At 39.3% G+C, this 70,589-nt stretch overlaps 7 protein-coding genes and 2 long non-coding RNA genes across 11 annotated transcripts; 8 read left to right on the plus strand and 1 right to left on the minus strand.

The window, feature by feature from the left end:
* Positions 1-10,140: 10,140 nt before the first annotated feature.
* Positions 10,141-16,114, plus strand: LOC130749218 (uncharacterized). Its single transcript, XM_057602540.1, has 7 exons — positions 10,141-10,297; positions 10,370-10,431; positions 12,453-12,586; positions 13,176-13,318; positions 14,574-14,645; positions 15,458-15,565; positions 15,653-16,114. The coding sequence occupies exons 1-7, from the start codon at positions 10,240-10,242 to the stop codon at positions 15,829-15,831; spliced, it is 756 nt and encodes a 251-aa protein (XP_057458523.1). The 5' UTR covers positions 10,141-10,239; the 3' UTR covers positions 15,832-16,114.
* A 2,927-nt stretch (positions 16,115-19,041) lies between these two features.
* LOC130743944 (uncharacterized) lies at positions 19,042-20,289 on the plus strand. The gene has a single exon (XM_057596154.1). It carries the CDS (start codon positions 19,042-19,044, stop codon positions 20,287-20,289), a length of 1,248 nt encoding a protein of 415 aa, XP_057452137.1.
* A 3,868-nt stretch (positions 20,290-24,157) lies between these two features.
* On the plus strand, positions 24,158-24,685 carry LOC130743945 (uncharacterized). Its single transcript, XM_057596155.1, has one exon. It carries the CDS (start codon positions 24,158-24,160, stop codon positions 24,683-24,685), a length of 528 nt encoding a protein of 175 aa, XP_057452138.1.
* A 444-nt stretch (positions 24,686-25,129) lies between these two features.
* Positions 25,130-31,198, plus strand: LOC130749222 (probable envelope ADP,ATP carrier protein, chloroplastic). The gene is made up of 10 exons (XM_057602543.1): positions 25,130-25,595; positions 25,674-25,730; positions 28,261-28,323; positions 28,431-28,487; positions 28,568-28,651; positions 28,846-28,914; positions 28,994-29,106; positions 29,201-29,370; positions 30,423-30,501; positions 30,788-31,198. Exons 1-10 carry the CDS (start codon positions 25,245-25,247, stop codon positions 30,894-30,896), a joined length of 1,152 nt encoding a protein of 383 aa, XP_057458526.1. The 5' UTR covers positions 25,130-25,244; the 3' UTR covers positions 30,897-31,198.
* LOC130749223 (uncharacterized) lies at positions 26,441-27,632 on the minus strand. Of its 2 annotated transcripts, XM_057602545.1 has the most exons (3): positions 27,166-27,632; positions 26,808-26,870; positions 26,441-26,715 (listed from the first exon to the last, which is right to left on the minus strand). In XM_057602545.1, exons 2-3 carry the CDS (start codon positions 26,849-26,851, stop codon positions 26,505-26,507), a joined length of 255 nt encoding a protein of 84 aa, XP_057458528.1. In that variant the 5' UTR covers positions 26,852-26,870; positions 27,166-27,632; the 3' UTR covers positions 26,441-26,504. The 2 variants fall into 2 exon arrangements, with proteins under 2 accessions (XP_057458528.1, XP_057458527.1); XM_057602544.1 differs by lacking the exon at positions 27,166-27,632 and having other exon boundaries at positions 26,808-26,907.
* Positions 31,199-34,875: 3,677 nt separating the features above from the next.
* LOC130748542 (uncharacterized) lies at positions 34,876-35,349 on the plus strand. Its single transcript, XR_009022729.1, has 3 exons — positions 34,876-34,991; positions 35,087-35,173; positions 35,340-35,349. It is a non-coding gene; the product is annotated as an uncharacterized LOC130748542 (long non-coding RNA).
* Positions 35,350-35,544: 195 nt separating this feature from the next.
* On the plus strand, positions 35,545-36,185 carry LOC130748541 (uncharacterized). The gene is made up of 3 exons (XR_009022728.1): positions 35,545-35,645; positions 35,754-35,793; positions 35,888-36,185. It is a non-coding gene; the product is annotated as an uncharacterized LOC130748541 (long non-coding RNA).
* A 262-nt stretch (positions 36,186-36,447) lies between these two features.
* Positions 36,448-39,551, plus strand: LOC130743946 (probable envelope ADP,ATP carrier protein, chloroplastic). Its single transcript, XM_057596156.1, has 9 exons — positions 36,448-36,459; positions 36,621-36,683; positions 36,791-36,847; positions 36,929-37,012; positions 37,202-37,270; positions 37,345-37,457; positions 37,552-37,721; positions 38,784-38,862; positions 39,158-39,551. The coding sequence occupies exons 1-9, from the start codon at positions 36,448-36,450 to the stop codon at positions 39,264-39,266; spliced, it is 756 nt and encodes a 251-aa protein (XP_057452139.1). The 3' UTR covers positions 39,267-39,551.
* Positions 39,552-42,146: 2,595 nt separating this feature from the next.
* LOC130749314 (E3 ubiquitin-protein ligase AIRP2-like) lies at positions 42,147-45,613 on the plus strand. 2 transcript variants are annotated; one of them, XM_057602651.1, is made up of 5 exons: positions 42,147-42,464; positions 43,752-43,902; positions 44,058-44,124; positions 44,396-44,630; positions 45,114-45,613. In XM_057602651.1, exons 1-5 carry the CDS (start codon positions 42,319-42,321, stop codon positions 45,346-45,348), a joined length of 834 nt encoding a protein of 277 aa, XP_057458634.1. In that variant the 5' UTR covers positions 42,147-42,318; the 3' UTR covers positions 45,349-45,613. The 2 variants fall into 2 exon arrangements, with proteins under 2 accessions (XP_057458634.1, XP_057458635.1); XM_057602652.1 differs by lacking the exon at positions 42,147-42,464 and adding an exon at positions 42,554-43,059 and having other exon boundaries at positions 43,141-43,902.
* Positions 45,614-70,589: the final 24,976 nt, after the last annotated feature.

Here is a 70,589-nt window from a genome sequence, read left to right on the forward strand (position 1 = left end):
TTACTTCCTTTTGATAGAAGTTTCTTATTGATTCAAATTTTCTGCTGCCTTTTTGTCTTTATTTCTTTTCAATATTAACGATTCTAACCATGGGTGTCAATGCGGGCTCGACCCGCAGGCTCAACCCACAATCTCGCAAAAGAAGGGCGAGTTAGACCATGAAAAATGAATCTGCAATGTATCGACCCCCCTGCAAAAAATGGTGGTCCAATCCGCATTTTCTTTCTTTTTAATTCCCAAATCGTTGGCTACCACTGTTAAAAAACTATCTCCAAAAGTCTAAATTTTGCGATTTGCCAATTTACCATAGTCAAGAGAGGGAGAGAGAGAGAGTGAAGATGTAACGCCCCAATTCCATGGTAGGGGTTACATTAATAACCAAACAGTTCCCATACATATATATAAACAAAAAGTTCACAAACTTATTTATAAACTCAAAATACCTTCCAAATTATAATATTTATAAAAGACCAGAATTGTTGTCCATGATAGAAACACCTAAAAATTTGAAACGAGCAATTGGCAGATTGTCTTAGGCACCTAACATGTGCCAAACTAAATTATTGACAGAAGAAAATAAAAGGAAAAAAAAACGCTTCATGGACATCAACGCCCTTGGCTCTAGAGAGATGCTAGAACTTCCAAGAAAAAGTTACGCATGAATGTCTCCAACTTTTCCTTAACCATCCTTTCGATCATCTCCGGAATGGTCTCCTCCTCCGAATCCTCCTCCTCGGAAGTGTCCACCATCTGCTCGACGGGGGCTTCCTCCTGCGGCTCATCCGGTGGAGGAAGCGAGAACTCCACCTCTCCAATGTGATAGTTTGACGTGCGGCGTCCATCAGCGAAAATAGTTGTAACTGCAAACGAACCACTATAGGTAACCTTGCTTGCGCGTGTCGTGGTCTATCTCCCATGCGTCAGGCGAGTCTTCGTGGAAAAGCTCATACTTCACTCGGTGCAACATCCTTATCTAGTGGCGATAAGCGCCCAAATAGCAAATACCAAGTAAGAGGGGTTAGTGCCAAAAAGAAAAAAATTAAGCAATAAATTCAAGACAGAACAGATAAGTCGAATATAGGGTTAGTCAAATATCAATTAGTGGTCTTATTCCTAGAAACTACATGCAGCTACCAACATACGGTTACGAAACGCCGCAAGAGGCGGGACAATCAATGGGACGATTGCCATTTCATTGCCACTTCAAGTCAGGACGTCAACACATCCCTCAAATCAATCCTATTATGCAATCTGCCCTCTTTCCAATTAGCAAAACCAAATACAGTACCTCTTCCAACACAAGATGAGATCCAATCAATTATGTCAGGGAACAACTTAAACAGTTACCAGGAGAGTATTATGTATATTCTCATGCAACACTGGTAAAAGAAAAACAGCCGTATATTCCCTTCCAAATCCAACAATTACATGGCAAGTTATTAATCAATGATTAAGTGATTCCATTATAGAAAGAAAATTCAAGAATTGATATGGGTATAAGCATGATAAGGCATCAATCAGCACACAAACCAGTTAAGGCACGACTAGGACAAAAGAATACAATTACAGAAAGGAGATTAAATGATCATATCTGGTACCATATTCATGTTGGGAACGAAATTGACTATACTAACGAAATGGGTGTAGATTTTTCTCAAAACAGCAAAACAAAATGCAAAGCATGTTATCCAATCTTAGAACAGGTCTCGTTTTTCAGTCATGAACAATCAAGGTTACCACATATATACAAATATAGCATGATTTATTCAGATAGCAATACGAATTAATATACATAGACTACATGACTCTCTAGACTGGCACCACCCTCACCTTCGGAGATAGTATTGCATGTACACTTTGAACCAAATTTTCAGAAAGGGGAGAAGATAGCCGATGAATTAATCTCAAGGGGAGAAGTGCTATATATAAGCTACTGAAGGACAACTAAGAGAAACAACCTCTCAACAATTTCTGCAGCAACCCCGATTGTTTTCTCCCTTCTTTCACGTTATTTTAAAATCTTATTCCTAATAGCAATGTATCTAGTCATTTGACTTACTCTCATTCTAATCTGAAACCAACTTTCAAATTTGAAACACTTTATCACTCTTCTCTAAAACCAAACCCCCTATTTTTCCCTTAAAAAAAATATAATAAAATGAATTCTGTTTCCATTCAGTTACTCATCTGACAACATGAAGCACTATGAATATTCCACTCTCAAGCAACCAATTTCCCTTCTAGAGAAAAATTCAAATATTATTTATTAAATAGCAGCAATAATTCTCAAAAGACTCTAATGCCTTTGAATTAAATTCAGGGTCTCACATGAGACTTTTTTTCAAGTTGAGTAGAAATATCGTTATTACCATTATTCACAAACCACAATCACAACATGGTACCAATCGTTATTACCATTATCCACAAACCACAATCACAACAAGGACCACAACATAGTGAAACACGTTTTCTACTCTTACGAAAACACCATCAAGAGAGAGAGAGAGTAAGAGACACGATATCAACATTGTTGCCACCAGAAGAAGTCTCGTTGTCACTGGTCGTTGCCCTCTCTTCTTCACTTTTCCAGTTTTCCTTTCATGTACTTTTTTTTTCTTTCATCTCTTCATTTTTTCTCTTTCTCTTAGTCTTTCTGGTAAGGCAAAGTTGTTTACTTCTCTAATTAGTTTTTTACTTCTCTTAATTTTAGTTATTGGATTTTAGTGGTATATGTTGTAGCCTCTTTACTGACAATAATGGATGACCAAGTTTTTTTTTTTTTGAAAACATAAGTTTTTTTTCTGGGACTGTTGCTAGTTGTTAGGAATTCTTATTGCACCTTGGAGATCCAAGTGGGTGAGTTGGTTAATTCGTGACCCACAGTGGAACCTAGAGGTTTGGGTTTGATTATGTATTGTTCCTTTCCAATAGTGTGGTTCCTTCCCTGTGCTCGTCTACTGATTTACAAAGGGTGATTAATATTTCTATTTCTAGCTGCTATTTTTATCTCTTTTGAATGGGTGTTAGGCGTTGGGGGAGTAACTTTGGCCATCTAGTTTCAATTTCTTTCCTTACATTTATAAACTTAATTTTGTATTCCAGTTGTATACATTTATTACATTTATTACATTTATTAACTTACAGTATACAACTAGCACTTTATCATATCAATATCTAATCTATCACCATACACATCTTGGAGCTACCTACATTGAATTTTCTTAAGTATATGGTACATATAATTTTGTCTGGTAATAAATTTTTTCATTATTGTATGATTTTATCTGACCTTTTAGGAAGCTATAAACAAAAGATAGGCAATTATCGTAGCTTGAAATTTTTTTACCATATGAACTATATTTGTAATGTTTTTTAGTGAATTAGTTCATGGGAATTTAAGAATGATTGGACATCAGTTATGTATTCTCATTCTTGTTATTTGCAATCAGGTTTTTGATTTGAAATGGACCAAATTGAGAGAGGAACTGCTAGCTGTTGGACCAAATTAAGAACAAGCCTAAGAAAGGAACTGCTAGCTGTTGGAATCATTTCACAAAGATTGGGGCTGATAAAAATGGCAAGGAAAAGGCAAGATGTAATGGTTGAAAAATAGAATATGTGTTTGGTGGCCATCAATATGGAACTACAACTTTAAATCGTCACATACCGAAGTGCCATAAACTAAATATTCAAGATGTTGGTCAAATGATTATTGACATAAAGGAAAAATGAAGTCTAGAAAGATAGATCATGTGGTACCACATGAGTTGTGTGCTTCATTAATGCTTGGACATGATTTTCCTTATAACTTTGTTTAGTATGAGGGTCTTAGAACATGGGTTAAGTATTTGAATCCTGATGCAATTCCTATTAATAGTAATACTATTAGGGCGGATGTCATGAAAATATATATGAGGGAGAAGGCAAGACTCAGGGAAGAGATGACTACTTTTCCTTTTAAGGTCTCTTTAAATACTGATTTGTGGACAACTTGCAATACTGAGGGCTACATATGTGTAATTGTACATTTTGTTGATTGTAGCTACAAGTAATTAAAGAGAAAAATTATAAACTTTTGTCACTTCCCCCGCCCACACTGGTTAAGAGTTAACTAAGAAATTAAAGGAATTCTTGCGTGAATGAGGAATGGAGTAGAAATTTTTTTCTATCACTTTGTATAATGCTCCAGCCAATAATAAAATGGAAATTATGTTGAAGAAGAAACTTGTGATGCAAAAGTATTTGTTATGTGATATAGAGTTCTTTCATGTGCGTTGTTCTGCACACATTTTAAACTTAATTGTTCAAGATGGGTTGAAAATGACTATTAGTGCTTTGAAAAAAATTTGGGAAATCACAAAAATGTGTGAAGGGTTCGGAGGCTAGAATGATTAAGTCCAAGGAATGCGTTGCAAAAGAGTATGATGTTGATACATCAAGTTCATGTGGTTTGTGTTTTGATGTTCTTACAAGATGTAGTTCAACTTACTTGACGCTTCGAAGTGCTCTTAAATATCAACGTGTGTTTTATATGTTTTGATGTGAAGATGGTATAATTAGTAAACTTGCTATTTTTCTGAAAAAATGGATAAGAGGAGACAAGATTCATAATTCTTTGTTGACATTTTATGAAGGCTTAATCCTCATATTAGTCCATGTCTTTGTGTCGCCGTCTGAACCAGGTCCCTGACCGGAAACATTTGTGGATTAAATCCCTCTCTTTTAAAAACGTATGGAGTCAGTCCTCGCCGGAGCTCCCCGGAGCTCGGAGCTCCAGCGAGTGATGATGTAGCGTGCTGACTGTGTAAATAAAGGTGACATGGCACTAATTTCTTTTTTTAATTTACACATAATATAATTAACATAATTAAACATATTTCTAATTCTAACCCTAATTTAATTAATTAAATTTAATTCCACCAAACTTATCCTAATTCCCTCCCCCAAATTAACCCAATTCCCAATGCTTCAATTGAAATTAGGGTTCATCTGTTCTTTCTCTTCTTCTCCTCTCCTGATGATCTTCTTCTCCTCTCCTCTCACTTCTCCCACCACGTCCCAATCTTCTGCACATAACATTATTGCCCACTTCTTCCTTCTCTATAAAAAGAAACACTTGGAAATTCTTCACCATCCCATTCCGCCATGGATTCAAGCTCTGGTGATGAAGTATCCGTCGATTTCTCCCCCCGCGCCAAAATCCACAAAGACGGTCGCGTAGAGAGACGCATAGGTTTGCTTGGCTTGTTTCTTCCGCTCTTCCTGGTCCGATCATCAACATCCTCCCTTTCCTCTTCGATATTCTTATGGTTTCAGGGGTGGAGGGAGGAGGAAGCAAGCAAGCCAGATCGAAAAGAAGAAGAGGAAGCTTTGTTTCATACCCATACCAAATCTGTCTTCTGCTTCTTCATCTTCTCCTTCGTTCTAGATGGGATTTGTGGGCTCAATTTCTGGGTGAGGGTGGGTTTCTGTGGTTTGTTGCGGGTGAGGCTGGGGATGGGGGTGGGTTTCTGTGGTGGGTTGCAGGTGAGGGTGGGGTGGGTTGCGAGTGGGGGTGGGGGTGGGTTTCTGTTGCGGGTTGCAGGTGAGGGTGGGATGGTTCAGAAGCTTTGTTTTGGAAGAGATGAGGGAGGGTTGCGGGGGAAACTGGAACTGGAACTGGAACAAGGAACCTGAGGAAGAAGATGAAACTGGAACAGGAAGATCTCCATTGTTGGTTCTGATTTGGGGATTTTGGGATTGATTTTGATTTTGGGTTGATTTTGATTTGGGGTTAATTAGATTTGGTTAATTAAGTTAGGGTTAGGATTAGAAATAGTTAATTTATGTTAATTAAACCTTAATTTTTATTTTTTATTTTTTTATTTTTTTTAGTGCCATGTCACCTTTATTTACACAGTCAGCATGCTACATCATCACTCGCCCGAGCTCGGAGCTCCGGCGAGGACTGGCTCCATACGTTTTTAAAAGAGAGAGATTTAATCCACAAATTTTTCCGGTCAGGGACCTGGTTCAGACGGTGACACAAAGATAGGGACTAATATGAGGATTAAGCCTTTTATGAAATCACAAGAGTGATGTCTGACACAAGTTACCTTACTTCTAACTTGTAATTTTAGCAAGTTTGGGAAATTCAATCTGGCATATTAAAGAGTAAAAGAGATGAAGATGAAGTTATACAAAAAATTTGTAATAGTATGATGGAGAAGTTTGCAAGTATTGATATAAGTTTAGCATCATGTCTGCACTTGGTGCGGTATTGGACCCACAATTGAAGTTAGTAACATTGGGTATTTGTTTTGAAACAGCTAACCCAAAAACTTGAGAGCAAAAGTTGGAGAAAGTGAAGTCCAAATTGTACATTATTTCCTTTGAAAATATTTCATCAAAGTCCATGGCACTACTCAAAGGGCATCTTCATCTTCTACTTCTGATGTTCCTCATGATCCAAGTCTATTTGAGGTAAGTTAATTTTTTTTTGAAAGTATTATATTTTAAAATTAATTACATGTGTTTTATACTTTTGTTGTAAATGTAACTTGCTTGATTTTCATGTGTTTCATTTGTCATGCATTAGGCATTGAGAGCGCGTGTAGGCAGCAGATTACTAATAATTTGGGGAAGAGTCAACTCGATATCTATTTGAATGAGACACCTTTGGAGGATGAGTTTAGGGAACACATGGATGTATTAAAATGGTGGAAGAATAATATATACCGATTTTAAGATCATTTTAGAATGATTGTTGACTTGTTAAACATTCTTATCACCACTGTTGCATCTGTATTTGCTTCGGTTCTCACGTCCTTAACAAGTATAGAAATTGTCTCGTCTGAAAATGTGGAAGCATTGACTTGTACTTGCAATTGGCTGAGTGACTTTAGTGATGATAATTTATTTATTATGAACTTAAATGCTTATTATTTATTTCTTATGTGAACTATGAAAGACTTTAAATATTTTATTATTCAATCTAATGTGATGTAGATGAAGATGACGAAAATGGTGAAAATGATATATGAAGGGAACATGTAGGCAAAAGTGCATCATGTAATGTAATTGATTTGGAAAGCGAAGAAGAAGAAAATGAAGATGAGGATGTAGTTGATGATGTTCATAATAGATGAGTTATGATTTTAGCATTATGATTTTAAGACTATTTTGATGTTGCCTATGATTTGTAGACATTCGTAATTTTAAGACTATTTTAGTGTTGTGGTTCTAAGACTATTTCGATGTTATTAAATGACATTTGTACTCTAAATCTAATTTAGTGTTGTGGTTTTTAGACTATCGAAATTGAACTTATTGTGATTGATGGATCAGATGTGATAGATATTGTGTTGTAGGTGACTAATTTGGTTCTAACTTTTAATGTTTTGAGTGTGATTTTGGTGAGTTGGTGTCGCCTTAGATTCATAATTATTTATTATTGACCTTGGATGAATGTATGAACTAGTAGAGGTAGTTTTATGTTAGGTAATTGTTATTCTCACTCTCTCACATCTAGTTCCACCCCCCCTAAAATGGCGAAGACAAAAATGTCATTACTGAAATAGCAAAACTACTAAAATGCCATTAATGGAAAAAAAACATAACAACTCTTCATCCCCATCCTCACATCCTCTCTCCTCTTCCTCTTCCTCACCAACACCACCCATCTTCATCCAACCTTCATCCTCACATCTCTCTCCTCTTCCTCTTCCTATTCCTATTCCTATTCCTTCCCTTACCAACACCACCCATCTTCATCCAACCTTCATTCTATCTTCGTACTTATCTCCAAACACAATCTCCGTCTTCTCCTATCTCATTTTTACACACTTTATGGTGCGTTTAGCTGCAAGTTTAAAGTGCGTTTAGTTGCAAATTTCTACAATATTGATATCAGATTATTTTTAAAATTATGAAACCACCACACTAAATCAAGATATAATATTTGGAGATTTATGGTGGAATAAAAAAATGAAATTCAAAATAAAAAAATCAGATGAAGAAATTTGGCTAAATTCCACAAATCTTAGGACCGAAGGTGCTAAGAGACCAATTACTTTATTTTTCTCTTCAACTTTGAAGGTCACTCCGTCTTGATCCAAGACTGAAAAAATTCAGTTTTTGGGACTGAAACGCTGAATTGTGCAATTTTTGCACTTTAAAGTGTGTATGCAAGCGAAAAAAATTCAAGGGCATTTTCAGATTTACTCTTACTAATAGATCAATATCAACATTTTATAAACTAAACTTTTTTTTTGAAAAATACTAGGTAAAAATATATTGAGGCAAAATTTACCAATTTGTTTGGTTAAAAACAAATTTTCTTGTTTGTGCGGGGTAGCCATCGCCCTGCTTTTGGCATGCTAAGTGCGGGGCAGAGGGGAAGACATCCCGCTTTAACACCCCTAATTCTTAACCTCAAGAAATCGAGGTGTTACAAGAGTGAACCCAACAATTTCGAAGGATAAACCTTCAATAAGTCACAAAGGCAATACCTTTACTTATTGCTACCCAACACAACGGCCTAAAGCACACGTCTATGATAATCTAGATTGCATAGACAGAGCGAGGAGAGACAATCACTGCAAATCGATGGTACGACGATGAGATAACCCTTAGGAGCACAACACGAAGTTTTTAACTCTTGGTACACCCTAACATGCAGCTACGCAATAAAAAGGGAAAACAACGAGAATAGTGAAGAGCTTACTAAATCAATGGAGAGTTGGAGATTTCAAGAAGAAGTGATTCAAGCACTCTAGACTTGAATTCTCTAAAGGCGGAAGTTGGTCGAGATGATATTTTGCACCTTGCACCAAATCAATTCTCACCAATCTTGAAGTCACACATGTTAACTTGCTCCATCAACTGTCAAACTGTGACGATACACATCTCTTCTCATTCCTGAGGACCTTAGACAAGGCGTCGATGCAAAAGGTAAGACCTCATTGTTGTACAAATCAGGCTCATATCACCCAAGACACATGCCCTGAAGCTCTTAATTTCATTATGAATCACAAGTATACCACATGGGGTTGACCAGACATCTCATTGCCATGAACCTAAGACTATCTCGGATCTTGACCCTCCAAGAATCATAATGTCTCAAACACTTGGAATGAGAGACAACTGTGTTGAGAATAATATGATAGACCCAATGTATTTGGGCCTAATATCGACAATGACTCACGTACATGAGGATAAAGACCCTTAATCATGATGATATCTTATATTACGGATAATATTTGTTATATTTGGACATATCTCTATCATACCATGGATGATTCCTTTTAGGCTTTGGTATACCCTAAGTATAATACGCCCCAAGGGACTCAACCCATGCACACACTCCCTTCTAACCTTAACCCTTATTTCTCATTCAACTTTGCTGACTTGAGCGTCGAAATTCCTTTCCAGCACTCTCCTCTGTTGCTCACCTAGTCGTTGGAATACATAAAGACTTAGTGGATTTGATTGGTAAAAGATTGGGTGGATAGACTCCAATCACTACCATGAGTTAGAGCATACCTCTGAAACTATATGTTGTTTACGTATATATTTAAAAATCATTATATATCAATACAATCCTCACATACACAATGGAAATCAAATTCATATTCAAAGCGATCAGTAAATACCATTTGAGCCAACATAAATTAACTTGTTATAACTTCAGTAAAAGCTTTCGTTAGCGTGTAGATGCGGTTACAATAAATATTTGATAGGAAAACCTTAATGAAGATTGGGGGAATGAAATGGATAATTACGCAACTGTGATTAAGGCCCAGTTTGGAAGAGCTTATTTGAGCTTATCTGACAGCATAAGGTCTTATGCCAGTGTTTGGGAGAGCTTATGCAAACAGCTTATGGCAAGCCATAAGCTATTTTCAGCTTATTTTCATAAGCTTCTCATGACAGCTTATGAAAAACAGCTTATGCTTATATACAGCTTATTTTTAATTTATTTCAATAAATTTTTAAAAATAGCTTATGAATAAGCGCTTATGTCATAAGCGCTTATGACCATAAGCGCTTAATTAAGCTGTTTTTCCAAACGGGGCCTAAGTTAAGCCACTTGGTTTAACACCCCTTATGCTAATTTTTGAATACAGCTTATAAAAAAAAAAAAGCTAAGCCACTAGCTTAACCTTTTTTTGTTGAAAGACACTAGCATAACCTAGCAGCATCAAATTCATGTAGTAATACTTTGATAAGACTGATCGGAAGAAGGAACTAAACTAACAAATGGACATAGCTATCTTCTCTGCATCATCGCTCTTCGGCGAAGATGACGCTCCTACTCGTACTCTTCCTCTCTCTTCTTCTTCTTCTTCTTTTGCTTCCATCCTTGATATGTTTTGTTTCTGAATTGCAGGCGAGGAAAATGCAGAGACTCCGGAAAGCTACGTTGAGAGGAAGCACCAGTTTCCTGGAATGGTAAAGCTTTCATCTTTATTATCTTCAATAGCTTCTTTAGTAAATTCACCATGTGGGTTTGTTTTGGGGATTATCAAATAGAAGAGTTTAGTTTAATCGGTCATTTTTTGAAGTAGGGGTGTACTATTTGAAGGATTTAGCTAAATTTCTATGGACTTTAAAGGAGCTGAGTTTGCAATTGAAATGGGTGTTCGCTTAGTTTGTTTATGATTGGTTGCTTACTCTTAGAGTCTTGTTGCTGGAGCTGCTGTGAGCTTGTAACAACACTGATTTAGAGTTTCCTCTACCGAAATGTAATTTGATGTGTCTATAAGGGTGAAATTTTGACCTCATAAGTGTTCTAGCCTCCCTAAGATGAAAATGATGAAAGGTGGTGAACAATATTGCAGATTTAATATGATGTTGAGATGACCTAACCATGTAAGATCTCTATAATTTTAGAAAGACACTGTTTTTCTTCAGAGAGATCTTAGTGTCATATGTGTTTTCAGGCAACGCACCCATTGTTTCAGAACGATTAGGTGTGCTTGGTTTGGATGACAATGAGGGAAGTAAAGATTAACATTCACTTGCTTGCTGGGGTGAGAGTAAAGGAGTAGAGACAAAATTTCCAATCAAGTTGGTTTACGTAGTGGTTTTGCACTTTGTCCCTTAAGCAAGCGGTCGAAGGTTCGAATCCCAACTCCTGTGATAGAAAAAACTCATTGGCCAGCCCTCTACCGCTTAGTGCGCTGAATGTGGGGCGAGGGATTAGTCTCACGACTATCGCCTGTGGGGATACCTTGGTTAAAACAACAAAAGAAGACAAAATTTACATCATTACATTTTTAATGTCTTAAATTACACACATAATATAAAGAAACTGCAACAGAGTATTCAAATGTAACAATTAGTATGCTTCTATAATATACTCAGTGAAGGATAATACGTAAATAGAATTCTATTAACCCGTGTCAATGCAATCTTGCAAGAGTGATTTTTTTTTCTTTTCAATATAGACTTTTCATTCCCCAATTGGTTTTCTACCATCTCACTTTCTAGCTAATTCACTAAGTATTGCACGTGGCATTGAAACTTTCAGGATACTGAACACAGTTGAATTATGATCCAGTTCTAAGGTTGACTTTAGTTTAACATTTGAAGTGTGTGATTCCAATGTGGGGTTTATATGCACTTTGGTTCTCTGACAGCAATAGCCAGCTTTAGTGTTTCTGATGTTCATATCATTTGGTATCAAAGCCTTCTTTCTTGTTTCTCAGTTGCGGGTGGTGATGTTAGTTAGGATCCAATTTCAAGGTATGGGACGTGAGTCCCACTTTTGAATATGTAATCCCAACGTGAGGTTTATTTGAACTTGGGCTCTCCCACCAGGCCACCACAATAACAAGCTTTTGTGGTGTGGTTCTCCGAAGGTTTATATCAGTTGGTATTAGAGCCTTTCACCATGTCTCTCAATCCCAAATGAGGGGGTGTGAATGGTGATGCTTATGTTGTAACTTGAGAGTTGTCAAAAGGCTAGTGCACCACTAGCCTGCATGGCCGCCAAGGTTAAGAGCCAATTCCAAGCTAAGGGGCTTAAGTCGGGACTTAAGTCCCACATCAGAAGTATGGGATCTGATGTTGAGTTTATATAGCCTTGGGCTCTCCCCATTTCTTATTGGTCACTGTTTCAGCTATGCTAGCTCTCTAAGTGGGGTTTACTATGAATTCAAATAATTTGACATGGTATTAGATTGCAGTTTTTGTAAACTATACTTCATTTGTATCAAATATCAATGTATGCCTGTCTATTTTTGTTGAGCCGCCCAATAGAAGCCTTTTTCTTTGGCTGCTGTTTCTGTTGAGATGGTCATTTCTCCGGCCATGTTATTTCTGTTAGACATGCTAGTTTTATTTTAGTTTCCTTGACCGAACTTCAAACATTTCCTCACTTCCTAAATTAATTCTGCTTGTGCTTTGATATTTTGTTTGTAATAAATTGCATTCTACTGGTCTGATTATGAATATGCAATTATATGCAGGAGCTGATTGTTCGAGAATTTTCCTTTCATCAACTGAATGCTAATTTACTCTGGCCGGGGACATTTGCATTTGCGGAATGGTTAGTTCAGCACAGGTCATGCTTTGAAGGACGTCGTGCCATTGAATTGGGAAGGTAATTTTACATTAATATATTTGTCTAAGGTGTAGTTATTCTCAAAGTGTAGAAGTCATGCTCAGAATTTTCAAATTGAAGGATCTAGACTTGATCCTAGTGTTTGCATTAAGATGTACCCATTCTTGGTTGTATATTTCTCTTTTGTGACTAGCAATCTTAACTGCTTTCTCTAATTGAAATGTATTACCATGTTCTTACTTAGGGATGGGGCATTTTTTCTTGTTTTGTGATTGGATTAATGCCATGATTTGTGTCACCACAAGGTGCAATGCGTGCATGCCACCGAAAAGCTTGTGATGCTAGGATTTGTGTCACCACAAGGTGCATGCCACCGAAAAGCTTGTGATGCTAGGATTTGTATCACTACAAGGTGCATGCCGCTGAAAAGCTTTGTGATTTTAACAAGCCCTCTAAAATAGTGAACTTATTTGCTGTATTTTTGTCTCATAGAGTTCAGCACATCAAAATATTCAGCTTATAAATGGAGTCATTTCATGTTATATGATTTCATACCTTTTGTAGATAGTTCTACGTATTTCAGTCATTTCTTTCTTTTTTGTCTTGCTCATGTTGCATCCAATTTCAGTGGTACAGGAGCTTTGGCCATATTTCTTCGAAGGTCATATAATCTTGATATTACAACTTCGGACTACAATGATCAAGAAATAGAGGAGAACATAGCGCACAACTGCAGGGCAAATGAAATACCTGTTATACCTCATATAAAACGTGAGTCTTCGTTCAATTGGCCTAGTCATCTCTTGCTTTTTTAGTTAGCTATTGAGAAGGATTTCAATGTAGTATTCTATGTTTTCTTTTTCCACTCTTCACCTGCCCATTGTCTTTACCTGGTTTTTTGTCAATGATATTGTCATCGATGACAATGGTCCGGCTGGGATCAAGAATCTTAAGTAAAATTTTCATACCACTTTAAGCCAATGATTGGGTCATCTCAATTTTTTTTTTGGGATTGAGATTGCTCAATCTAATGTAGGTGTTTCCATCACTTAAAGTATGCTTTAGATATATTTGGAGAAACAAGCATTTGGATTGTTGACCTAGTAATACTCTAATGAATGTCAGCTTCAAGCTACCACTGGGTAGGTAGAGCCACTAACTGACCTTGGTAGATATAGACATCTTGTTGGTAAACTTAACTTTCTTACATAACCAAACTCGACAATCCTTTTGCTATAAGTGTGGTAACTGGTAAGTCAATTTCTAAATGCTCCATGATGTAGTCATTGGGATGTTGTGGTCCTCATTATTTGATACATGAAGAGTGCACCAAGTAAAGGGGTTACTTTATGAAAAACAAAGGCAATGCTCAGTTTGTTTGCTGTAATGATGCTTATTGGGTATATTATAAGATATCCTAAAATATCTTTATATATTCTAAGAGGGTGGTTTCATTTTCTAATAGAAGGTGACTTTAGTATTGTATCTTTGTTGGAAGTAAATTAATTTCTTGTTCAAGTAAGAAACAAAACATAGTTAGTGGTTCCTGTTAGAGGCCAAGTGTCTTGCTATAATGCTATGGTAACAGCAACTTGTGAACTTACATGGTTTAAGAAATTGCCGTTGTTGCTCAAATTGGGAGATGTGAAAGGAATGAAATTGATTTTTGACTTCCAAGCTACATTACATATTGCTTCTAACCCAATCTTTCATGAAAGGACCAAACATGTCAATGTCGATTGTCATTTTGTTAGAGAAAAAGGTGCTTTTTGGCATGATTATTACCAGTTTTGTCAACTCTAATTTCTTGATATATTTACTAACTTGTCAGGTTGACTTTATTTAATGCTCTAACTTGAGGGGAATCATTAGAATTAAGCACATCTATAACTAGTAGTATGTACATGTTTAGACTGATTAGTCAGACACATTTTCTGTCCAATTCTATATTATTTAATTTCTTCTTTATATTGCTATTTATTCTCTGATTAGTTTCTCAAAATACTAAAGGTGCTTATGTTTTCAGATACCTGGGGAGACAAGTTTCCAAATTCTACCCCTGACTGGGACCTGATCATTGCGAGTGATATCTTATTGTGTAAGATTATTATCTCATGACTAAGTCTTGGTTACCCATTGTTCTCTGTTATGCTTTTAAATAAATATTACTTCGTGTCACTATTGCAATTTATCTATCAAGGAATAGATTGAAGTCATTACTGGTTGTAATTATTCCAAGCTGGCATTGGTCTACTTCCGGGGTGGACTTTCTGAATTTTATGATTGTTGAAAGGAGTGAACTAGTTCTTCCAGTTGTCTTTTTCTTTTCAGGATTCTAATTTTTCTCATTATGATTTTTTTTTTAGATTAATTTTTATGCACCGACGGTGTAAATAAGTTTTACACCATCATTCAATCACATCCCTTCATTTTGTTAGCTCACAATTAATTTTGAATTTAAGAATATCTAAAATAGAAAATGGAAGGTTGTGATTGAATGATGGTGTAAAACTTTTTACACCGTCGGTGCATAGAAATTAATCTCTTTTTTTTTTCATTAAAAATAAAACTGATGAAATTAAATTATAATACTTGTTCAGTAAATATTAAAATATGTAATTTAATCTATTCTTGTGATAACCTAAAAGAACATTTCTTGTTGAAATATTTAGAAGAAACTACACATTCTGAGTGTATGGTGTCCTGGTCCTGGCCTCATATCCACTTGCTGGTAAATGGGCAAACATTCCAAATCCTGATCATTCTACTCTGGGAATTGTTTCAATTTGAGTTTCTTATCTTTTGTCTTGTGTAGTCCTTTCATCCTTCATCTCTTTCATAGAGAAAAAGTGGATTATTAAGTGCGGAAGCAGTCCTAATATATGTCACTCAAATCTTAAATGTTTGCAGATGTGAAACAGTATGCAAATTTGATACAGACCATTTCCTTTCTTCTCAAATGTTACAAGCCTAGAGATAGGAGCGCAGTTTCTCTAACTGGGAATGACACGAATGATGGTATCTTGCTAGAGACACTCTTAAATTTTAATCGACACGCTTTTAGCAACTTAAAGTTTGCATCTTCACTGAATCTTGTGCTGGCAGGAGATGTGGTGTTGCCGTGGCCAGCCTTTTTAATGAGCTGGAGACGTAGAATTGGAAAGGAAGATGAATCGCTTTTCTTCGATGGTTGTGAAAAAGCTGGTTTAGAAGTGAAGCATCTTGGATCCCGTGTATATTGCATCAAGCCCGTTGGAAATGAGAATTCAGAAACAAAATCTTGATTGAAGATAACGCGTATTCAAGCATGCCTGGGAGGAGTATGACGAGGAAATTCGAAGGTTGGTTCATTAACTTTTAGGTCATAGGTAGCTTCTTTACTTTTATTTTGTAGCTCCTAGACTCCTTCGTCCTTACAGTTACAAGAGTAACGATGCGACAATTTCTTTGACTTGTTTTATTTTCTTCTTGTTAATACATCATCAACGAAATTCATTTCTTGGTTATTATGTGGTTTAGTGATTCAAAGTTGATACATTTGTGCTCTTATTGATACTTGGGTTCCTATTAAGCTTCATTTTCAGTGAAATTCATGTCTTGGCCATTATAACATGATCAAGATTGTAAACGGGTAGTTTATAGCGTATTTAGATTAACTTCTCTTTCTTTCACAATACATTTTTAGACATAGAAACTATTCCCAACAACTTCTCATAGAATTGATTTTGGCTTCATACATGATTAGAGAATGCTTTCCCAGTCTTGCTGTTTATGGACCGATTCAAAGACATAGATTGGTTGCTCACATCACAATATCACATGAATGCAAGTTATAAGGCTTGTGGAGCCCACATGGGTTGGCATTTTGGTACCATTTTTTACTTTTTAGTTGTTTCTGAGTCACTATTAATTTAATTTAACATATCATGAGATACGGTATCTATAGATGAATCATAAACGACTCTTGCTTCATTGATTTGGGGTGACTTTGTTTTTGTCGACGATGACAAAGCTTATATTTTTGTCACTCTGGTGTGTTGTGGTGTTGTTATCTTTACATGTACCAGCCTTTTGAAGTTTGACACGCAAGGTTGAGCATTTTTTGCTTATGTTTTATTATTTGGAATTAGGTGTGAAGAAAACATTTTCCGATAGGTACTAATTTGATGTCAAAAAGAAATATCGGTACGGAAGTTAGGGGGATAAACGGGCAATAGAGGAAGTGAACACCAAACTTTCTGTCATTGGCCGGTGTGGTGGAAGGCACCAAGCTATGGCAAAGGTGGACCATGCTTGGTGGAAATGGAGGCAGCAGCAGCAGTATAGGATGTCAATAGCTGGTGGTTGAGGGTGCCCAACAACTGTGGTTGTGACTGATTAAGGGCGCCAAGTGGTAGCAGCAATGGTGGAAGATTCTCGAAGGCCGTAATTGTGGGGTTGCCCTCCACAATAATGGTGGAGGAATTTTGGTGAAGGGTGCTGAGTGGAATTAATGATGTTGGAGGGTGTTGAGCGGCGATGAGGGTGGAGGGTGGTGGAGGGTGCCTCATACCCTAGCATTGGTGGTGGGCTGTTTGATGGCGATTACGGTGGACGGTGTCCTGGTGTATTAAAATTTTGGCTATTATCTTACTTTACCTCAAAAGCCAAGGATTGCTCTCATTTATAAAAATATTCCATTAGTCACATCTCTAGTTAGTCTAAAACTTAACACCCTCGTCACACCCAGAACGAGAGACCGAGAGTGTGGAGATCACAAACTTCATATACATCGAAATGCCTATATTCCCATTATGTGATATCTCCCGAGTCAGCCGGGTGAATCCGATCAATGCCCTAGTCACCATCTTGTAATATCTATAACCAATTCTTAATTTCAAATTTTCAACGTGTGGCCTAACAATTAATCTAGTATTGATTCTAATATCATATTTGAATTGAATTAGACTTATTCTAGCCTAAAAACTAGCTCAAAGGTGAAAAATGTTCTCTTAATTTATATTTTTGGTGTAGGATTGCCCTCTTATTTGTAGGTGCTTCATTAGTATTTCTCTAATCAATGACAACTTAAGACAATGGGACGACATCAATGGAGGGTGATAGCTGCGGAAGTGGAGAGTAATTGACAATAGTAGGGGGATTCAAAATGGTGGTGGAGGGTGATTGACCGTGGTAGAAGGCGTGGGTCAATGATCATGATGGAGGTTGTCCGATAGTGGTGGTGGAGGGTGTTGGGTTTTCACAAGAGTGGAAGGTACCGAGCAAAAACGGTGACGAGCTTGGGTGTGGTAGTGGAAGATGCCAAGCGCCAAAAATGTTGGATAATATTGATTGATTGTGCCATAATTTCAAGTTGGGGTGGTGATAGAGGGTGAGAAGGGAAAAAATTCATCTTATCCTACTTATTTCTAACTCATATCTCTCGATTGTGTAAAATTTACAATTATAAATTAGGCCAAATATGATGAACATTTGTAATTCCATTGCATCAACAAACATTTTTTTTTATACAATATTTATTCCTATTAAAATTGGATATAATATTTATTCCTATTTCATACTATTATTCGTTTGATGGTCATGAATCATGATATGATAAGACATAATAGGATAAGAGAGTGGGATAACGAGCAAGATATGATAAAAGTATGATAGACTCTTATCATAAATTCATTTTTTGAGTTGTATAACTTACCAACAATGTGTAGTACAACTAATAAATAGTTGAGTTTCTTAAGCATCTAGTCTAGTGTTCTCTGGACGGTTCGTACATATAAACATTTGTTGGGAGAGACATACTCACTTAATGTGACTTCTGAGTCTTGATGGATTAGTCTCATGACTGTCGGTTGTTGAGATGAAACCAAAAAGAGTTGTATGACTCAAACCAATACATTTATCATCTATACATTGATTTATTTATTTTATAAATTTATATCAGTAATTAAATAATTTTAATTTAGTAGTAGCAACTAGTAATAGATAAATAATAAAATTAATATATTAATAAACATTACTTTTTTTACATTTATAAATTAATATATTACATATTATAAAATATTTAAATATTTAAATAATTTAATTTGGGGTGAGGGTCCAAGAAAACAACTTACAAATTGTTATTCTAACTTGGTGGTTTCTAACTCAATTTCCTCATCATGATAAAACTTACACATGATGAATAAGATAAGATAAAGAAAAACACTGCATTATCCTATCCTGAAGATGCAACAAATAAAATTGCATTATCCTCTCCTATCATGCTGATAAAGAAAATAATATTTCAATTTTGAGCAAATGGTTGGTTGACCAACAGTAAATATAAATTTTATTTAGATAGACATTCAATTAATTTCACCTTATTTTTAGATATATTTTATTTTAATTAAAACTAGTAATCCTCCTATATGTGGCATAATATAATAAAATAACTAAAATTACCAAATAATTAGTTTTCTGTGGTAATTCTCTGCTAGGGTTACGGTTTGATGAACATGGACGTGGAACATGACACTGGTGGCGGCCCACCGGCCGGAAAACCGCCGGAACCCACACGGCGACCAACGTTTAAGGAGAAAGTGCTCGGGAAGGAGACCATTGAGAAAAGGAAACAAGTTCAAAATCTGGTGGACGTGGGCATCATGAAGAAGGACTTCATCGACGGGAATAGTTATTTCCCTATGTTTGACTTCAAGGAAAACAGTGTCTATGATGAAATCTGCAAACCATGGGTGAACTGTTTGGTGGTGAAATTACTTGGTAAACATATTGGGTACAAGGCTCTGTGTGAACGTCTCAGGATGCTATGGAAACCGGCAGGAGGAGTGGAGGTACGTGACTTACATCATGGATATTTCCTAGTCCAGTTTGACGTTCTGGAAGATACAGAGCGAGCCATGACGGGTGCTCCTTGGATGATTTATGATCATTATCTGGCTGTGAAGCCATGGACGCCGGATTTCGTCGCTGCGAACTCGGAAATCAGCACAACAGCGGTTTGGATACGTATACCGGGCCTTGGTTTCCAATTTTATGATGAGAGTATTCTTGTTACGTTAGCATCTGCTGTTGGTACCCCCATCCGGGTAGACATGAACACCGTGGATATGCAAAGGGGGAAGTATGCGCGAGTTTGCGTTGAAATTGATTTAAACAAACCAGTTCTTGGTAGGGTTGGGTTACGTGGTGTTTGGTATAACATTGAATATGAGGGATTGCACCTCTTATGCTCGAATTGTGGCTGCTATGGCCATCTTGCTAGGCAGTGCACAGGAACGCCAGTTCCACAACCGCAGACCCGCACACAAACTGCCACTACGGTTTCGCCGACGGCCACGGCGACGGTTGCGGCAACAACTCAGGATACCCGCCAAGGAACAACCCTAGAACCCGACCAACAGATGACTGAGGGCGTTGACCCTGGCGTGAAAGTCGCGAGGATTAATTGCCCGGAATCAGCGCATGGTGATTGGATGTCAGTTACCAAAAAGGTATGGAAAAATCAGAATTCAAAGCCTAGGAATCCGTTGGGGAATATTCCTAAGTCTGTGCGTGCGCCTAGTAGAAATCAAGGTGGGAAAAAAGGTTTTAGCCAGCAGGGAGGGGCAGGGGTATCCCATGATGTGCACAGTGGGGCCATGCAAGTTGGAGCAGCAACTGAAACAGCCATCTCTCTCAATACGAAGGTGGCACCTTCTGGTAGGAAGAGAACAAGAAAGGAGACAACCTCACAGGGCCAGTGACTGGAGCCTTTTGGGGAATCCACCTCAACTAATCCTCCAAAGTCGATACAACAACAAGGACACCAAGGGAGACTCCCACCAGAAACACGAATGATAGGGAATAAAAAAATATTTGTGTTTGGAGGCGGGACGGCTACAACTTTGAACTTGGAACACCAACAAGGCAATCGTTATGCCTTGCTGGATGAGGAAGAAGACTCAAGAGCTCATGGAGAGGAAGATCATCTGGTGCTACATGCCTCTGTTGGTACTCCCTTTGACCCAGGAGCACAGCACGCAGTTCATGACCCCTCAAGCAGGCAGTAGCGTCTGTCTGTTTGGCACTTCCCCCTCAAAGTGTTTATGGATAGTACACCTCTTAGTGTCCTAGCATGGAACATTAGAGGCGGAGCGGGAGCTCGAGGTCAGCGGAGAGTCAGGGATTTGATTAAGTCATTCCGCCCCTCCTTGTTTATTGTTGTGGAAACACACTGTCGTTTTGACATAGCTGCATCCTTTTGGCGGCGTGTAGGTTACGAGTTATGTGGCATTTCGGAGGCGTCTGGCCATCGGGGAGGAATCTGGATTCTTGCACCAGTGGATAAAAGCTTTGAGGTTCAAGTGGTGGATGTGCATGTACAAGTGGTCTCCGTTTCGGTGAGCATTAATAACCGAGCTTGGATTTGTTCAGCTATATATGCAAGCCCTAATCCTACTCTGAGGGAAGACCTATGGAGGCACTTGATTTCCCTCCGCCAAAGGTTTCTTGAACCTTGGCTTGCTATCGGTGACTTTAACGAGATAATCTCCCCCTATGAGGTGTCTGGTGGTGATTTTTGCCAAATGCGAGCTAATCGCATGTTGTCCATGATAGAAGCTTGTGATTTTATTGATCTAGGCTCCACAGGGAAACAATTTACTTGGGAACGGAGACCACATGGCGGGCGCACAATAGCTAAACGTTTGGATCATGCCATTGGGGATATCTCATGGAGGCACATCTTCCCGGAGGCATACGTAGAACACCTAGCACGAGTCTACTCTGATCATTGCCCCATCCTTGTTAGATGCAATGCGACAGTTGGTGATCGTGAGTCCCGACCTTACCGTTTTCATGCAGCTTGGGCCACTCATCCCTCCTTTGAGCCCTTAGTCCGAGATACTTGGAAGGAACCTCCCCCCTCCTTGACAGGGAAGCTTAACAATATAAGGGTGGCATCCCTAGCTTTCAACGCGAACGTATTTGGCAACATCACTAAGAGAAAGAAACGTGTGGAGCGTCGCCTTCAGGGACTCCAACATGAACTTGAAGTGCAAGAGACAGAATCATTGCTGCGATTGGAACGGGCCCTACAAGAGGAGTATGATCAGATCCTCACCCAAGAGGAGCTCACATGGTATCAAAAGTCCCGGGAGAAATGGGTGAAGCTTGGGGATCGGAACACCAAATTCTTTCATACTCAGACCGTGGTTCGCAGGAAGCGAAACAAAATACATGGGCTATTTGTTGGCGAGGAATGGTGTACGGATCCGGAAGGTTTGAAGGTGGGAGCTCAAACCTTTTTTACTAACCTGTTTTCTATTGACTCGCAGGTTTACCGTAACCATATTATGGAGATCATGCCGCCATCTATCTCTGAGGAGGATAGGGTTGACCTTGTGCAACCTGTTTCGCTAGAGGAGGTTCGCAGTGCAGTCATGACCATGCAATCCTTTAAGGCGCCCGGTGTTGATGGCTTCCAAGCATTCTTCTACAAGCAGTATTGGAACATATTGGGTCAAGATCTTCATGCTATGGTGGCTGACGCTTTTGTCCAAGGGAAGGGTGAATCATCTCTTCTAGAAACCCTCATTGTTCTCATTCCGAAGGTTGATAATCCGCTTCGCTTTAAAGATCTCCGCCCCATCAGTTTGTGCAATGTTGCCTATAAAGTCACCACAAAGGTCCTAGTGAATCGCTTCCGGCCTCTTCTACATGGTTTGATCAACCCCCTTCAAGGAAGCTTCATCCCGGGGAGAGGATCCAAAGAGAATATAGTTCTGGCACAAGAAGTAATGCATACCATTCATACTTACAAGCGGAAAGGGGGTTTGGTGGCGTTAAAGATTGACTTGGAGAAAGCCTATGATAGGGTCAGCTGGGACTTCCTCAGAGCCACTCTTCACGACTTTGGTTTTCCTCCGCTGGTTGTCGAGTTGATTATGTGGGGTGTTCAATCGGCTTCTATATCTATTCTTTGGAATGGATCAAAGCTTGATTCTTTCAATCCTCAACGAGGGCTCCGACAAGGGGATCCACTATCACCCTACCTCTTTGTCTTGTGTATGGAGCGTCTGGCACTTCTGATACAGAAGAGAGTTGATGAGGGTGCGTGGAATCCTGTCCGCATTGCAAAGGAAGGTATGGGGATCTCGCATCTCTTTTTTGCAGATGATGTGCTACTGTTCTGTCAAGCAAACAGGGAACAAATGCATGTAGTAGCAGAAACGCTGAAAGACTTCTGTGAAGCGTCAGGAATGCGTGTGAACCTAGAAAAGTCTCGTATGTGCTGCTCTAAAACTGTTGCTCATGCGGTCCAAGAAGACTTCTCTTCCATTCTGGGAGTTCGGAGAGCGTCCAACCTTGGTAAATATCTTGGTATTCCCTTGTTAAAAGGAAGAGTGACTCGGGATCTTTTCCTCCCCATCATGGAGAAGGTTAATGCAAGGTTAGCTTCTTGGAAAACTCGTATGCTGAATAAGGCCGGTAAGCTTTGCCTTGCAAAATCTGTCTTAACGTCCATTCCTATTTACACCATGCAATCCCTTTGGCTACCTCAATCTGTCTGTGAGTTTCTGGACATGAAAATTCGTTGCTGCTTATGGGCTAAAGGAACAAGCAATCGCGGTTGGAGTTTGGTACCTTGGAGTGAAATTATCAAGCCTAAGGAGCACGGCGGCCTAGGTCTTCGTAGTGCCCGGTTGAATAACATTGCCATGCTTGGCTCCCTCGTAGAGAATTTGTTGCATCATAAGGACAAGCCCTGGGTTACTGCCATGACGCAAAAATATCTGAGACCGGATGGGATTCTTCAAGGTAAATATAAGAAAGGGGACTCTTATATTTGGAAAAGCATCATACGAGCTACTGAACATGTTGGTACTGGATTCAAGCCGCAACTAGGGGATGGCTCTTCATCCTTGTGGTACGTGAATTGGCTTGGGACTGGGAGATTATGTGATCGTCTTCCATTTGTAAACATCGCGGATACAAGAGTAAAGGTTGCAGATTTGTGGCAAGAGGGACAGTGGAATCTTAATGTCTTGTATACTGTGTTGCCTCCTGAGATTTTTGCAGAAATAATGTGTATTCAAATTCCTCCGAACAGAAATCATTCAGATGCGTTAAGATGGATCCACAGTCCTAACGGTTACTACACACCGAGCACAACATACCATAGCTTGACGACACCGGTGATGGGAGATTTTGGCATCTGGAGGAAGATTTGGACGACGAGAGTGCCGGAGAAGATCCGTTTCTTCCTCTGGCTCGTAGCTCATGGGGCACTACCATCCAATGTCAAGCGTTTCACGGCCCATCTTGCCGTCAGCGCAGCCTGCTCGAGGTGCGACTCAGATCAAGAGGATCTGGACCATATTTTTCGTGGATGCTCGGACTCAAGAAGGCTCTGGAGTCATTTTCAAGCTGTACTTCCACCACTAGCGATTCACATGGATTTTGTTAATTGGCTCGGGACTATTTTTTGCACACAGGAACAGCACCTTAGGCTTCGCGGTTTTGTGGTGGGCTTGGCGTTGGCGTAACCATAGTGTCTTCGAAACTCAGAACTTACCATTGAACCAAGTGTTGCGATGTGTGCTTAGAGATGAGGCCCTATGGCGCGAGACGATGAAAAAACCGCTGCGTCTTCCGGAGGATGGGGGGAACACGCTGCCATATTTGCCCCCCTTTAGTGTGTATGTTGCTGTGGATGGGAGTTGGGATCCTCAAGTGGGTCGTATGGGTTGTGCAGCTGTGTTTCGTGATAGCCACGGAAAATGGATGTGTGCAAGTTCTCTGAGTTACGATAATGGCAGCAGCTTCCTTTCTGAACTTAAGGCTGTGGAGTTGGGTTTACAACACGCGCTCGAGCAGGGGCACAACACTGTGGATTGTAAATCAGATTGTTTACAAGTGGTGCAAGCATTACAGGATGGGGGTGATACTAGCAGCTTTTGGGATAGAGAGGAGATCAGGCAGGTGCGTGGTCTTTTATTGCAGTTTCAAAGTTTTCGGTTATCTCATGTTGATCGGAATAAGAATAACACGGCGGACAAATTAGCGCGGGAAGCATGCCGCATGGGTTCACCTTTGCAAGTTTGGGCTAGACCTCCCTCTTTTGTTTATACATCATTGTATTTGGATGCAATTAGTTAGTCTTTCTCTTTTGTTAATTTTCCTCTTGTAACCAAAAAAAATATAATAAAATAACTACTTTTGACCAACAATAAATGAAAATATTTATACTATTTAATTTTTATCTTTTAATGCTTCTCCAAAATTAATTTTTTTGCTTTAATATGATAAAATGTAAACTACTATGAGAAAACCGCGCTTCATTCTAATCTCTTTGTTTCGCACCTCTTTCTGGGGAATTGAGTTTGGTGCCCCACCCCTTAGGCTTTGCACCCCACTTTATTAAATACGGAATTTAAAGTTCCGTATCAATACGGAAAATAAAATTCCGTATCTGTTTTAGTATATAATGAGTGGTTGAAAATGTGACACGCATGCTTAAATACAGTACGGAATTTTAAGTTCCGTATTCAATAGGGAGAATACGGAATTTTAAATTCCGTATTTGATAAAGTGGGGTGCCAAGCCCCATAAGTGGGGTGCCAAACCCAACTCCCTCCGATCCCCTCTTTCTGCAGCAACCAGTTTATCTTCCAACACACTTCCCATTTTTCCATCAAATTTCCACCAAAAATTCACAATGACGGAGGACAGAACCGTCGTGACGTGGCGTACCATCCCCAACCTCAAAGCTTCCTTCAACGACGTCGTTTTACCCACCAACCACCACCGCCAACACCTCTGGAACGACGCCGTTTTCACCTTCGCCGGCGCCGGCACCGGCATCCACTGCAAATTCGCCAGCCTCTCTGCAGCGCAACCGAAATCCGACAAGGAATTTCTCCCGACGCCGGCTCAGCTCCTGAACCACCCGCTCGCCGCCGTCGCTCTCGTTCCCAAAGACGCCGCGCTGTTCCTCGCCGGGGCTTTCGCCGGCGCTATTGCCAAAACCGTCACCGCGCCGCTTGATCGCATCAAAATTCTCATGCAGGTGAGGTGATCCTTCATTCCCGCCCTAATGGAAGTTCGGTATCTTTGGTATTGATGAAACGACATTGCGTTTTTGCAGACTCACGGGGTGCGAGTTGGGCAAGAAAGTGCCAAGAGAGCTATTGGTTTCGTTGAGGTAACCAATCCTAACTTGTTGATCATAGATAAAATCCAATATATCTATAATATAATATGATACAGTGGCGGATCCAGGACCCCGGGGTTAGGGGGTTCAAATTTTTCAAATGAACACATCGATAAAAATAGTGAGATTTATACAAAAGAAAGAGAAAAAAAAACAAGGCATACGTTCACTTCTATTCATAATTTTTCTGATATCAGGTCCATATATAAAAACATGAAAACCATAAAGGATCATGGTTCTGATTATATCTTCTCGCCATAGACTATGCAGCTAAATATAACCTCCACATGAAACTACAACTTTTTTCCCATTCAGTAAAAGATACAATCTAGATAAAGAAACAGAGCATATGAACGGAGACATTAGCAAGTTGTGTTGAAACTAATTTTTTTCATCAGTTGCACTAGCATTGGCATAAGCATACAACTACAAAGTATCTTTAGGGATATCATGGAACTATGACAAAAAAGCCTTATTAAATACTAGACCAATGTGACAAAGTGATTAAATCCATTACACACAAGATCAATTCATATCACAACTTGATTAGTCTCAACCCTTTCAATTAATCTCATCTTTCCATTGTATCTCCACAACTTCAAGCCAAAACATCGAACATCACATTAAATGATATAAGTCAGGAATTGTAAAGGCACCTAAGTGTATTCTGCATTTAGCTTTTTCAATTTTTATGATGCAAATGAATAAGAACAAAAGGTAACAAGGGTTGAGAATATTGCATACAAATTCTTCTGCTTTGGACAGTTAGATATAGTCATCCTCAGTTGATTCCTCTTCCTCATCTTCAGTTGCTTCCTCATCTTCATTTGATTCCTCTTCTGATTCCACTTCTTCATCATCAGTTGCTTCCTCAACATCGGTATCTTCCTCTTTCTCATCTACAGTTGCTTCCATATCTTCAGTTGCTTCCTCAACTTCATTTGCTTCCTTAAAGTCACGAAGCATGAACAGGTAACTATTTACACATGAAACAAAGTTCTAATAATGTTATCATCCTTTAAATTAACTAAAAGTTGGGAAAAAATGAACAGCCAACTTATGCCTTACTTTAAACCCAAGACCATGACAGCACCCACACTCCTTTTGCCCATGACAGAAAGCACTTCCTTACTAGCCAAGGACAACATAAACAAAGTATTCGTGAACATTAACCATTGCCACACAAGACCATTGTTTGTTTATTTATCATACTCTCCATTACCAAAATCCCATGAAAGCTAAAAACAGTAGCAAAAATCAGAAAAGCTCCAACTAAGAAACACTGGCAAACAGTGAAACCAGCTCCATCCCCCAACCAGCACAAAAACTCATATCATATCACAACACACCCACAAAACAGGTGAAGAATCCATCAAAATTAATGGGGAAAAAATAAATCAAAATCAAAATAGGTGAAGAATCATACCCACGAACACAGGTTTGCGATCCCAGAGGTTGAAGAGATCAATGCGGTGAGAAACGATTGGATCTTCAGATCTGGGTTCACCCAATTTGCTCAAACGAACCTCCAACGTTTTCGAACCAGCCTCGTAATCAACCCACGCGTTGAGCTTTTCCCCATTGTTGACAACCAGCTTCAACACGGAAGCATTCGCAACCGCGACGGAGGCGAGGCTACCAACATCGATCCCAGTCTTGCCGTCTTGGCCTTGGGTATGGGAGAAGGAGAACTGGAGAAGCCGAGATAGAGAGGTAGAGGCGCGGCGCAGAGTGCGTGGTGGACTGGAGGACGGTGGTGGTAGCCGGTGGTGCAATGGTGCGTGTGTGTGTGCGCGCTTGACCTAGGGTAGTGAGAGAAAGAGGTTGAGGACTGGGGCTGAGTAGTGAGTGGGTCTTGGGTGCAAATTAAAATTTTTAGGGGGTTCAAAAAAATATTATACAGGGGGGTAAGTGGGAATTTTATTTTTTTCAGGGGGTTCAACTGAACCCCCTGAGTCCAACGTGGGTCCGCCCCTGATATGATATATCATATGATATTTTGTTAGCATTATATGTTATTTTTATTATAAGTTTAGCTATTGGAATATTATGATTCTTATGGTTTTACAATATCTTATTATGTCATTTTCATATTGAAATGGACTTGTACTAGTTATGCTGCAATAGTACTTGATCTCAATTGAATTAAGACATTATTATGTTAGTGTCTCTTTTCTCCTTTCAATATTAGCTATTTACTAGAAAGGAAATTGTCCAATTCTCCTATAGATTACCAATTTACTAATGGATGGTTTTCTTGTATCACTAATTAATTTCTCTGTTAAATATTTATATTTGCATTTCAAATTTACTAAATGCACAGGTTAGTCTCCAATTCTCTGATGGATGGTTTTCTTGATGATCATGTTTTTGCCCATGTTAGATGCAGTGGGCTAAGATGTCTGTCTGATCTCTTTGCACATGTTTTTTTGCCTCTCTAAGATGCTGAGGGATCTTTGATGAATGATCAGAGCATTAGCTATAAATTTCTTATTGGAGCTTACATTGACATGATTTGCAGGCCATATCGGCAATAGGGAAGGAAGAAGGCATTAAAGGTTACTGGAAGGGCAACCTCCCACAGGTTCCAATAATTAGGAATGCGTTTATTGGCGTTTCTGTATACATATCTCCTTATAATGGTGTCAAGCCTTTTCATTTGTTTTGGTGTTTCACCTTTTAATGTTCCAGGTGATTCGGGTTATACCTTATAGTGCTGTCCAGCTTTTTGCTTATGAATTTTATAAGGTTAATTGCTAACACTCTTTCTAGAATTTCTTACACAAACATTGAATGTTCAGGATTAATTTCTACTTTTACATTTATAGAAAATATTCAAGGGAGAGCATGATGAGCTCTCTGTTGTGGGAAGACTTGCAGCAGGTGCTTTTGCTGGCATGACATCAACTTTTGTAAGTTTTTCATTATGGGGCCGAGCCTTTTATAGTTTGTAGATGTATTCTTGATGTTATTGGTTTCCATTGCAGGCTTGGAACACCTTGTGTTTAACTCTTATACGCAACTTCATTTTTTGTAAACTAATCTTTTTATATTTTTCTCATCTCACGGTCACTGTGTGTATCTAACTTTGTGTGTATTGATGTAGATCACCTACCCATTAGATGTCCTGAGATTGCGATTAGCTGTTGAACCTGGTTGTCGAACAATGTCAGAGGTAGATCATAGATGATTAGCCTGTTTAACTACTTTCATGCGATCTTCCTATTTTATTGAACTGTAGGTGGTTTTTCTAGGTCTCCTTGAGCATGCTAAGAGAGGAAGGATTTGCATCTTTCTACTATGGTCTTGGACCTTCTCTTATTGCAATAGCTCCATATATTGCAGTCAACTTTTGTGTTTTTGACTTGTGAGTTCATTGGTAATCTTTTATCTTTTAAGCACATTGGAGATTGGATGTGGATTCCGAATTAAAAGAAATCCTAACCTTGTATGGATGATAGATTGAAGAAGTCATTGCCAGAGGAATATCAAAAGAGAACTGAAGCATCTCTTGTCACTGCGGTGCTTTCAGCATCGCTTGCCACACTTACATGCTATCCTCTGGACACTGTACGAAGACAGATGCAATTGAAGGGTACACCTTATAAGACAGTATTAGATGCTATTTCAGGTTAGTATTGCTCAGGTTCACCTTTTAGCATTGTTCTTTTTTGAACAGTAACTTGCATGCATTAGTACACACATTAGTCACAAATAAATAAGATGAATTAATTTTAAAAATCAGTAACCATGTTGAAAAATAATTTTTTCTTATCAGCTTCAAAACTATGAATTACAGGCATTTTCTTATGAGTGTCAGATGCTTTTCAGACACTGACACTTATGTGATACACGTTGAACACTCTTCATTAGGCATCCTATTTAAAAATGTATTGATTCGAATTTCGAACACTTAGCTGACACCTCTAAGACACTTAACCAACACAGGTTATACACTTAGCTGACACCCAAAAGAGGCAAGGCACTTGAATAACACAACTCATTGAAAAATTGCATTCTTTTTTTAAACAACTTAAAAAAAAGCAACTTAAATATAAAAAAAAGGTTAAACTAAACCCGAAAATTTATATAGTAGGTCATGATCACACTTCACTTGGGAATGTCACTTTTTCCTTTATTCGCCCTTTTCTACCCCAAGGCGTTTCAAGTGAGAAGAGTTAATTATACCATACAATCATGCATGGATGGTTAAGATTATAGCTCCTCTCTTTTCTCCCACACACGCACATGTGTGGTGTTGCGGTGTCCTATATTTTGGGCATTAAACAAGTTAGTGTCATGTTATGTCGTGCCCGGTGGTCGTGTCTGTGCTTCATAGTTCAAAACCATCCCCATTGATGAATGTGCCCTTTATCTTCTTAGATGTTGAGCTTCTTTTCCATGTGTCGATGTATATATTGCCTTATTTTAGTTTGACAAGGGAAGTTCATTGATGAAGTAGTTGAAGTTTTACAAGGGTGTGCAGGTTAAAACTTGCTTGATTATGAACACACACATGGTGGCTCCATCAAGTTGTTGATCATTTATGGTTGATTACTGGTCAACACTGTAGAAGAGATCGAATAAAAATTTCAATGTTTAATTCAAAGTAGTTAATTGTTGGTAGATTTAATGCTTCAGTGGTTTTGTAATATTGCCAACTTATTTATTTCATTGATACAGGTATCGTGGCACGGGATGGAGTTATTGGCTTGTATCGTGGATTTCTGCCCAACGCTTTAAAGAACCTACCAAACAGCAGGTACTCGCGATCTTCTATTTCTAGTTATGTTTTCGGTCTATATACCATGCCTCGTGAAATCCCATTTTTTTTATACTTATTCCCTTTTGTGATGTTCAGTGTGTTTGCTGAAAATATAAGTAGATAACATCCTGTCTGTAATTAGTTTGTTTATTTATGATCGCTTGTACGAAGCCATTACGCATACACAGAACATTATGATAAATATTGTTAATCATGGTAGTTTATTTTACTTGGAAGCATATTGTGATCAATAACCTGATCTATTCCTTGGTTGTCTCTACAGCATCAGGCTCACCACCTATGATATTGCCAAACGCCTAATTGCAGCTAGTGAGAAGGAGTTTCAAATAATTACTGAGGATAACCGCAACAACCTAAAGAAACAACAATAGTCAATGTCAGTGAGATTAGGGTTCATATGTTTTTAGATATTCATTTCGCGCTGGAAAATTTCATTAGAGTTAATGCTGCAGCAAAACTGTCCTGCAATTGTAGGAATTGCTTTAGCCAAATATGATGAGTATCTCAGCAGCCAACATTCCGTGTACCCCGGAGTTGTAATTTTGTAGGACAAGCTTGTGCTAGGTAGGCTGCAGTGTTATATTCTTTTTCTGAAAGTATTTTAGCTGTAATTTTTACAGGGATTTTCGTATCTGTCAAACTGAATAGTAATAAAAAAGAGAAATGTTATATACTTTTTGGCATATTATATTAGGGTAATGTTCGTTAAAATGAATTCACTCATAAGTTAGTTGACATTTGGAAAATTAGTTTTAACAACCCCCAATAGGAACATAAATCCAAATGCACCTGTATAAGCGTTCCATGTAAACACCCTGTGATAAATGAGAATCTGCAAAGTATACATAATACTGCAGAACAGAACATGTATAACAAGTATAGCCGTATAGGTCATACTATTTGCTTCCTTATACGTGGTCTCCCAATTGAAGCAGCAGACACAGCCGAATTGTATTCCGAACACAAGAATGTGACATATGAATGATTTAGTTGGCCTTCAAACACTACCATGCCCCAAATTTGATTACTCACAACACTTCTAAACTCCTAGAATTTGAATGTGTTCCATATGGGAACGTGTTAACGAGTTTGACGGCATTCGGATGAGGCTAAAATACATCTCTAATCACTTCCGATCCGGGTTCACTTCTTTCAAAGTGAACATACTTCTCACCATCCAACTTCTTCAGCAGGTATTGCATCTCTGTCAATGACCCACGAGCGGATTTTCTGAACCGCTTGCAAACACCATAAATTTGTTGGATGGTAGACAAGTTTGAAGGATTTTTTTCCTTCAAGGACGCCAACATCTTTCTCGGTGGAACCCAAGTCTTAGCCTGATTTATCACGTCCTCCTTCTCCTCACTATTCAGACGACTAGCGTAATTGTGGCCAAGTAGTGACCCAGATGCGAGATGGATGTGTTTACCGTCCATCACCTTCAACCACCACCCTTTACCATCTTTCGTACGTCGTCCTTTTAGCCTAAAAGGACAACCTGTCTTTTGTGTTGACGTTCCTTCAACAAGATCAGGATCTCTGAAGGGAATATACGCACCATGCTTCTCACACCCCATAATGACATATTCTTTTCTTCCATTCGCACCACTATCAGACTTTGTTGTCACCAAAACAAAATTATTTGCCATAGAAATGTCGCGAACCCATTTCATAAGATCATCTTTCAAAGGGAAACGTTGTTTCAGGATAAACAAGGCATAAGACATAAACAAGGCATAAACAAAGCATAAACAAAACATGCAAAAATTTGTACAATGAGTACCTGATTAGTCTGATACAAATGGGAGACATCTATAGTTATAATCTGAGGTTCAAATGGTGATGGTTGCTCCTCTGGATTATCATTTTCCAATTCAGCAGCATGTATCAATTGTGATTCACCAAAAATAAAAGAGTCTGTCATCCCTAGAAGACCAAACGGTAAATCAAAGTCCGACACAATAACGGAAAATCAAAAACCGACCATATAACGACATATCATTACCCGACACCATAACGGCAAATCATTTACCGATTTTGTTCGCGATACAGAGGCAAGTATTACCAACTTAACTAACTAATCTAACTACTTAAACTAACAACTAACTACTTAAACTAAATATAAATAAAGTACCAAAACTAACAACACTTACCAGGAGTTTAAAGCTTTCCCTTGGTGGTGGTGGTGTTGGTGGTGGTGGTGGTGATGGCAAGTGGAAATGTGGAGATGGTGGTGGTGGTGGGAAGGTGAAATGTGAGGGAGGAGTGGAGTAATGGTGGAATAAGGTACTGTGGGCGAGTTATGGGGGGCTGGTGGGGGGTTGTTCATGGAGGAGTAATGGTGGAGGGGTTGGTGGAGGGAGAAGTAATGGTGAAAAGGTGATCAAACTGCCAGAAATCAAAACGGTAAATGATTAACCGATATTAATAAACGAATCGATTAATGATTAACCGATATTGTTCTTCGTGTACTGGGTAATGGTAAATGTGTTCATACTGAGGAACAATAACGGTAAATCATTTACCGATGTGTATTTTTATATTGGTAAATCATTTACCGATTGGTACTTTTGGGATAAAAAAAAAGGCTGGGGCGCCAAACCCAAATCCCCTTATTATCGACCAATTTCCAATCGACGAAACATTGGCAAATTTTCACATGAAATGGTGACAATAGTGCTATTACCGCTATAAGATCGTCGCTAAAGACATAATTTGTTGTAGTGATGACAAAGTAATAGAACAAAGTGTATTGTGTGGGGATAGAACCCGAGAGTTCTTCCCACACACTCAGCCTGCGTTGCCAACTGAGCTACCATATGAATATACATATCTAAATAATAAGAACAAAATTCGCCGTGCTTAGAAACACTAGTATCACTCCAAATCCAAACACATAAGTGTTCATTAAGAAGCACAAAAATTCTCCATGAAAAAAAAGGAGCTTCAAATACAACAATTATTAAGCCAGTATCATTCAAAAGTTAAAACAAAAAAACTTCTTACTAAAATCGGGTGAATGGTCACTTTGGTCCCTAAAGTTGTAGGTGTCGGGCATATTAGTCCCTATTCTTCAGAAATGTCTCCCGTAGTCCCTAATGTTTGCAAACGTCGACCACGTTGGTCCTTGGCCGTTTTCCCGTTAGTGAACATTAACAGAGATAATGATTTGGCACGTTAAGTGCCCTAATGGCGTTGCCACGTGGATCTGAACGTTGGGGGAAACATTGAAACATCAATTTAGTCCCTTTCTTCCTTATAAGAACAAGAACCCTAGAACCCTAGAACATTGAAACATCAATTTTGTTATGATGGATGCTAGTGTATATGCAAAGGGAACTGGATGCTAGTGTATATGCAATTTTGTTTGGGAAGCCTAGCAAACCCAATACATTCACCTCCAAAATCAAGATCAAAACTTCCTACTCCAGAAAACCCAATCAATAAATCCCACACCTACCCAGAATCAGAAAACAAATTGGAATAAAACCAACCATATTCAAGAAAGAAAAATCAGTATCAATTTAACTCCATTAAATTCTTTTTACCCAAATCAGAAAACATAAAAACCCTAGACTATTAGATCCAAAATTGACAAGAGGAAACACCTCTTAGCAGTGGTTTGGCCTCGGATTTGAGAAGAGGAGGTCGAAAGCTTCAAGAAATTGCCCTTGATTTTCAGAACGAAGCTCGCCGGAGAAGACACCGGTGGCGGCTAGGGTTTTGTTTCTCCTCTGTTCTATGTAGCTTCTCACCGCTCCTGAAGGTGGTGGTGCTCGCGGCTCTGGACTGGACAAGGAAGAGGCGTCATGGTGGTGATGGCTGGTGCGTTGTGGATGGAAGTAGAAGAAAATGATGGTGGTGAGAGGGAGTATGCGTGGCTGCTGCAACGTTGAGGAGGTGAGGATGATGGTCTTTTGTTGTTAAGGATGAAGAAGGAATTATGGTGAGGATTGTGAGGTGCTGCTCATTGAAAGGGAGAAGGGAATGTGGGTGATGTTGGTTTTGTTCTGCAGGAAAAAGAAAAGGGAACGAAGAAGAAGGAAAAAAAAGGACTAAATTGAAGTTTCAATGTTTCCCCCAATGTTCCAATCCACGTGGCTAGGAGAGATGCACACGTAACGTGCCAAATCATCGTCTCCGTTAACGTTCACTAACGGGAGCAGAGGCAGGGACCAACGTGATCGACGTTTGCCAACTTCAAGGACTACGGGCGACATTTCCTTAGAATAGGGACTAATATGCCCGACACCTACAACTTTAGGGACCAAAGTGACCATTCACCCTACTAAAATCACCGGAGAAAGAATAATTTTCTTTATTGGTCAAAAACCATTCGGTTCCATTCTTCCTCTCCTCTCCTCACTCAACCCTACCCTCTCCTCTCTCAACCGCCGCAACGATGACGACGCCTCGCGCCTCCATTTTCAGCCCCTCCGCGTCTGTAATTCCAGACCACGATTCAGGTACACACCACCGTAAACCAAAGCACGATACGCAGCACAACCTATAATTTTTTACAAAATTAATTACAATGGATTTATTGTTTTCTTTTGATTAGTCGAGAATGAGAAGGATTTTGCTTCACCGTTAAAGAAATTCAAAGTTGACAAGGATTTAGTAGGAGAAGAGCACACCACTTATTCCGGTACAAACCCTAAATCATATTTTCATGTTTTCTTTCTTTCTTATATATCTTGCCTGGTTTTGTTTTGTTTCTACATTCTTGTTTGGTGTAGATTCCGATCCTAAAGTAAACCCTAAATCATCTTGAGTGGCTGATTTGTCTGTTTTTGTTGCTGTAATTGTTGAAGAAGCTGCTGCTGCCAAGGAACTTATCTCCTTGGAGGCTTTCAAAATCTGGTGCAAAGTGTATGGAAAAGAATACCGTGACGAGAAGGAGAAACAATCGAGGTTCCAAAATTTCAAGAGGTCTCTTGAGACCGAGACCCCCTTCATCCCAGGTGCTCTGATTTTTCCGAGTTTGGCTGATCAAACCAAAAAAGAATTTCAGGAGTTTTGTGAAAAACATGACCTGCAGAAATATGACCAGCCGATGAATAATAGTATATCCATCAAACAAATCATATACCTCAGAAACAAGTATCTAATCTCAGAAGGTACAAACCTGAATCATATTTTGAGTTTAATTAATTAATTAATTTCATGTTTTCTTTCTTTCTTTCTTATATATCTTCGCTGCTTTTGTTTCTTCTATGCTGATGAAGACAACACTCCCTTTCCAACCCATCTCTATTGATCCTGAAGGTAAACCTAAATCATATTGAGTTAAATTAATTATTTAATTTCATGTTTTCTTTCTTTCTTATATATCTTGGCTGGTTTGTCTGGTTTTGTGAAGTTCAATTCGTTGAAGAAAGCTCTTTTGAGGACCACCCGCAAGTCGTGCTAGGAGTTTTTCGGGTTTGGCTGATCGAACTGGAAAAGAATTTAATGAGTTTAGAGAATTTCATGCGTGTTGAGATTATGTCTAAGTAGCTGTTTGAATTTCAAATTTAAGTTGTAAGTTTGACCCTTTTTAAATTAAGGTTGAATAAGTCCTTTTAATGTGAATCCAGCTGACACCCCAGAGCACAAATGGATCACCCTTTTTAGCTTGCCTCACTTAGTGGGATAAGAAGACTTTTGTGGTTGTTCTTAATAGTCATCGAACAAGTGATGATTTTAATTTTATTTTACATGTTGTGAGACCATCTATATACCTTTTACAGTTTGGTAGAATTGGAAAACAATGATTAGAAATCATTTGATTAGATTTGAGTGTGATTTTGTTTTATCATATATAACTAGCATACATTGGCTGTGCAAAAGAGCACTAGTAATATTTGCTCTGTTGATTGTTGCGACCAATCAATCATTTATAGAGCTGTACGTGTGGGTAGGAGGATCAATTTGACATGCATGACTGTCCATGTAAAACCGGTGGACTGAAATTTAGATGCAGTGGGCTAAGATGCATGTCTAATCTCTTTGCACATGTTTTTGCGTCTCTAAGATGCTGAGGGATCTTTGATGAATGATCAGAGCATTAGCTATAAATTTCTTATTGGACCTTTCATTGACATGATTTGCAGGCCATATTGGCAATAGGGAAGGAAGAAGGCATTAAAGGTTACTGGAAGGGCAACCTCCCACAGGTTCCAATAATTAGGAATGCGTTTATTGGTGTTTAAGTATACATATCTCCTTGTAAGGGCGACAAGCCTTTTCATTTGTTTTGGTGTTTCACCTTTTAATGTTCCAGGTGATTCGGGTTATACCTTATAGTGCTGTCCAGCTTTTTGCTTATGAGTTTTATAAGGTTAATTGCTAACTATCTTTCTAGAATTTCTTACACCAAGCATTGAATGTTCAGGTTTAATTTCTACGTTTACATTTATAGAAAATATTCAAGGGAGAACATGATGAGCTCTCTGTTGTGGGAAGACTTGCAGCGGGTGCTTTTGCTGGCATGACATCAACTTTTGTAAGTATTATGGGGCTGAGCCTTTTATGGTTTGTAGATGCATTCTTGATGTTATTGGTTTTTATTGCAGGGTTCGAACACCTTGTGTTTAACTCTTATACGCAACTTCATTTTTTGAAAACTAATCTTTTTATATTTTTCTCATCTCACGGTCAATGTGTGTATCTAACTTTGTATGTATTGATGTAGATCACCTACCCATTAGATGTCCTGAGATTGCGGTTAGCTGTTGAACCTGGTTGTCGAACAATGTCAGAGGTAGATCATAGAGCCTGTTTAAGTATTTTCACGAGATCTGCCTATTTTAATGAACTGTATGGTGGTTTTTCTAGGTTGCCTTGAGCATGCTAAGAGAGGAAGGATTTGCATCTTTCTACTATGGTCTTGGACCTTCTCTTATTGGAATAGCTCCATATATTGCAGTCAACTTTTGTGTTTTTGACTTGTGAGTTCATTGGTAATCTTATATCTTATAAGCACATTGGAGATTGGATGTGGATACTGAATTAAAAGAAATCCTAACCTTGTATGGATGATAGGTTGAAGAAGTCATTGCCAGAGGAATATCAAAAGAGAACTGAAGCATCTCTTGTCACTGCGGTGTTTTCAGCATCTCTTGCCACACTTACATGCTATCCTCTGGACACTGTGCGAAGACAGATGCAATTGAAGGGTACACCTTATAAGACAGTATTAGATGCCATTTCAGGTTAGTGTTGCTCAGGTCCACCTTTTAGCATTGTTCTTTTTTGAACAGTAACTTGCATGCATAAGTGCACGCATTAGTCACAAATAAATAAGATGAATTAATTTTAATAATCAGTAACCATGTTGAAAAATAAAATTTTCTTATCAGCTTCAAAACTATGAATTACAGGCATTTTCTTATGAGTTTCAGACACTTTTCTGACACTGACACTTATATGACACACGTTGAACACTCTTCACTAGGCATCCTATTTAAAAATGTATTGATTCGAACACTTAGCTGACACCTCTAAGACACTCAACCAACACAGGTTATACACTTAACTGACACCCAAATAAGGCAGGCACTTGAATAACACAACTCATTGAAAAATTGCATTCTGTTTTTAAACAACTTAAAAAAAGCAACTTAAAGATAAAAAAAGGTTAAACCTGAAAATTTATATAGTAGGTCATGATCACACTTCACTTGGGAATGTCACTTTTTCCTTTACCTTTACTCCCCCTTTTCTACCCCAAGGCGTTTCAAGTGAGAAGAGTTAATTATGCCATACAATCATGCATGGATGGTTAAGATTATAGCTCCTCTCTCTTCTCCCACACACGCACATGTGTGGTGTTGCGGTGTCTTATATTTTGGACATTAAACAAGTTACTGTCATGTTATGTCGTGCCTGGTGTTCGTGTCTGTGTCTGTGCTTCATAGTTCAAAACCATCACCATTGATGCATGTGCCCTTTATCTTCTTAGATGTTGAGCTTCTTTTTCATGTGTCTATGTATTATATATTTATATATCGCCTTTTTTTAGTTTGGCAAGGGAAGTTCATTTATGAAGTAGTTGAAGTTTTACAAGGGTGTGTGCAGGTTAAAACTTGCTTAACTATGAACACACACATGGTGGCTCCATCAGGTTGTTGATCTTTTTATGGTGGATTACTGGGTCAACACTAGAGAAAATCGAATAAAAATTTCAGTGTTTACTGCAAAGTAGTTGATTGATGGTAGATTTAATGCTTCAGTGGTTTTGTAATATTGCCAACTTATTTATTTCATTGATACAGGTATCGTGGCACGGGATGGAGTTATTGGCTTGTATCGTGGATTTCTGCCTAATGCTTTAAAGAACCTACCAAACAGCAGGTACTCACGATTTTCTATTTCTAGTTATGTTTTCGGTCTATATACCATGCCTCGTGAAATCCCATTTTTTTGATACTTATTCCCTTTTGTGATGTTCAGTGTGTTTGCTGAAAATATAAGTAGATAACATCCTGTCTGTAATTAGTTTGTTTATTTATGATCACTTGTACGAAGCCACTACGCATACACAGAACATTATGATAAATAGTGCTAATCATGGTAATTTATTTTCCTTGGAAGTTGGAAGAGCATATTGTGATCAATTATGTGATCTATTCCTTGTTTGTCTCTGCAGCATCAGGCTCACCATATATGATATTGCCAAACGCCTAATTGCAGCTAGTGAGAAAGAGTTTCAAATAATTACTGAGGATAACCGCAACAATCTACAGAAACAACAATAGTCGATGACAGTGAGCTTAGGGTTCATATGGTTTTAGATATTCATTTCGCGCTGGAAAATTTCATTGGAGTTAATGCTGCAGCATAAGTGTCCTGTATTTGTAGGAATTGCTTTAGCCAAATATTATGAGTATCTCAGCAGCCAACATTCCCTGTACCCCGGGGTTGTAATTTTGTAGGACAAGCTTGTGCTAGGTAGGCTGCAGTGTTATATTCTTTTTCTGAATGTATTTTAGCTGTAATTTTTAAACGGATTTTCGTATCTGTCAAACTGAATAGTAATAAAAAAGAGAAATGTTATATACTTGTTGTTATTGCCCTTGAAGCTAGGTGCTGAACGCAACGGAGAGGCTTTGCGTTGACTGCATTCATTGTTTGCGGTCTTGTCGTTGTTAGCGATTGTTGTTTGTTGTTGGTGTTAGCCGTCGTTGTTAATGGTCATTGTTTGCGGTTATTGTTTGCATCGTTGTAATTATTCTAAAGTTGAGAGGATTGTATCTCGATTTCTTATTCAATAAATATTTTGCTTTAAAAAAAATATTATATTAGGGTAATGTTAGTTAAAATTAATTCACTCATAAGTCAGTTGAAAACTTACAAGTTAGTTGAAAGTCAGAAAATTAGTTTTGTCAACCCCCAATAAGAACATAAATCCAAATGCATCTGTATAAGCGTTCCATGTACAGACCCTGTGATAAATGAGAATCTGCAAAGTATACATAATACTGCCGAACAGAACATGTATAACAAATATAGGTCATACTATTTGCTTCCTTATACGTGGTCTCCCAATTGAAGCAGCAAACACAAAGCCGAATTGTATTCCGAACACAAGGATGTGACTCACGAATGATTTAATTGGCCTTCAAACACTACCATGCCCCAAATATGATAACTCAACACTTCCAAACTCCTAGAATTTGAATGTGTTCCTTTCAAGCCTCATTAGCTATAATACTGCATGTCAGATCACCATCCAATCCAAGCCTTCCTTTTGTTCAGGTTGCATGATATGATGAAACCCTCAAATTTATAGTGATCCTTGATAGTGTTACCAGGTACGCTTGATTTTTGTGAAACCGATCCATTTCAAAACAAAGTTCCCTGTTGATGCTATCACAGGGGACTAGAAAACAAGTGATTTGTGTTCTCCTTAGAAATAATGAATTCGTGTATGTTTGGATTTCCGTAGAACTCAACATGGATCTATAATGAAGCCAACGTGCCAGAATTGTGCTTCTCTAATCAACATTAAACTCTACATGATAAATTCCTATTTTGCAGTCGATAAATTGAGATACGTAAAATCACATTGACGTTGGCTTTAGCACCAAACCAAACATGCACGAAATGTGGGTTTGTCTCAACCCAATAAATACTTTTCCATACACATAACCGAAAATTAAACTTTATCAACAAGGTTAACGAATCAAACTATCAAATTGTATCGAGCCGGTTTTGTTGGTTATAAACAAACGATATCACCTTATTATGGAGCACTGAACTTCTTTTTTGTTTCATTCTTGATATATTAATAATTAATGAATGGTTGAAATGTCATTATCTCATAATTTTCAAGAGTTGCCTAATGGCTAATGGTCACTTTAGTTCAGAACAGCTTGGTCAATGAGAAGCTATTTGGACAAATTGCATCTGGAATTTTTTGTTTTGCCAATAGTAGGCCTTCTACATGCAATGCAAGTGATAACAATAGTTGTTTCCTATCATTATATATATAAAAAAATGTTCGTGAGCAATCATTTTGAAATCCATTGAATTAATATACTTGAGCAACTGATCTACCACTTGTACTCAGTGTTCGAAAATATCTCTTCTATATAGATTACAAAGTTGACATTAGACTAATTAGCAATTAGCATACAAGTAGAGTATTAAATTGAAATTTTTTGGTAGAACAAATGATATAGTCCACCCCAACCGTTATAAATAATTAAATAGTCCAACAAATCATCGTCCAACGCCAATATATTATGGGTTCACTTTCAATCTGAAAGGAATTCCCCAAATAACAAATCACAATATAATATTGAATGAATTTCTTTCTAAACTTCGTTACGTAACAGAAGCTAAATATTTTTAACACTATTAAATATTAATAATCACGTTGCAGCCAATGGTGAAAGTAAATAAATTAGACTTCGTAAGAATAATAATATAAGTTCAAATTTTGGAAAAAATTGAAAATGCCTGCCACAATCTTACCCTCAAAGATGGTGAGAGAACACCCGTAAAGAAACCATTGGGTTCAACCTGCTGTACTGTACTATAATTTCTAGAAATGAAATCACCTCTCATTTTCTCCAGATCCTTAGCTAATCTTAATAATGAAAATATAATTCTTCAATAAAAAAAATGATCAATTATTAGAGAGGATATCCGTGGTTAGCTGTTTACCCCTTAGTACAAGCACTCGTGTGAATGATTAATCACTGTGGTGGATTACCATGATCTAAATAAATAAAAAATCTTTTTTATTTGAAAAAAATAACTGAAGGTAAAGAAAAACCATGAGATATGATTTCTATCCAAATTTATTGTGTGAAATATCAATTCATTCCATATTTATTCGATATTAATTCGAGATTAGTTAGATTGAATATTTAATTGGTTTTTATCTTAAGTTGATGACAATGTTTTTTTTTTGGTGAATTATCAATCTTAAGTTGATAACATTAATTTCTTTGCTTTTTTTTATATATAATGATGATTTATTCAAGATTGGAGTTTTAAAATTATTTTTATTAATAATATTTGATTTACTTTTTATTCAATATACAATCGAAAATCATGAAATCTTCTCTTTTTAAAAAAGGAATGGTAGTATGATATCTTTATCAGTTTATCCATATTTATAAAGGAGTTACGTGTGCTTCAAGCCAAAACCCCCAAAACCCCAGATAAACTTTATTCCTTTTCACTCTCACTCTCTGAAATCCTCTTCCTCTGATTGCCTCTACGACCTTGTTTTTCACAACGGAAACAAGGAACAATTGAGTTTCTGAGGGGAATTTTTTCATAGGATTCATTGATTGAATGAGTTCAAATTCATTGGTTGTGGGGGAAGGAAACGAAGAACGAAGAAAGTGTAATAAGAAGAAGAAGAGAGAAGAAGAGATGAGTACGCCCTTCAAGGATTCCATCAAAGCTCTTGAAGCTGACATACAGCATGCCAATAATCTGTAATTTCCATCACCCTCACCCTTCTCTCTGTCCAAGTCAACTGACTGAAAGTTTTGGTTTTTATTTTTTATTTTATAATTATATTGAGTAATGTGATTTGTAGAGTAGTGTCTCATTTAAATATTTGTGGGATTTTGAGAAAGATGCTAACTTTGCAAAAAAATTATATGGGGGTGTTTTATTGGGGAGATAATTAGTTGGTTTTTGATGGTTGAAAATTAAAATAGTGTAGTCTGTGTTTTGTTCTGCTTGTTCAATTTGCACGTATGCTTATCATTGCAGAATTTTCTGTTTTCCTTTTCCTTTTCCTTTTTTCTGTTTTTTTTTTCCCTTAGAAATAAGCATTCTTATCATGAGTGAAGCAAAAGCTAGCTTGGTAGGTTGACTAAATGTTCGTGAATTGTTAGTTCTTTGGAAAGCAGGATGCTTTGATTGGCTTCATAAAGCTTAATTTTTCAACTCCTATTTTTTAGTATTATGTTTTTCTTTTCTTATTTTGGACATTGAGCACTCGCCAGTCGCCACACTTCAAGTTTTTGGGGTTTCCCATGGGGATTTGGCTCTTCTAAAGTAAGAGTCACTTTATAGGGTAAAGTAAGTCATCAAAACCATTAGCACTAATTACCTACTTTGAAAAGTAAAGCAACTCAATTAATGGCTGTTTTCCCTCTCAAGTGAGAGAGCTGGATCCTTCCCATGGTGTGCCCCAGTTCTCAGCTATTTGGCCTGCTGTTTCTGTAAAGAAGACCCCAATAAGATAACAGGAGGGTACCCTTTTTTTTTAAGATGATATTGGTGCAATGCTTTTACTGAAAATACCCCATTAAAATAACTGAAGTGTATCTTTTTAATTTTACTTTTTTTCGGTGCTAATGGTAGGGGCTTGTGTGCTAAATTCAAGGATATATCACCTTTCACTTCAAATTTATGAATAAACTCACACATGCTTGTGTATCCGGCTGTATAAGTTGCAAGTGCCACTCTTAATTTTCAATTTTAGCTTTATATTAATGTTTTAGCCATCAAATTGTTTGAATGCTAATGCATAAGACTTATAGTTGTGGCACATCAACATGATACAAGTTTACATGGGAATTCAGGCTACTTCCTTGTGAAGGCTATATAGTATTAAAAAGCTTTTCTGTGGCTAGTATAAAACTGAGTGTATATGTTATGTTTGTGAAATTGTTATAAAGCAACCCTGTTAGAAGTTATTGTTATCTTCTTTAATTTTTCTACTTTTGAGATCTTAACCTAGTCGTCGTTCGAACCATGCTTTTGTACAGAGCTTCTGATTATCCAAAAGAATCTGATGGAGCCTTCTTACAGATGAGACTGTCTTATAGCCCTGCTGCTGAATTTTTCCTTTTTATGGTTAAGTGGATTGATTGTCGTCTCGCTGGAGCCTTGGGATTTCTTAGGATTCTCATATACAAGGTATGTTCACTCCCCAGATACTCTATATAAACTTGCTATCGCCTTTACTTTGAATGGACCACTATAAAACTTATAATCCACAACCAAGTGTAATCGTGTGGACCAATATTGCCATTTTATTGCCAAGCTTGTAATTAAGTGTTGGGATTGTCCAGGCATATAATGATGGGAAGACAACCATGTACGTTTATGAAAGAAAAGCCAGCCTGAAGGAGTTTTATGGTAAGTAAATAGTCATATTGACATGAAATGGTCAATTTTTCCGAAGAGTCTTAGCTTAGGTCGCACCAAGTTCCTCTGAGGATTTTTTTTGCCCAAGGTTGAAGGTATTTCAGGTTGCTTTGCATGTGCTTTAGCTACATTCCCCACCCTGCACTAGGTCATAAAAGTCCTTTCTCTCCCTCCCACCCCACCCCACACCACAAAAACTTTGCATTCCTTTATAAAGTTGCTCAAAATCCAAATATGAATGCTTTACACTCTTTATTAACAGGTGTGATATTTCCGTCTTTATTACAACTCCACAGAGGAATCACTGATGTAGATGAAAGGAAACAAAGGGATTTATGCGCTACAAAGTACAAGCCTAAAGATATGATTAGAAAAGGAAAACTATCTGACATTGATTTAGAGAGGGAAGAAGAATGTGGTATTTGTATGGAGACGAACAAGAAGGTTGTGTTGCCCAATTGCAACCATTCATTGTGCGTGAAATGCTTCAGAGACTGGTGAGCAAATTGTAATTGAAAAGTTACATTATGATATTTGTCTCATATTATCTTCCTAAATCTTGTTCTGACTTGAGTTAGCAATAGAAAAAATAATTTTAAATTCTAATGATAATATCGTTATGAAGTTTAGAGTATTTAAGGTCTTAACTCTTAAGCATCTAGAATTAACTTGTAGTTATGGATTGATGCCTAAGAACTTTTTGTGGATAAATCTTTAGGGTACAACAGAGCAAACTAATTTATTTGTTTAAGTCCTAGAATAGAACTTGACAGGACAGAAATGAGCTACCCCTAGTCAGAATGTACTTATAGTTTCTCATCTATTCTGTTGGAAGAAGTAAAGAACCATCCTAAGAAACTTTATAGCAAAGCAGAAATATCAGAATTCTGAGTTATTTTTAAGATGTTTTTGAAATGTAATTATTTCCTTTTTGTCTTCACTTTTCACTAATAAGGATTAAGTTTTTGCTGTTGGTTTAGGCACACCCGATCTCAATCTTGCCCTTTCTGCCGGGACAGTCTTAAAAGAGTAAAGTCTGGTGATCTTTGGATCTACATGAACAGCAGTGACATAGATGACTTGACTTCAATCAACAAGGAGAATTTAGAAAGGCTGTTTTTGTACATTGACAAGTTACCTTTGACATTGCCAATTCTGAATGTTCAGGCCCTCGACAATTCTGAATTCCATTTAGTGAACTCTGGATCTACATGACTTGGCTAGGTTTTGGAGAAATATGGATTGGCTTCAATCAACAGGGATAATTTAAATAGGCTACCAAGTGTACATTGAAAGTTTCCTGAGTGTGTGAGGTCCTATCTATATTAATGTCTTATCCTAAGCACTTTTGAATTGTATTTAGTGAAAGCTAACTTCAAAGTATGTTTTGTCTTAGTGTCACATTGAAAAATGGAATTAGTCAAACTGTAAATATATGCCTTCAAAGTCAAATTATATTTTCATTCACATTCAAATTAAATTGGAGAGTTCTCGAGTATAAAAGTTCTGTTTGTTAATCTGAGGTAGTTTATCAATGCTGGCAGTCTCAGATATGTCTTCTAGATGTCTTTCCGCTCTCAGTACACACCATTAAGGGATGTTATTGTTATATGGTAATGCCATCTCCGGATAAAGTTGGATATTGAAGACCAACTTCATAATAAAGTAAAGTTAATACATAAACAATCAAAGTACCAAGAGTGCATAATTCATAATAAAGTTTTAGAGAGAGCTCAAAATTTAAAGCGGCGGCGACGACTTGTAGCAGTGATGTCTCCTCTTCTTTTAGAATTCGAAGGTGAATGAGAATGTTGGATTGAAATAAATAACTCTATCTTTCTCTCAGTCTTTGTTGAAAGCTTTTTGTGAAAACCCAAAATTACCCCATTGAAGTTGGGGATTTAAGGAAAAATTCATTTTACAACTCGTAGACTCGGTGTAGAATCGAGAGTCTATGCGAGTTTACCGAGTCAGTAAGAGTTTGCTCGATTCTTGGAAATTTAGAGTTTACTTGCGAGTTGACTCGTTTTGGGGACCTAGAAACGGAGAATCGTAAGATTCTAAGAGTCAACTCGAGAGTTTGAGAACCTCTGTATGGAGATGAACAAGAAGGTTGTGTTTCCCAATTGCAACCACTCATTGTGCGTGAAATGCTACAGAGACTGGTGAGCAAATTGTGATTGAAAAGTTTCATTATGGTGTTTGTCTCATATTATCTCCCCAACATCTTGTGCTGAACTGAGTCAGAAATGGAGAAAATACTTCTAAGTTCTGATGATAATATATTTATGAAGTTTAGAATATTTAAGGTCTTAAGCATCTAGAGTTGTTGTAATAGATATGGATTGATGCCTAAGAACTTGTTGTGGATAAATCTTTAGGGTACAACAGAAGCAAACTAATGTATTTATTAAGGCCGTGAATAGAACTTGACATGACAGAAATGAGCTACCACTAGTCAGAATGCACAAGAGTTTCTCATCCATCCTAAGAATTTTTTTAACAAAGCAGAAATGTCAAACTTCTGAGTTAGTTTAAGATGTTTTTGAAATGAAATTAATTCTTTTTTATTCTCACTTTTCACTATGCGTTTGTTTCACGGATTTGAAAAGGATTTCCATGAATGTTTTAGAGAAATATACATTCCGACGTTTAGTAGCAGATTTGAAAAAATAAGTCTGGGTATCTTTCATTCCTGGGTAAGTCATATGCCCATCCAGAAGGGTTTCTCATTCCCATGATAGAGAGGTGGGGAAGTTGAATCCTGAATAGAAGGGAATGAGATTTTTGTGTGAAATCTTTGAATTGCCACTACCCACTACCAACTACCCACTACCCATGTCTTTTACCGCGAAGGGTATTTTAAGAATTTTACTATCTATTTCCAGGAGTATACATTTTGAACCAAACATATATTATAATTATACCCAGGAATATTGAAAAAGATTTCCAGAAACTGATTTTGTGAACCAAATGATTTTTTTAAAGATGTCTGGGAATAACATTCCCATCATAACATTCCCTGGATAAAGATTCCCGGATATCATTTTCCAATCCGTGAGACAAACCCCTAGGATTATGTTTTTTCTGGTTTAGGAACACACGATCTCAATCTTGCCCTTTCTGCCGGGGCAGTCTTAAAAGAGTAAACTCTGGTGACCTTTGGATCTACATGAGCAGCAGTGAGATAGATGACTTGGCTTCAATCAACAAGGAGAATTTAGAAAGGCTGTTTTTGTACATTGACAAGTTGCCTTTGATAGTGCCAGATCAGATGTTCATGCCTTATCATCCTCGACACTTCATTTAGTGAACTTTTGTGACCTTTGGATCTACATGACTTGGGCTTCAATCAACAAGGATAATGTATATTGAAAAGTTTACTATGAGTGTGCGAGGTCCTATCTATATTAATGTCTTATCCTCAGAAATTTTGAATTGTATTTAGTGAAAGCTAACATCAAACAATGTTTTGTCTTAGTGTCACATTGTGCTGGAATTCGTCAACCTGTATAAATATGTTGCCTTCAAAGTCAAATAGTATTTTCATTCACATTCAAATTAAATTGGTGAGTTCTTCATCTGAGGTAGTTCATCAATGCTGTAAGTTATGGCTCCATCTTTGATCTCAGTTATGTCCTGTAGATGTCTTTATGCTTTCAGTCAGTACACACCATTAAGGGATGTATTGTTGTAAGGCAATGCCCATGCTCCGATAATCTATATATCTATATATCAATATAAAGCAAAATCACTCTAAGAAGAATCCTTCCACGTGGCATCACCACATTGATTATGCTACGAGAGTGAATTTAGGAGCTGTTGTGCCACGTGTCTTTCTATCATGCAGTGGTTACTTTTTTTGTTCACAATGCTACTCGAAAAATAATTTCTCTCCCACTAAGTAAATAACTCCTCACCCACTTGGTAAATCAACAAATTAACTTTTACCTCCATTATTCACGTGTACTTCCATTTTACTTTCCAAACTCGATGCTTACAAAAAAAAAAAAAAACCAACTTTCTAAACTCCCACCACATCTATTTCCTTTGATAACCACCCACCATGTATAAACTCCCATTATGTTCCATACTATTTGTTTCCTACATGAACTTCCTTTTTTTTCCAAAGTTGATGCTTTTAAAAAATAAACCAACTTTCCAAACACCCACGACGTCTATTTCCTTTGATAACCACCCACATGTATAAAAATTCAACCGCCAAAAAAAGATAAACTACCTTGAGAAACACTTCTATAAATTCCTCATGTGACTTCAAAATTCATCCATACTTTTTCGATCTAAAAACTGTCATGGCTCTTAGTCTAACTGTGGAGAGTTATTGTGAAGGTGGTGCGGAAGTGGATGACTCCAAGTTTCGATCGTTCAAAACTTCCTAATTCGATGGAGTTGGTTTTGATGGATGCAAAGGTTTGACTTCTGAGTTGTTTTAAAATTGATATTTCTATTTGACTCGATGTTAGTTTAAAATTTGTAAGTCTATTCTGTTCACTTACATGTTCTCAATCTATAGGGTGACAAGATCCATGGCACAATGCGGAGGACTCATGTTTATAAGTTTAATCCTTTGTTTTTTGAGGGTCGAGTATACATGCTATCATATTTCACTGTTGGTGATAACACTCTTGATTTTTCGTACAACGTCTCATGCTCATAAGATAATATTTGAGTTTGATTCAGTTGTCTTTATTCATTTGTTTCTGTTTCTGATATCATGTTCAATGATCCAGATCAGACACTGTTAGTCGGTGAGATTTCAAACTAAAGCTGTATACATCTGTAAAATTATTTGTGATCTACCATATTTTGTGTCTCGCATATGAGATAGGGATCCTTATTGGCCATAGCGGCGAGCAGGAATTCGAAAAAAATCATCAAATGCGAAAGAGGATTACCATAGAGATTGAACAAGAAAGGTAATTATTAGTTTTTTAAAACAAAAACGCAAAATGTATTCAAAATTTGAATTCATGTATTGTGAATAATAATTTTAATCATAAGTTTTGTTGAAAACAGAGAGAAAGTTGAGTTTGTATTTTTTGGAAGCTACGTTTAGGAGCTACTCTCTACTTTATCTTCACGCGATCTAACTAGCGTTGTGGTTTTAATCCAATTTGCAAAAATCAAGCCTTTTGAAGGTATGTTCGGGAAAAAAAAATTATTTATATCTGGTGTGTTCAATGTTTCTTTTTATAAACTTATTAAAATGATTGTGTAGGTAAATAAAGCCTGTAAAATGCATATGGTGCAACACAGATCCTCTTTAATCATGGGATTCCTGAATTTACTGCTGTGAGGGACAAGTACGGGATCATATTCATTATTTATTCTCATTTGCATATTAATTTTTTTAATTTCAAGGCTTCATTACAATTGTAAAATTATTGATGCAATAGGTTTTTTGAGATGAATGAACCTGGATCTCAGAAGAAGTCGTGGAAAAGTGTTTGACCAAGGAAACCCAATTCTTGGCTTGGATGCAAGCGAGCAAAGAATTTGAAGACGGGAGAGGACTTATGCAGAATACCCAAATAAGTTTGTCTACAACCGTGAGACTCAAAAATGTCGTCCTAGAAAAAAAAAGGATTCTCCATTGGAAGGCTACAATATATTTCCCCAGGATCAGAAGAGCTATATTAATTAAGAATTTTGTTAACAGTTCAAAAAGGCTGTACAAGCTTTGAGAGCATTAGAACGGTCGACGGTGTAGTTTATCCAACATACCATGATGCATGCTTTGCTTTAGGACTTCTAGCTGATGATCAAGAATTTATTGATGCTATCACAGAAGCAAGCCGTTTGGGATTAGGAAATCAGTTAAGAATATTGTTTGTTTTTTTCTAAGACAAGCACCATGAGCAAGCCAAACGTTGTCTAGGAGAAAACTTGGCGACTTCTAAACGATGGAATTGTCTACGACAGAAGACGATCTATGAACCTTCCAAGTATATTTTACACGCTAGATCTATTTACCATTTAAAAAAAACCTTTATGAATTATGTCTCAATTTCATCAATGTATCATTATCCATATTAATCTTTTAGGATTTATGTAACTTATTCAATACTATTAATACATATTCATTAAAAAAAAAACACGTTTTATTTCTTATGTATTAAAATCAATTTTTTTGTCTTAAACTTTTCTACAAGCAGAAAAAACGTGTACAAAACCATTTTTATTATAGATTAGTTTTTATCAATATACTATCTTAAATAACCAACACACATTTACAACAAAATAACCAACCCACTCTTTTCAAAAAAAAAAAAAACCACCCCACTAACCCCACAACTTAGTAATATATCTGTATTTATTTTCTTTATTTAATATTTTTATTAAAATAAATATTTTATATTAATTTTGATAATAATAACCGCCCCACTAACCCACAACACATTTAAAAAACCAGAAAACCACCACCCCAATAACCTCACAATTTTTTTTTATAAAAACCCACAAATTAGTACTTATGCGATTTATTTTAAGAAAAAATGTTTTTTTATCTAAATAAATATTAGATATTAATTTTATTAAAATAACCACCACACTAACCCACTAACACATATTCGACCAAATAACCACCACTCCACTAACCCTACAACTAAATATTCTATGTGAATTTTATTTTTCTTAATATAAATTATTTTTAATCAAAATAAATATCATTTTAATAATTTTGTTAAAATAAATACCCCACTAACCAACAACACACATTTTGGACTAAATAACCACCACCCCACAAAATCACATCTCTCTTCCCGTGGTGATATTCACCGCACCACGTTGAATATCATGTTTCACTAAGGATCCCATGAAACACTACCAAAATAATTCATAAAAAAATCAGATAGAATATTAAAAATAAACATTAATAAATTTATTTAACAAAGATTGAATAACCACCACACTAACCCACAACACAGATTTTCAACCAAATAACCACCACCCCACTAACCCCACAACTTAATATTCTATTTGAATTATATATTTTAATCAAAAATAAATATGATTCCTCATTTTTTTTAAAAACAAATACACCACATGACAACACATTTTTTCAACAGTTAAAACTTTGTATTGCACAATTTTACTTTGTTATCTAAATTTTTTAAAGTATTTTCTATGTTACTTGATATTTTTCTTTGTGTATTCTTTCATTTACCGATCTCATAAGAGAATTTATGTTTCATTACTCATAACATGCATATAATTGTAGGATTTTGAATAGAGGATGATGCTCTCATGAACCTCTGCTTAATTAAAATTGAGAAACTTCTCCACTACAATGAGAGGTCACTTAAAGAATTCAAATGTATGTCATATCCCAGATTTTTTGAAACTCCAAAATTTGAAAACAAGGTTGTTGTTGACAAGTTGAATTACAGTAAACAAGAAATGCGCGATACACATGAAACACTGTTAAAGTCTTTGACTGCTGAGCACTCTGAAGTGTATAAATAAATAATGAGTCCAGGGTCCCTCGCCCAGGGGACTCAGCCTTGGGCGCGGAACATGCCTGGACCTTGGGCCGCTCTCCCCAAGGCCCAACCGGCCCATTTAGACAGATTAAAGGCACGAAGGCCCAACCCCAAATCTATAAATAGGGGACGGTCACCAATTGTAAGGGACTTTTTAGCTCATTTGGCAATAACAATATTGAAATTCAGTTATATTTTCTCTCTCTAAGCAGTTTTGAGCTCATCTCTCTAAAATCTTCGATCACATTCCACACACTCTTGGCACTATGCCTTGATTCTATGTTCTTGGCGAGAACATTGGCGCCGTCTGTGGGGATCGGTAGATTTCAATTCCCGGACAACGTGGATCACGATTTGAAGGAAGGTGTAAAATCTCTTGTAGAATTTTCTTGAGTTGAGAGGAACCATTATTGGAATCGGTACGATGGAAGGATATCATCGATTGCGAGGAGGACAATTAAGGCGTGTGCGCGATCAGCCAACGCAAGGCGTAAGCACGCAGGAACAAGACTAGCAAGTGCCAGCAGACGTAAGCACGCAATTTCCGGAGTTGGAGGCTAGCGGAGTTGGCAAAAGTTGATCTGTGAAGTCGTTGGCCATTTGGAACAGCAGGATGAGGCAGTTACCGTAATGGACGCTGCGTTAGGACCTAGCGGATTATACAGGGAAAGCTACCGAGGTTCCAGGAGGAAGTTAGAGTCTTCTTCGACGAAGAGTAGGGTGACGGGAGAGTGGTGTGCTTATCACCAAGTTTTTGGTCATGATACCAGGAAGTGCAGAGCTTTACAGCATGCGGTTGAGAAATTGATCACGTCAGGAAAGATTGTTAAGGCGCAGCGTAATAAACCTCCTACGATCGGAGAAATAGGCACAATCGCCGGAGGCTTTAGCGGAGGAGGAATCACTAGTGTAGCGCGCAAGCGATATCTCAGAACGGTGAATGCGGTTGCGGAAGCACCTTTCGGTTTTCAGCATCCGGACATCACATTTTCACCCGCTGATTTTTTCGGGTTAAAACCACACTTAGACGACCCGATCGTGATCTCCCTTCGGGTTAACCACTTCGACGTACAACGAACGCTCTTGGACCAGGGGAGTTCAGCAGATATCATCTACGGCGGGGCGTTTGCACAGCTTGGAATAAGGGAAGATGACCTTACCCCGTATGAAGGGACCTTGGTAGGATTCGCGGGCGAACGAGTGTGGGTGAAAGGAGTCATAGATCTTGATACCATATTCGGCGAGGGCGAGAATGCCAAAAAACTAACAGTAAAATACTTGGTTTTAGAGGCGGAAGGGTCATACAACGCGATTATTGGAAGGAACACTTTAAACCGTCTGTGCGCAGTGATATCAACAGCTCATCTAGCAATAAAGTACCCATTGGCGAGCGGGCGAATAGGACGGATTGTGGTGGACCAAAGGGTTGCAAGAGAGTGTTACTGTAACACTGTGGATCGGTATGGTAAGAAGAACGCCTCAATAGGACATCGTTGTAATGAAGTAGAGGCTCCGGACGAAAGCTTGGATCCAAGGGGCGAGGGTCGAGTCAATAGACCCACCTCGATAGAGGAAACCAAAGAGTTGAGGTTCGGCGAGAAGATACTCAAAATAGGGACCACGTTAAGTGAAAGCCAAGAGCAGAGGTTGTCAAAGTTGTTGGGAGAGAACCTAGACCTTTTCGCTTGGAGTCACAGGGATATGCCTGACATAGACCCAAATTTCATTTGTCATAAATTAGCACTGAATCCAGGGGCGAAGCCAGTGACCCAGACTCGGCGACGAATGGGTGATGAGATGGAGAAGGCGACCCAGCAAGAGGTGAATAAGCTACTTGCAGCAGATTTTATTCGCGAAATCAAGTACCCTACCTGGTTGGCAAACGTGGTAATGGTCAAGAAAGCAAACGGAAAATGACGAATGTGTGTGGATTACACAGACCTAAATAAGGCATGTCCGAAAGATTCCTACCCTTTACCCAGCATAGATAAACTGGTGGATGGAGCCTCGGGGAATGAACTTCTGAGTTTAATGGATGCCTACTCAGAGTACCATCAAATCAAAATGCATCCATCGGACGAAGATAAAACGGCTTTCATGACTGCAAGGGTAAATTACTGTTATCAGACCATGCCTTTTGGATTGAAAAACGCGGGGGCAACGTATCAGCGACTGATGGATAGGGTGTTTGAGGGGCAAGTAGGAAGGAATATGGAAGTATACGTCGACGACATGATCGTTAAGTCAGTTTTGGGGTCGACTCACCACGAGGACCTATCGGAAGCCTTTGGCAAAATCCGGAAACACGACATGAGGCTCAATTCGGAGAAATGTTCTTTCGGAATACAAGGGGGTAAATTCTTAGGTTTCATGATCATGTCAAGGGGGATTGAGATTAACCCGGACAAGTGCAAGGCGATACGGGAGATGAAGAGCCCAAGCAATGTGAAAGAGGTGCAGCGACTAACCGGGCGGATCGCAGCTTTGTCTCGATTTCTTCCTCATTCGGGTAATAAGTCAGCTCCGTTCTTCAAATGCCTTAAGAAGAACGCAGCGTTCGAGTGGAGTTCAGAATGTGAAGAAGCTTTTACTCACCTCAAGGAAATGTTGTCAGCACCACCTGTTCTTTCAAAGCCCGTCCAGGGTCTTCCCCTACACTTGTACTTCTCTGTGGGAGACCACGCGATCAGCTCGGTAATCCTTCAGGAGGTAGACGAGGAATAGAAAATAGTTTACTTTGTGAGCCACACGTTTCAAAGGGCCGAAATGAGGTATCAGAAGATAGAAAAGGCGGCGCTCGTCGTCCTCGTCACCGCCAGACGCTTGCGACCCTACTTTCAAAGTTTTCAGGTAAATGTGAGAACTGATCTTCCTTTGAGGCAGGTGTTGCAGAAACCAGATTTGTCAGGAAGGCTCGTCGCATGGTCAGTGGAGCTGTCAGAGTATGGATTGCAGTATGATAAAAGGGGGAGAGTTAGGGCGCAGACCTTGGCAGATTTTGTGGTAGAGTTGACACCCGAGGAAGGAGAAAGAGTAAACACACAATGGACGTTGTTCGTCGATGGTTCGTCAAACGACAACGGAAGTGGAGCCGGAGTCACATTGCAGGGGCCAGGAGAACTGGTGTTGGAACAATCTCTCAGATTCCAGTTCAAGGCTAGTAACAACCAGGCGGAGTATAAGGCTCTAATCGCAGGACTAAAGCTGGCGATCGAGGTGCAAATTGACAGTTTGTTGGTAAGAACAGACTCGTTATTAGTGGCAAATCAGGTCAATGGGGAGTTCCAGGTCAAAGAACCGGCTTTGATAAAGTATCTAGAGCGCGTAGGATCGCTTATGAGTCGAATAAAGGAAATTGTGGTTGAATACGTGCCGAGGACATAAAATCAAAGGGCTGATGCCCTAGCTAAGTTGGCTAGCACCAGAAAACCCGGGAATAACCGAAGCGTGATTTAGGAAACACTCACCAACCCTAACATAGAGGGAGAACTGGTAGCCTCAGTCGATCGCCAGGAAACTTGGATGAACCCCATCATTGATATCTTGGCGGGTGAGCCAGGCGATGTAGTGAAGTACTCAAAGGCTCAAAGGAGAGAAGCAGGGCACTACACGTTGCTCGATGGCATCCTTTTTCGGCGAGGATTCACTTCGCCCCTCTTAAGGTGCCTACCACCAGAAAAGTATGAGGATGTTAAGACAGTGGTTCACGAATGGGTTTGCACAAGTCACATTGGGGGAAGGTCTCTAGCGGGTAAAGTCCTCAGGGCCGGTTTTTATTGGCCCACGATAAGAAAGGACTGTGCAGAATTTGTAAGGAAGTGCGAGAAATGTCAACAATTCGCGGATTTACCCAGAGCCCCGCCAGAGCAATTGGCCATGATTAGTTCCCCTTGGCCCTTCGCCATGTGGGGAGTTGATCTCGTCGGGCCTTTTCCCACTGCCAGATCGCAAATGAAGTTCATTCTTGTGGCGGTGGACTACTTTACTAAATGGATAGAGGCTGAACCTTTAGCAAGCATAACAGCAGCCAAGATAATAAGTTTTTATTAGAAAAGGATCGTGTGCCGATTCGGAGTGCTAAAGGCGATCGTCTCGGACAATGGGACGCAATTTGCAAGCAATCAGACTAAGGAATTTTGTGAGGAAATGGGGATCCAGAGGAGATTTTCGTCGGTAGAGCACCCTCAAACCAATGGTCAGGCGGAGTCGGCGAACAAAGTCATCTTGCGAGGATTGAAACGCCGACTCTCGGATGCCAAGGGGGCTTGGTTGGATGAACTTCCGATTGTGATTTGGTCATATAACACGACGCAACATTCGTCTACATGAGAAACACCGTTCAGGATGACATACGGGGCGGATGCTATGCTCCCCGTAGAGATCGACAACAGCTAATGGCGAACAACGCCGAAGTTTGCGGGCGAGAATGCTTCAAATATGGCGTTGGAGTTGGACCTGCTGAGAGAGACACGCGACGAAGCTCGCCTAAGGGAAGCGGCGATGAAACAACGAGCAGCGGCTAAGTATGACATGAAGGTGCAACCAAGAAAAATGCAAGCATGGGATTTGGTGCTTAAGAAACAGACAGGGGTCACAGGAAGCAAGTTAAGCCCAATCTGGGAGGGACCCTACAGAATCTTGAAGGTCCTAGGAAAGGGAGCTTATGACCTGGAAAGCTTGGATGGGAAGCGGATGCCAAGATCGTGGAACGCTGCCAGTCTAAAATACTACTACAGCTAACGAGATCAACAAAAACGCTGAATCCGATGCAAAATCGGCAGCAGACTCGGCGAGGGAAAATCCTTTTGTACTTTGTTCGAAGAAATTGTCGGCCAAAAGTGCCTGAATGCTAAAAGCAAAGACACGTTCTTGTTCTCCATCTCGGGAGTTTGTTGACTATCACGTCTGATTGAAAATACAAAAATTGTATCCAGCAATTTCAATCACACTGAATTGCGGCGAGGGCTCGGTGGGAAAAATTCCCTGAAGGTGGCAATCCCAACAGGACCTTGATGTCTGGGGATTGCTCCGGAAAGTCCGACGCAGCTCACCGTCACTCGTCGGCGATGTGTGCGGATAAGCTTCTTATCCCGATAATCTCCCCGAAATATGGGCGAGCATTGTTCAAACTAGGCTCAAAAGACTCGGGTAAACCCATATGGCCATTGGGCCCTGAGCAATTATAAGTTCTCGCCTAATAAGGCTGGCGAGGCCACACTTGATCTTACGGGAAATATGCGTGTGAAAGAAAGCCTCAGTTCAGAAACTGAGCCAAGAGCCCTAGTTGAACCCAACACACCATCAATGTCGTCAGACGTAATTCAGAAATTAATAAACAAGCGGGGGAAACAAGGGAATAAAAATCGGAAAGCATTAAACCATGCATAAAACACAGAAATAAGTAAAAACTGAAATGAGTCAACTTAAAGTTAAAATACACTAATCCAAATAAATAAAGAAGCATTGTTTCTATCTATGTTTTCATTTCTGGTTGAACAGCATCTCCTAGGTCAACGCCAGCAACCCCCGGAGGGTCTTCAACACCTTCCAGCCCAGCGGGTGTAATCTTATTAAAAACTCCCAAAGAGTCAAGGTTGACATCAGGATGAAGATGCTTGACTTGAGCCTTGGCGATCAGGAAGCCCCGGATGCGTTCAACAACTGCTGTCTGGGCTGCGTCGTTCTTCATTTGCTCCTCCAGAATCTTGGCTTGAGCATCCTTCTCGGCCAGAAGTTTGCACTTGGACTCTAGATCAGAGCGAGTGTCGGCAAGAGCCTTGCGCCTATCCGATAAATCCTTGCGCAGCTGGGCAATCTCTTCTTCCTTGCTGGAAAGATCTTTCTCTTGAGCAGCAAGGGCGACATCTTTAGCATCAAGGGCCTGCTTGAGTTCGTTAATCTTGGTTTCCAGATGCTCTTCTTTCTCATCCGCCGCGGCCCGCGCCAGCTTCGTCTCAGCAAGTTTCTTTTGCATCTTTGACGTCTTCTCTGCTTCAGAAGCTAGCTGGCGGTGTAGGTTGGAGCAAGTTTCATCGAATCGAAGGTTGGCGGCGCGCAGAGTCTCCACTTCCTGGCGAAGCTCAGCAGTGCCAGATAAGGGCCAAGCCTGCCAGACTACCTGAGCAAACAGGCAACCCGCGCGGAGAAGATTCGACACAGCTTCCTGAGCCACATCTTGCGGATTCTGGCTGGGAATTTCCCTCAATTTCTCAAGATATGGATGAGAAAGAAGGAAGGAAAATGGATTGGGGTTGGAGTCGCTGGAGGGGCCCTTCGGGCGATCGGGCGAGAGTTCCTCCTCCTCATTGACATTCTTTGGAGAAGTAGGGGTTGGTAAAACATTGGTGGGAGAGTTTGGACAGTTGCCAGATGGCGAGGTGTGAGCTGTGGCAGAGGCGTTCGCCTCGCCCTGGTGATCAGCTGCAGGAGACTTGCCCGCATCTGAAGAGGTACAAGGGGCGGGAATGATGCCCTCTTCACCAAAAACCGGGGAGATAACGGAGGGGTTCGCCTCGCTCGCCTTATTCTTCTTTAGAGCACCTTCGTCCGCCGGCGAGCTCTGTCTTTTCTCCCCAGCACGGGCAGAGGGGGAGGCTTTGGAGCTGTTAAGAACAAAGGCATTCTACAACTCAGCGGTAGAGAACTTCATCGTTTTACCTGAAAAAGGAAAAGAAAAACAGTCATTAGGGGGAAAGGCGAGGAAGAAAGTAAGCGACAAACATACAGGAATCAGGACCTAATCGGGGAAGCAATTTAGATCCTGGGGGGGCATTAAGCAGGTCAATACAATTCAGGAGCGGAAGTTGAAGTAAGGTTTCCAGGGCGATACTGTCTCGGGGAGAAGGAGATATGGTATGGGGGCCATTTAAAGATCGAGGGGACGGGGTCCAGTAAAGAGGGAAAAGGGTTTCTCCTCCCCTCTCGGTGAATAATGAGGGGTAAGCAGGATGGATGCTTGGAAGTATGTCCGAGCAAGATAAGATTCTGAGCCCGCCCCGTAAGGGACAAATCGTTCTCGACCGGGCCGAGGGACCAAGACGACCCAACCTTGAGATCCTCGAAGATCCACCTCAAAAAGGAGGGAAAAAAGGGCAGGAGAAGGAGCAACATCAACACTGTGGCAAATGATCTCGAAACAGCGTAGGTAGGCCCAGGAGCAGGGGTGAAGTTGACAAGGGGAAACGTTGATGCTGCGCAACATGAGGGTAAGGAAAGGTGAGAAGGGAAGTTTTATGTTCAGGTCAAGGAATAGATATTCATGGATGAAGAAAAAGTGAGAGTATCTGAGGTCGTTAAACTCTCGGTGCTACCAAGGGCGGTCTTGTTCTTGATAGCCGGTGGTGCGAAGGAGGTCATTTAGCAAGGAGGAGTAGCAAAACCCACCGACTCGATTAGCGAGGTTATAGACAGATTCGCTGGTTGACAGTTCAGATGATTGGTCAAGGACTTCTTGGTTGGGTGCCTCCGTGACAAGGGGGGAAGAATGGCGAAGGTTGCCAAGCAGTGAGCCTTGATTTCCTCGAGAGTGGGCAGAGCCCCTGTGGAGAACATCAAAAATAAGAAGGAGAAGAGAAAAGAACTAACCAGAGGTGGGGTTGTGGACGAAAGAGCAGGGAGCAGAGCAAGGGATTCGCAGGATTAGTAAGGGAAGCCGGCACAGGAATCAGGAGCGAGTGAGGAGATAGTTAACAAGGAAAAAGGGGAAATGTGGGGAAGAGAATTTAAAGGATGGGAAAGTAGAAAGTAAAGACAGCGTGTTAGGCGAAAAGTTGTAGTCGTTAATGCTGATTGGTTCAAATTCAAAAATGTCAGGGTTTGACGTGGTGCATTAAATGGAAGGCACCGTAAAGGAAGCTTTTTGGTTGAAATTCGGGTTGACAGGGTTCGCTGAAGATTCGAAAAGACATTTCAAAAGTTGCAGTTGAGATTCAGTGGATTTGCTGACTTAAAAACTACTTCAGGGCGCAACGCGTGGCGAACGCACTACACCTGTCAACAGTGTCATGATTTAGGGCACGTGCGCAGTGCTGGCAAGGCGAGCAGGTCAAGCGCCATCGCCCTGGGACTACTTGTGGACTCAGTTTGCCTAGGAAAGAGGTGGTGCAGCGAAAAGTTTGGAATACGAAGATTTTTTGACTTTATTCTCCCGGCCATGTTGGCAATTGTTTTTTCATTTTGGTAAAAACTTTAGGTTTTATCATTGTTTAGTCTTTCATAGTCCTCGCCTTGGTTTCTTCTGTTTAAAGACACACTTAGCTCTCATGCTTCGAGCTCGGTGTCTTGTGGACTTGTGGACTGGGCGAGACCCCAGGGGACTCAGCCTTGGGCGCGGAACATGCCTGGACCTTGGGCCGCTCTCCCCAAGGCCCAACCGGCCCATTTAGACAGATTAAAGGCACGAAGGCCCAACCCCAAATCTATAAATAGGGGACGGTCACCAATTGTAAATGACTTTTTAGCTCATTTGGCAATAACAATATTGAAATTCAGTTATATTTTCTCTCTCTAAGCAGTTATGAGCTCATCTCTCTAAAATCTCCGATCACATTCCACACACTCTTGGCACTATGCCTTGATTCTATGTTCTTGGCGAGAACAGAGGGTTTTATTTTCTCTATGGATTTGGAGGTTCGGGGAAAACATTTGTGTAGAATACATTGTCTTCAGGTTTAAGATCACAATGACTCATTGTTTTGAACGTGGCATCAAGTGGTATTGCTTCTTTGTTGCCTGGAGGGAGGACTGGTCATTCAAGGTTTTCTATTCCTATATCATTTAATGATATATAAACCTGTAATATCAAACAAGGATCTCAAAAGGCAAGTTTGAATATATGAGATGAAGCACCAATGTTGAACAAACATTATTTTAAAGCATTAGATATATCTTTGAATGACCTCATGAAAACCCATTTGAATTTTGGTTATGATAAACCATTTGGTGGTAAAGTTGTGGTCCTGGGGGGTGATTTTAGGAAAATTCTTCCCGTTGTTCCGAAAGGTTGCCAAGCAGATATCATTGAATTTTCAATTAATTCTTCATACTTATGGAACTCATGCAAAGTATTGAAATTGACCAAAAACATGAGATCTCGTTTGAATGAAGTCTTTACTTCATGTAAAAGGATATGTAATTTTATATTACATATTTGTTCCACTATGTAAAAGGATGAACATGTAAAGATCGATTTTTCACTTTTCTGTTACAAATAATAACTGATTTTGAGATCAAATTCATAATGTTATAAAAAAAACTTAGCTCATTAGAAAACGAACCTTTTAGATGTTTTCAAACACTTCTTGGTATACAACATTCTTAGTTGCGTTTGAGAGATTTCCTTCATCATCAAAAATCAATAATTGCAGCCTTTTTAATTTCTTGACTTGACTCTTGAAAGAGCAACATAGAGCTGACCATGAGTGAAAACTGGTCTAGGCAGATATAGGCCAACATGAGATAATGATTGACCTTGACTCTTGTTTATAGTCATTGAAAAGCATAATGTGACAGGAAATTGTCGTCTTGAGAATTTTAACGGTGGGTCTGATGGTATTAAGTTCATTCGAGGGATAAAAACTTTTTCTCCCATTTTTTTACCTGTTATAATTGATGCTACAATGACATTTTTGGTCAAACCTGTTACTATCAAGCGAGTTCCATTACATAAACCAATAGACTGGTCTATATCCGAAGAAGCATAATTGGAACACCAACCTTTAAATTAAGTTTGTGGTTTCGAATTCCTGAACATTTGACTTCATTCAAGAACTCATAAGTGAACCAATGTCCTTATATCTCTGTGTCATCTCTTGTAATTTATGTGAAGTCTTTACTTCATGAGAACATCAAAACATCAAGACTCACTCTTTTTGAACAAGGAAAAGGTTTTTGATGAGTAGTTCCTTCCTACTCCTAGGCCTCAATTTTCGAAATTAATGGTTCAAAACACAATAGCTTGAAGCCCCAACAACAAGCTTCAACCTTTTTCAAAAATCTTTTCACAAACAAGAAGCCAAAGAGGTCACAAATTCACCATAAGCTCAACAACAACAACAACTCAGATTTTTGAAGAGATGAATAGAAAGATGGCTCCTTTTTGAATTTGGAAACCATCACCATGATCCTCACCTTGAATTATAGCTCCTTTATGAAGAGTGGAAGAGGTAAAGATGAAGTCTTGAAGGTGTTTGAGAAGGATTTATGCCTAGGGTTTGTTCTTGAAGAAGAAAATATAAAGACCTTCTCTCTAACTTTCTCTCAACTTATCCCTCTAACTCTTCTCCCTTTCTCCACTTGTGATTCAAAAACTGAGTGAATGGCCTTATGAAAGGGTGATGGACGGCCATCGCACATAAATGGGAAGGCTTGTGCTTTTGGTTTAACTCCTTTCCCCAAGCATACTATTTATGGTAAAAACTATCATGATTCTAACACTCTAGCCCTTGGTCCATGTTCCTAAACCCCTTTTACTTTCTGTCCAACACTCAAATCTGAATACTCAGCTCTACAACCAGAAATTAGCTGGTCAATTTCGTGATTGGCTCGCTTACGAGTCGAACTCGACTCGTTTTCGAGCCAAAAACACTACCGGGCGAGTTTCTTGACCCTAAGTCGATATTATAGTCAAAATTCTCGTAATCACGCGTAGATCATCATAATGATGAGGTAAATATTTATTTCTTACTCGAATAGTAATTCGATGACAAAAGGCGCTCTAGGCGAAAACGCGTCAATTCGACCGTTTCCCGAAGTGCAGCCAAATTCTGCGACGAACGAAGAATGAAACGCTTGGAAAATAACTTGGATATTAATAGTCGAAGTATTATTTCCATTGGATTAAATTCGTTATACAAGGTCACACATGAAAATCACTTAAACAAGCATCGAAACACTATACCGAGAAATTAACCGAGTTTATTTCTCTTAATCTAAATCATCCCCAACATTAGCTTCTTTGTGTATTCAGAATTTGGCTATTCAAATTCAGAATACCAAGTGGATATCGTCTCATTGGGGTCAATTGTGATAGCACTCAATTCTCTCAATTGCTCAAGAACACCCTAAAACACAATTGTAATGAAACACAACATAAGAATTTATTTCATAAACACAGTTTTGTTAAATATGAAACAATAGAATGTGGGAAATTATTGTTCCTTACCACAAGAGTTATTGCCACAAGACCTCTTGTTTCAGGAGGGACCACCAGGGGGTGTGACACCGACTTGTACCAAGTTAAGTAGCGAGGCGTTGTCAATGAAATTGGAGAATGATCACCACCCACATAATGAGCAGTGAAATGAAGAAATCTCTGATCAATCTCCTCAACAATGGGTCTCTAAGCTGGTGGTTCATTAGGAATATCCTGGAGCATTTAAAACTGCCTCATCACACGCTCCGGCAGGTATGGGCATACCATGCCTGAATGGCGAATCCACCCAGTAAAAAGACACACCTCATCCTCTTTTTGTATATCCTCATCCTGACCTTGCCCGTCCTCTCCCTCCTCCTCCTCCTCCTCCTCCTCCTCCTCCTCCTCCTCCTCCTCATCATCATCATCATCATCATCATCATCATCATCATCATCATTATCATCTCTATAAAAAAAATCATCATTATTATCATCCTCCTCCTCTTCCTCACTAGAACCCTCATCTTCCTCCTCATTCTCCTCATCAACTCTTGCATCACGCATATCATCATCCTCTTCAGGTTGATTTACAATAGGAGAGACATCTTCAAGTTGAGGCTCTTGTACTGCACGACGTGCACACCTTTTACGTGCTTCTTCTTCTTGCTTTTTACGGTTGAATGCCGTAGAGTGAACTCTGCTAGCGCGGGGTTGACGTGGGTTGTCCGGATTCTTTGTTCTTGCGATGTTTGTACCAAGATTGGAATGCTTGACATAAGAAACAAAACAAAAATGGGAGAAAGGAATTGCATATCACTCATTGACAGCAAATGCTCTTTGAAAGTGCGCTACTGTCGCATATTCACAGTGCACTTCTGTCGCACCTTCAAGGTGCGTTGCTATCGCACTTTTAAGGTGCGTTGCTATCGCACCTTAAAAGGGCGATTCGATATAGATCTGGTGGGTCGGGTTGAGTGCGTGCCAGATCGCGGCGGGAAGTAAAGGTGGTGGTTGGGCGCGGAATGGTGGTCGACGGAGCACTCCGGTTAGGGTGGAGGCAAGCGAAGATGCTGGTGGTGGCGGTAGCCGGTCATACTATTGAGAGGCAGAGGAACAGGATGGTGATATGTGGAGATGAAGAAAGGTTGTTGTGAATGAAATGGGGTATATGTTTGGGGGTTTTGGGAAGTTTTGATGGAGGGAATTTTTGAAATGAAAGAAGTGGGGTGGTATGGGGTTTTGGAAAGTTAATTTAAAAATAACATTTTAGACTTTTTGCACTTTAGAGGGGAGTTCGAACAGATGTGGGGGGGGGGGTGTTGTAATAACAATTCTCTATTTTAAATAGGTGTGGAGAATGAGAGGTCATTGTATTTTGCAAAATAAATAAGAGGTCAATGCAATATTGCAGGGAAGGTAAGTGTAATTTTCCCTTATATTAATTAACCTGACACGCGGAATTGTGGTATATTCTCTCTGGAGTCCGTCTTCTCCAGGGGGTTTAATAGGGTGGTCGCTGAATTTGAATCTTCGTCTTGTATCTAGTTCTTGAATTCCGAGTGTGATCATCTTCATTCATCTGCTTTTCTTGTTAACCAAATTCCATGCTTACTGTGCTAGTTCACTCCCGTCTCTTGGGATCATTTGTACAGAGAGGCTAATGTGGTCGTGGTTACTTTAGCAAAGCACGATCTATGATTGAATATTGTTGTGAAGATTATTTGTTTTCTTTCTACTTTTTACTCAATTCCATTTGACTAGATAGTGCAACTACTGTCAATTGTAGGGGCATGTAGTTTATTTTTACTTTGTGTTTCCTCGAGTTGCTTAGCCCTCATTCTTCATCGAAAAAAATTTAATTATCATAATCATAATAGTTATGTCAACTTTTTAAAACCATGAATTACTTTTCATTAATTATAAGCGTCAAATAATTACTAATCATTTTTTAAAGAAACCACAAATCAATTAAACTTGGACTGGCATAAATGCCAAATAATCCGCAAAACAAACGGTAGTGCATCGATAGGGACTTCCTCCACCTGCTCAAAACCGGCATAAGTTGAGGCCGTCCTAACAAGAAAATCTTCTACAGAGTTTCCAGAACGGCGAACAAAAGACAAAGTCGGTACATAAAAAAAAACGACGAAACGATAAACATTCCCTAATGATAGAAACTAAATTGGAATCATCGTCCGGAGGATTCCTCCACCTTTGGAACAGCTGGAAGCAATCTATTTCAAAACAAACCCGACGCAATCCAAGCTAAGAAGCCAAAATAATAGCCTCCTGAAGAGCCCAAGCCTCCGCTAACACCGGGGAGGAAACCACCATACCTGGTCGCGACGAAACCTAGGCTGTTGGAGGTTGCTACAGCAGCTCCATCGTCCCCTTCACCGCCTCATCACAAAAGAAAACACGTCCCTCGAACACAAGCTTACTACGGGCCTCCCACATGACATATGCTGCTGTTTTCCACTCTGCTATAGCATCTCCATCTGCCACTTGCAAGAATTGCTGCACAAAATCTGGTATGGAGGCAAAGCGCTCCAGCCGCAAAGCCAATGGAATGGCGAAGAAGAAGCTACGACTTGCAGGATACCTCAACTAAACATGTTCAACAGTCTCGTCTTCCAAGCCACACAAAGGGCATTCCAGTTCGACCTCAATCCTTCTCCTCTCCAACGCTATCCTCACAGGTATGAACCTGCGACAAATCCTCCATGAAAGCTCTTTGCACCTCGGCAAACTGTGACTCTTCCAGTGGCTGGGTTGCAAGGGTGGAGCTGAAGATGAAGGTCCAGCAATACCAGGAGTAATAGCCCTTGAAATATACTCATAACCCAGCTTGGTGGTATAGACACCATCCAAAGAACCTGGCCAATTCATCACGTCCTCACCACCATGGAGGGGAAGAGTAATATATAGAATTTGAGAAGTTGTATTGGGATAGAAAATAAACTCAATCATATCTTGATTCCAAGCTCCAGGACCACGCATTAAAACACAGACCTTGCTCACACCGAACTCAAGCAAAAGATCATCACGATACCCAATGGGACAACCATTTGGGAGCCAAATCTGCCAACGAACATCCAGGTGCTCTCCGCTTCCAACTCCCCAACGCCCACCTCTTTTTAAAACCCAACAAGTCCCCTAAATACTCGCCTAAGCATAGCTGGTAGAGCACCTTTTCTGGCCTCCAAAAGTGAGCAATACGGGTAGTAAACCCCTTTAAACACTGGAGCCAACAATGATGTCAGATGATTGTATAAGCGCCACCAATTTTTAGCTACCAAAGCTGTATTAAAAGACTTAAAATCTCGAAAGCCCAAACCGCCATCATGCTTTGGCCAGCATAATTTACTCCAACTAGCCCAGTGAAGGTTCCGCCTCTCCACATATCCGCCTAGAAAAACCTGGAAATCATGCCCTCAATCTCTACACAAAGACCATTAGGGAGCATAAAATAAGACATAACATAAGAAGGGATGAAACTCCACCACACCTCATGCTGCTCAAGCAAAGAATCCAACTACCTCTCAGTCTCATGGAACTCGTCAATCACCTGTTGTGTTTGGTCAAGCCTCTAGAGTTGTTGGAGATGAGCCTTCAAATCAGAAATCTTTTTGGGCATGTCCCCAAACTTTGCCTTACCCCAGCTCCTAAGAGCACCCCCCACCTCCTCAATCTTTGTAATGAGACTAGACCTTCATCTACACCACGTCTCAGCTGTAACGCCCCGATTTCTCGAGTGTTACACAGTAACCAAGTAACCAATTTTCATAAAGAATTTTCGTCGATTCAATTATTAATCTTCAATTAAATGACAAAGGTTCATTTTACGAAAACTCTTGAAACTTACCCTTTTCAAAAACCCGCGGAAGTAATCGATAACGCAAACCCTTAAATTAATCAACTGAATAAATACTTGCAACTATATGGATAAAGATGGTCCTCACACCCATGTGTAAATTTAAATTAACCGAGTGCCAAAACTGTAAACTCATTACATTTAAAATGAAATATCAAAGCCATAAAAATAGTTTGATGAAATAAGTAAAACATTAAATCCGATGCTTCGCTCACCAGTTCCCAAACTAGAAAACTCTCAAACCCTATCCTCGTCTCCACTGGAAACCTCAATGACCTCCTCCTCGAGACGACGCTTCTTGACTGGCGGTAGCGACTCAAGTGGCGGAGCCTCAAACTGACCGAATACACAGCACGCTTCCATGTCACCCCACCAAGCTGGTATTTCAGGATCTCGCCCATTCACCTCAGCAGTATCATCATGCTTTGGCTCCTTAGCTTGAACCTGTGTTGGGACAATGACTTGCTCGACCGGTCGCTGGGACTCAACTTCTGCTACTTCTGAGGGATCGCTTTCCACTGATGCAACTTGAGAACCCTCATCTTTCGGGAAAGAATATCGAGGAGGTGCGTATGGCATAGTGAACATGCCACCCGTCATACGCTGTGTCTCCACAACATTCCCAAGCACGTCCAATCCTGTAAGTTTTGCATCGCCGACATAGACTCGCCGGACCCTGGATGTGTCGGACACCCATGCCCACTCTCTCTCCTCATTATGCAACGTCAGCTTCCAGGAATGGATCGATGTTGTGGTCGTCGTCAGCACCATCTACCCCCCCCCCCCAAATAAACAAATAACAAACATTGCAAGGGTCAGGTCAACAGAAAACAACATAAGCAAGTAACGAGGTTCTTTATGAATTTTATTATTCTTTAAGGAATTTAAGTAACAGTTAGTCGGTTAGGCTAACGGAACCTCACATCACACAACCCACCAAAACACCTTGGCCAATCACATACATCCGCAGATGTATAATCACATGGATTCGCAATGATCCACAATCTCAAGTCTCACGGTGACCGCAGTCACTAGAATCACGTGGATCCACACTGATCCACAAAATCTCCCTCGCGTGCAAGCTACCGTTTGTCTCTAATGGCACCATCGTTCTCATGGCCCATAGTCTTCACTAGACCTATGTTCGATTAATCACATGTTTTACTTGCAAGCGATTTATCTCATTCTCTTGGTTAAGGCTCTAACATTATCCTAGAGTCTTACACATGCATCGAATAAATATAACGATAGAACAATCACAGTCACATCGGGAATTACAGTTAGGTGAGCGACCCTTTGTAACGAATTCTCTAATAAGCATAATACAATGCATATGCATACCCATAGTCATAATTTGCATGTCTTTCAAACACATAATCATGGCAAATAAATCAATCGAGGCGTCTAACAACTCGTGCAAGAAAACGAAAGAAAAGAATGGCCCGAACCTCAAATCTAGGTTCGGCCGAACCATCAAAATGGCTCTAGGGTTTTACAAAACTTTTTCTTTTCTTTCCCTTCATTCATATAAGCCTTAGTACAGCCCCAACCATCAATCCAAACACCCAAAATTTCCAGATTTGAACCATCATCAACAAACATCACTAATCATGTTGCAACAAGTGGAAAACAATTCAAATTTAGCAAGTTATCATATGAACTCCACATAAGATGATAGATCCATGGCAATTGCAACAAATATAGATTAGAAAGCATGGTATTTTCAAGCAAAAGTCCAGCAAGCACCATGATCATAAAACTTATGCAAAAGAGATCAAGATCATGGTTTTTCTCATGGCAAAACTTGGCAAATATCCTAAGCAAACTACCCAACCTAGACCAGCCCTTACCTTTGTCAAAGTTGATGAAAACAGAGGTTTTTGGAGATGAAAGGTGAGCAAAAGCTGCTGTCCAAGGTCCCTCTTCACCTCCCCTACTCGATCTCTCCCTCTCTCGCACAGTGGTCGGCGGCGGCAAGCAAGGGTGCAGCGGCGACGGCTCCCTCTTCTTCCTCTCTTTCTCTCTTCTGTTTTTTTTCTTACGTGAGTGGTGTATGGGTGCACTTCTATTTCTGCATGAGAAGGAAATAAGGGTTTCCTCCCCCCCTTCACCCCATTTAATTTGCGGCTACACTATAGATGGGCTAGGGTTTTGTTTCTTTTTTTCTTTTTAAGCCCAAACCCAATTAAACACTTGACCCATTAGTTAATCACCTAATCAGGTCTGAACCCATTGAAAAGATAGCCCTTTTTCATTAAAAATAAGAGCAAACTCGGAATTAAAAGAAAAAAATATCAATTAATCCGCTGGCACTGTACAGCCCTAACCACAGTCACTACAACGAGGATATCTCAAGCTACCTAGATCGGAATGACCTGAAACTACTTGGAGCATTTTCTTAACTTAAAGGGCTACAACTCTCATGAAGGAAGTTTTCCCAAATGAGGTCTTTAAGATCCTCTAAAAATTCGTACAAAGTGACAGCCAGAATCTGTCAAAACTCAAACCTTGTCAAAACCTTCATTTTTATTCAATTTTCCACTTGAATAGTATAAAATGAGTTTAGGGCCTTACATCAGCCACTACCTCTGCACACTCATCGCCCTCCTGATGCCAGAGTTCCTCAAATCTGAACATATGAGCTCGTCTCAACTCCTTGTGCCACCTGCGAGATGAACAACTTAATACAATAGGGTTATGATCATAGCGATGCCTGATTAAATGAGTTATTTTCATCACAGGCCACGTAGCCTCCAGCTGGTCATTAACCAGGGCATAATCTAGACTCTCCTCAATTATGTGCGATTTACCTCTATTGTTTGTCCAAGTGAATCTATAACCTGAAAAACCAGCATCATGAATGTCACATTCATTACAAACTTGATCAACAAACTGCATATGTCCCATATCGGGAATATCACCCCAAGTTTATCAACTGTCCCATATGTCATTAACATCACCAATACAAAGCCACAACATGAGAGTTGTAGGTTTCATGCGACGAACAAGCTCCCAAGTTTGCACTTTATTAACCTCCTCTGGAAAGCCATAAGTGGCCAAAACCTGCATCACACTATAGTGATTTGGATGAGTGAAATTAAAAAGAATATGGTTCAAAGAAAAAATTGATAACCTCAACCTGCACATCAGCATCCCAAATCAAACAAAGTCCTCCCGATCTCCATTTACCACGTCCAGAACATTGGACCGGGAACAAATTAGAAAGGCCACCTATCCCACGGTGACTCAACATCTTAGATGAATACAATCGGGTTTCCATAATGAAAACCATATCGAGCACTCGTGAATGAATGAGTCCTTGCAGGACTCGAACTGTAGGTCGGTACCCAAGCCCTCGACTGTTCCAAGAGAGGATTCTTATTGAGGTAGGCGGGACTGCTCAACAGTCTCCGCCAATCCCAATCCAATATCATTGTTTACCTTCTTCAGTGGGGGAGAGACCCCTGTGCTAGAGCTGCCAAACGCTGAGGAAGAGCCATTTGGTCTCTTATGGTGACCTACTTGGAAGGCGAAAACATCACCGTCCTCACCACTCTTGTTTCCCACCCCGTTACTGCTCTGACTCCAAGAACACCATATCAAAACCCAAAACCTGCAACAAAAAACCCCAAGAACACCAGATCCACATCAACCAAGAAGTAGAGGCAATCTACGGCGGCGCAAAGAGACAGGAGAAGCCCCGACGGCGCATAAGAAGGCGAGGAAAACCACCAACGGCATGAACGAGAACAGAGCACAACGAGTAGAGCAGGAAGAGGAAGCGACAGAGGGGAGGAGAAACCAGTGTTCACCAGCGGCCAAGGTTGACCCTTATAAGAGTATGACCAGGAATGGTATTTTATTGATCATTGGAAAGACTAGAGTACTACATATATATACAACTGCTAGACCTAGGTGATCCCAATAATGAGTAATAATAGTAATTAAG

This window comes from Lotus japonicus, chromosome 3 (genome assembly GCF_012489685.1).
Source record: "Lotus japonicus ecotype B-129 chromosome 3, LjGifu_v1.2".
Classification (NCBI taxonomy): Eukaryota; Viridiplantae; Streptophyta; class Magnoliopsida; order Fabales; family Fabaceae; genus Lotus; species Lotus japonicus.

Bases quoted from the DNA above. Each gene is read 5' to 3' on its own strand.
- LOC130749218 (XM_057602540.1), top strand. From the start codon at position 10,240: ATGGACATAGCTATCTTCTCTGCATCATCGCTCTTCGGCGAAGATGAC. The intron at 14,646-15,457 runs GTAAGATTATTA...AAATGTTTGCAG, and splicing joins TGCGAGTGATATCTTATTGT to ATGTGAAACAGTATGCAAAT. The intron at 15,566-15,652 runs GTATCTTGCTAG...TTGTGCTGGCAG, and splicing joins TGGGAATGACACGAATGATG to GAGATGTGGTGTTGCCGTGG.
- LOC130743944 (XM_057596154.1), top strand. From the start codon at position 19,042: ATGGACGTGGAACATGACACTGGTGGCGGCCCACCGGCCGGAAAACCG.
- LOC130743945 (XM_057596155.1), top strand. From the start codon at position 24,158: ATGAAAAAACCGCTGCGTCTTCCGGAGGATGGGGGGAACACGCTGCCA.
- LOC130749222 (XM_057602543.1), top strand. From the start codon at position 25,245: ATGACGGAGGACAGAACCGTCGTGACGTGGCGTACCATCCCCAACCTC. The intron at 25,596-25,673 runs GTGAGGTGATCC...GCGTTTTTGCAG, and splicing joins GCATCAAAATTCTCATGCAG to ACTCACGGGGTGCGAGTTGG. The intron at 28,652-28,845 runs GTAAGTTTTTCA...GTATTGATGTAG, and splicing joins CTGGCATGACATCAACTTTT to ATCACCTACCCATTAGATGT.
- LOC130749223 (XM_057602544.1), bottom strand. From the start codon at position 26,887: ATGTTGTCCTTGGCTAGTAAGGAAGTGCTTTCTGTCATGGGCAAAAGG. The intron at 26,716-26,807 runs GTAAGGCATAAG...ATGTGTAAATAG, and splicing joins GTCATGGTCTTGGGTTTAAA to TTACCTGTTCATGCTTCGTG.
- LOC130743946 (XM_057596156.1), top strand. The intron at 37,722-38,783 runs GTTAGTGTTGCT...TCATTGATACAG, and splicing joins AGTATTAGATGCCATTTCAG to GTATCGTGGCACGGGATGGA. The intron at 38,863-39,157 runs GTACTCACGATT...TTGTCTCTGCAG, and splicing joins AAGAACCTACCAAACAGCAG to CATCAGGCTCACCATATATG.
- LOC130749314 (XM_057602651.1), top strand. From the start codon at position 42,319: ATGAGTTCAAATTCATTGGTTGTGGGGGAAGGAAACGAAGAACGAAGA. The intron at 42,465-43,751 runs GTAATTTCCATC...GCTTTTGTACAG, and splicing joins ATACAGCATGCCAATAATCT to AGCTTCTGATTATCCAAAAG. The intron at 44,631-45,113 runs GTGAGCAAATTG...CTGTTGGTTTAG, and splicing joins GTGAAATGCTTCAGAGACTG to GCACACCCGATCTCAATCTT.